This window comes from Scomber japonicus, chromosome 10 (genome assembly GCF_027409825.1).
Source record: "Scomber japonicus isolate fScoJap1 chromosome 10, fScoJap1.pri, whole genome shotgun sequence".
Lineage (NCBI taxonomy): Eukaryota > Metazoa > Chordata > Actinopteri > Scombriformes > Scombridae > Scomber > Scomber japonicus.
Window position 1 is genome coordinate 16,167,920 of NC_070587.1, and position 72,089 is coordinate 16,240,008.

Consider the following 72,089-nt stretch of genomic DNA (forward strand, 5'->3'; position numbering starts at 1 on the left):
AAAGTTTATCCTATGATGATATCTATTTGCCTCAGCTTCTTTGTTGCATTGCTGCTATCTGCTGATCAGCTTCAATGGCGCTGGCAATGGCTAATATTGTGGTAAAGGCTATATGCAGGCATGTGTCATATGAGGCTGTTGTATTACAGCAAACAGGAAGATGTTGAGCTTGATCTTGTATTGATGACAAACATATTAGACCTAACAAAGTTACAATTATTGATTGCATAAGAAATAAGAAAGGACAGTTACTGTGCTTGACTGACTGGAGAGGAGAAGTGTCAGCTGTATCTGGCTTGCGCAAATCTACAAGTGCAATGAAGACATTTGGATTCAACCTCTGTGTTTGGAGTTTAAGGGTGGTGTGTGCTCAGACCTGAGGGAGTTGACCAGTCAGAGCAGAGTGGCCTCTGCTCTGATTGGGACTCCCACCATTGGTCAATTCAGGAAGGTTGTATTTGAAGAGACATACAATGAAATAAATGTTTTCAGTTTGAGTGTGAGTAAAGGCCCTACAGCAATAGACACTATAAGAGAAGTTTAGTTTAACATCAAGAGCAGTGACAGGGAGGCCTCTGTGATACTTACTTACTTGTTTCTGACTTAAAGTCATTTCATTTAGGCCAAAGACATGAATTGGCTACTTGATGTTTGGACCATTTTATATAATAGATATTGTGGTGTGGGACAAATACAAATAAGCAGATTTGTGCATGTGTATACATATGGAGAGTCAGTCAGTCCTATATCTCACATCTCCAGTTGGTGCAAAATGCAGCTGCTCACCTCTTAACTGAAGTACGTAAGAGGGAGCACATAACCTCCCTCCACTGGCTGCCTGTGCACTTTAGAGTCCATTTTAAGATTATTTTATTTGTTTTTAAATCTTTAAATGGTCTGGCCCCATTTTACCTCTCTGAGCTCCTTCACCCCCACGCTCCTGCTCAGTGCCTCAGGTCAGCTGATCTGCTGCTCCTGGAGGTACCGAGGTCAAAGCGGAAGCTCAGAGGGGATAGAGCTTTTTCTGTTGCTAAGTTATGGAACAAGCTTCCTTTAAATATTAGACAAGCCTCCTCACTGTCCATTTTTAAAACTCGTCTTAAAACTGCTCCTGTTTTAGTGTTTTATGGTTTGTTTTTAGTTATTGTTTTATTGTTTTTAATTTGTTTTAAAATCAATAAACAATTATTTTAGTATGTATTTCCTGTTAATTGTTTTATGCTCCTGTGCTGTTTTATCTATTTACGTATAGCACTTTGTTTCAGCTGTGGTTGTTTTAAAGTGTTATATAAATAAAGGGCTTAAATGGTTTAGATGAAGAAAATAGTGCCAAGCTCAACTTAAAAAAAAAGTGTGTGTGTGTGTGTGTGTGTGTGTGTGTAAATATGCTTAGATAATCAAATTAATGCTTTGTATATCATCAATAGAAATATTTTGAAAAACGTTTAATGTTTTCCATAGGATGATGAGACCAGCTGTGGTACTCACCTTGTTGGCTGTTCTAGGACAGACAAACAGCTATGATGGTAAGACTGATCTTTTAATTTCAATCAAATTGTTCATATTTTCTCATTTTTAAGTTTTATCTTTACTTGTTGATAAATGAACATGCAGATCACTGATGGTGGCCATATTGTCAGTACACTAAATAATATAAAATGTACCGTAAAAAAGGTCTATAAGACACACCTTTAACCAGGGGCGATTCTAGGATCAGACCTTTAAGGGGGCTCAGCTCCTAAATGAGAATTAGATATACAATGCCCTGTAAGTGTAACCCCCTGCTAAATTACTCATTTCCCTGGATAATGTAAATTGCAACAATAAATATTAATACATAGTTGAGTGGTTTACTATTGTGTATAATAATATAACCTTCAGGGAAAGACAATATTAATGACAGAACTATCCAAAGTACATTCAACCTGTTAAAATAAAACCATTTGAACCTGAAGCATAAGTGTTTGTCCCATCTCTAACAGACACACAGACTCACAAAATAATTAAAGTTAATTAATTAAATTTTTAGGAAAAAAATACAATTTTTATTTAGTTATTTTAGGAGTAAAAAAATACAATAATCATTTCTTTATTTTTAGGGGTACTGAGATCAAATTTAGGGGTGCTTGAGCACCCTTAAAAAGGGTCTAAAATTGCCACTGCCTTTAACGCAGTATTTTTTTTCATTTAAAAGGGTGTGTCTTATACACCGGTGTGTGTCCTATTCACCTTTAATTTACAGAGATAGTTTGAAACTGGATATGAGCATAGGTATGTAAAAGGCTGTCCACACTAAGAACAATAACGATAACTGTACGAACACACACTGCACACTCCAGCTTGTCGGCAGATAATGAAAACAGACTATTGATGACCCATTCATACTGTATGTTGTACAGAAAAAAATGATTGTGCTACTCAAAAGTATTTCATACACTAGTTGCTGTGATGTTTCAGTATTTACAGACCAAACAATGTGCAAAAGCGCAACTAGTCGCAGTAGTCTATTGACGCATAGCGACAGCTCTCAGTTTTTGGGACTCGAGTAAGCACACAGACACAGCTACAGACTGTATTACATATATAAAGTTACTGTGTTCTTTTAAAAGGTTTAATTGAAACTCAGCCTAACCTGAACACAGTCTGAGTTAATATAGCCTACCAGTCAGGTTCCGCTAAGCAAATCATTACCCGACCATTAACCATTAACCCGACACACTGTTTCAGGTGTAATATGTGTGTTTTAATTGTGTTTCAAATAAAACTACATTGAGAAAGTTTTGGAGTATAAACACATATTTATAAATGAATGGTTACTGGTGCATTCAAATAAACCAGTCTTAAATAGTGTTAAAAAGGGTTTTTCCCAGTATGAGACCCCCCACAATAGACTGCGTCTTATACACCAGTTTTTATGGTAGCCTATATTTCAAATCATGGTGTTGGCAACTAAAGAAAACTTACAATTACCAACTATAAAATTTTAATACTCTTTGACATATTTTCTCTTTTGCAGGATTTCTGTCAGTAGTATAGTGTATAATCACGTCTGTCGGGATCAAATGAGACTATAAGCAGATGATTATTATAACTGGGTATTTATCCTTTATTTCTCATGGAGAATACTATCTAATTGATATTTGTATTCAATAGCCTGTATTAATATAATTTAACAGACAGCTTCTCTATTTACTTAATGTTATTGACTGACAAAATAACTTAATATCAACTATGACACACTTTTATTTCTTAAATTATAAATGAGTTCACTCCAAAACAAAAACAAGACACAAAACAAAAAAATCAAGGAATAAAATGGGGACTAACTGAAATAGGTATAATTGTGAAGGCCCCTCAGAGTTCTTACATCTTGTTTCTGAATGATGCAAGCGCAAAATGACACTTGATCATCTTTTGAGAATTTGTCTCCTCCCAAAAGACACACAGCAAAATTAAACTTGACACCTAGTTCTGTATTATAAGTTGTGTTGGTTACTGAGCAGAAATATATGCAAGCCAGTATTGGAACTAAACTCACACGTAAATGAGCTAGGCTTATTGGTATAAGTCAGGCTTTTCTTCTTTTTTTAAGATTTATTTTTTTGGGCATTTCATGCCTTTATTCAGACGGTAGCTGGCAGAGAGACCGACAGGAAACAGGAGAGAGAAAAAGAGGGGAATAACCTGCAGCATTGGTTCCTGGCCAGATTCAAACCAGGGACGCTGCGATTATGTGGCATATGCTCTAACCATTCAACCACCAGGGTGCAGCCAGTCTTTTCTTTTATACTTTATTTGATGGAATAATTCAATTTTATTTGCTTAGCTACCATGATTGTGTATTTGGATAACGGTTTGAAAATACAGGGGAAATTAGCTCAATTCTATGCATGAATGCATCCTTAAGAGACACAGATTGAGGACTGAACCTGCTACTGCTCTAATAACATGCTGCTGAAGCTACACAGGCTGTGTACACTGTGTTAAGTCACACAGATAAACACATAAAAACACATATTTTCTCAATTCTTGTAGTATCAATATATACAAATAGTTACTAGACTGATTTTTTCTATAGAAAATGGGTTCAATGAACTAATTTTTCAAGTTTTAAATACTGTATACACAAAACTGTGCTCACAATAAACCTTTCATTTCAAAATGTTGCACTATGTCCAGGTAACATTGCAAGAAGAGGGAGAGCGACTCAGTCTTCCACATTTGAGATTGCTGTTGCTGAAAGGGCCATTGATGGAAATTGGGCTAGCAACTGGAGGCAGGGATCCTGTACCCACACCCGCAAAGAATTCAATCCATGGTGGAGACTGGACCTCCTGAAGTCATATAAAGTCAGTACAGTCACCATCACCAACAGAAGAGATTGTTGTTCAGAAAGGCTCAATGGAGCTGAGATCCGCATTGGAAATTCTCTCAATGCCAATGGCAATGCTAATCCCAGGTAGCAACACTGTGCATATGACATTAACTTTGAGCATTTGATGTCTGATTTAATTTTCAACTCAGTAATATCATAAGTGTAAGATTAAAATAATGTTCAGACCTATGCATAATGTTTGATATTTAACAGACAATATTTAAAGACAATACTTCCCCCTCCCCCAGATGCGCTATGGTCAGCTCTATCAGAGGTGGTGCCTCCAAAACATTTCAGTGTTATGGAATGGTTGGCCGTTATGTGAACATTGTGATTCTAGGAAGAAGAGAGTATCTGACACTGTGTGAGGTGGAAGTTTACGGTGAACCTTCAGCTGGTGAGTTGTATAATATAAATTGTTGTGTAGATGAATTTGAGTAGGTAATCACACAAAAGTTTCAATCAAATATGCTGACTGCTTGTTCTATGTTTTCCATGGTTATATCAACCCATGTAATGATTATGTGCCTCTTTCAAGTTACTATATATGGTAGTACTATAGTATAGTAGTATAGTAGTACTACTAGTATAGAATTAGAAATTCTGCTGAGAACAATGAATATTTTTTTCATCCAACATTATTTTAAGTATAACACACTTTTGCCGTCTTGTTCATCAGGTGGTAAACCTCCAACTATCACTGGTGAGTTGTACCGTATAAAATGTTTTGTAGATGTCTTTGAGTAGATGATCGAACAAAAATTTAAATCAAATATGCTGACTGCTAGTTCTATGTTCTACTTGGTCAAAACAAGCTATTTTATGTTTCTGAGCCTTCTTCAAACTATCTTATATTTCAAAAAAATGAACTTTGTCCAGGTACGAATATTGCCAGAGGTGGAAAAGTGACTCAGTCTACCCTGTATGGGAAAGCTGTGCCTGAAAGGGCCATTGATGGGAATCGTGCTAGCAACTGGGGACAAGGATCCTGTACCCACACACAAAAGAATCTCAAACCATGGTGGAGACTGGATCTCCAGAAGTTGTATAAAATCAACACTGTCACCATCACCAATAGAAAGGATTGTTGCCATGATAGAATCAATGGAGCTGAGATCCGCATTGGGAATTCTCTCAGTGACAACGGCAACGCAAATCCCAGGTAGCAACCCTGTCCGTTTTATATTAGGTTTAAACATTTGATACCTGTCGGGTGAGTTACAATCAGGTACTGGACTGGTTATCTCCATCATTTAAAACAGACAGCATTATGTTTCCTCTCAGTAACATCACCTGTATGAAATTTAAAAATGATGTTGAAACCAATGCATAGTTTTATCACCAAACAGTATTTTAACCACAACACACGTGTCCTATCTTTTTCTTCAGATGCACTGTGATCTCATCTATTCCAGCTGGAACAACCAAAACATTTCAGTGTAACGGAATGGTAGGCCGTTATGTGAACATTGTGATTCCAGGAAGAAGAGAGTATCTGACACTGTGTGAGGTGGAAGTTTATGGTGTACCTACAACTGGTGAGTTGTATAATATAAATTGTTGTGTAGATGAATTTGAGCAGATAATCACACAAAAGTTTCAATCAAATATGCTGACTGCTTGTTCTATGTTTTCCATGGTTATATCAACCCATGTAATGATTATGTGCCTCTTTCAAGTTACTATATATGGTAGTACTATAGTATAGTAGTATAGTAGTACTACTAGTATAGAATTAGAAATTCTGCTGAGAACAATGAATATTTTTTTCATCCAACATTATTTTAAGTATAACACACTTTTGCCGTCTTGTTCATCAGGTGGTAAACCTCCAACTATCACTGGTGAGTTGTACCATATAAAATGTTGTGTAGATGTCTTTGAGTAGATGATCGAACAAAAATTTAAATCAAATATGCTGACTGCTAGTTCTATGTTCTACTTGGTCAAAACAAGCTATTTTATGTTTCTGAGCCTTCTTCAAACTATCTTATATTTCAAAAAAATAAACTTTGTCCAGGTACGAATATTGCGAGTGGTGGAAAAGTGACTCAGTCTACATTGTATGGGAAAGCTGTGCCTGAAAGGGCCATTGATGGGAATCGTGCTAGCAACTGGGGACAGGCATCCTGTTCCGCCACAATGAATAATCCCAAGCCATGGTGGAGACTGGACCTCCTGAAGTCGTATGAAATCAACACTATCACAATCACTAACAGAGGAGATTGTTGCCCCAATAGAATCAATGGAGCTGAGATCCGCATTGGGAATTCTCTCAGTGACAACGGCAACGCAAATCCCAGGTAGCAACCCTGTCCGTTTTATATTAGGTTTAAACATTTGATACCTGTCGGGTGAGTTACAATCAGGTACTGGACTGGTTATCTCCATCATTTAAAACAGACAGCATTGTGTTTCCTCTCAGTAACATCACCTGTATGAAATTTAAAAATGATGTTGAAACCAATGCATAGTTTTATCACCCAACAGTATTTTAACCACAACACACGTGTCCTATCTTTTTCTTCAGATGCACTGTGATCTCATCTATCCCAGCTGGAAAAACCAAAATATTTCAGTGTAACGGAATGGTAGGCCGTTATGTGAACATTGTGATTCCAGGAAGAAGAGAGTATCTGACACTGTGTGAGGTGGAAGTTTACGGTGAACCTTCAGCTGGTGAGTTGTATAATATAAATTGTTGTGTAGATGAATTTGAGCAGATAATCACACAAAAGTTTCAATCAAATATGCTGACTGCTTGTTCTATGTTTTCCATGGTTATATCAACCCATGTAATGATTATGTGCCTCTTTCAAGTTACTATATATGGTAGTACTATAGTATAGTAGTATAGTAGTACTACTAGTATAGAATTAGAAATTCTGCTGAGAACAATGAATATTTTTTTCATCCAACATTATTTTAAGTATAACACACTTTTGCCGTCTTGTTCATCAGGTGGTAAACCTCCAACTATCACTGGTGAGTTGTACCGTATAAAATGTTGTGTAGATGTCTTTGAGTAGATGATCGAACAAAAATTTAAATCAAATATGCTGACTGCTAGTTCTATGTTCTACTTGGTCAAAACAAGCCATTTTATGTTTCTGAGCCTTCTTCAAACTATCTTATATTTCAAAAAAATAAACTTTGTCCAGGTACGAATATTGCCAGAGGTGGAAAAGTGACTCAGTCTACACTGTTTGGGAAAGCTGTGCCTGAAAGGGCCATTGATGGGAATCGTGCTAGCAACTGGGGACAAGGATCCTGTACCCACACACAAAAGAATCTCAAACCATGGTGGAGACTGGATCTCCAGAAGTTGTATAAAATCAACACTGTCACCATCACCAATAGAAAGGATTGTTGCCATGATAGAATCAATGGAGCTGAGATCCGCATTGGGAATTCTCTCAGTGACAACGGCAACGCAAATCCCAGGTAGCAACCCTGTCCGTTTTATATTAGGTTTAAACATTTGATACCTGTCGGGTGAGTTACAATCAGGTACTGGACTGGTTATCTCCATCATTTAAAACAGACAGCATTGTGTTTCCTCTCAGTAACATCACCTGTATGAAATTTAAAAATGATGTTGAAACCAATGCATAGTTTTATCACCCAACAGTATTTTAACCACAACACACGTGTCCTATCTTTTTCTTCAGATGCACTGTGATCTCATCTATCCCAGCTGGAACAACCAAAACATTTCAGTGTAACGGAATGGTAGGCCGTTATGTGAACATTGTGATTCCAGGAAGAAGAGAGTATCTGACACTGTGTGAGGTGGAAGTTCATGGTGAACCTACAACTGGTGAGTTGTATAATATAAATTGTTGTGTAGATGAATTTGAGCAGATAATCACACAAAAGTTTCAATCAAATATGCTGACTGCTTGTTCTGTGTTGTACTTGGTCAAAACAAGCCATTTTATGTTTCTGAGCCTTCTTCAAACTATCTTATATTTCAAAAAAATAAACTTTGTCCAGATACGAATATTGCCAGAGGTGGAAAAGTGACTCAGTCTACACTGTTTGGGAAAGCTGTGCCTGAAAGGGCCATTGATGGGAATCGTGCTAGCAACTGGGGACAAGGATCCTGTACCCACACACAAAAGAATCTCAAACCATGGTGGAGACTGGATCTCCAGAAGTTGTATAAAATCAAGACTGTCACCATCACCAATAGAAAGGATTGTTGCCATGATAGAATCAATGGAGCTGAGATCCGCATTGGGAATTCTCTCAGTGACAACGGCAACGCAAATCCCAGGTAGCAACCCTGTCCGTTTTATATTAGGTTTAAACATTTGATACCTGTCGGGTGAGTTACAATCAGGTACTGGACTGGTTATCTCCATCATTTAAAACAGACAGCATTGTGTTTCCTCTCAGTAACATCACCTGTATGAAATTTAAAAATGATGTTGAAACCAATGCATAGTTTTATCACCCAACAGTATTTTAACCACAACACACGTGTCCTATCTTTTTCTTCAGATGCACTGTGATCTCATCTATCCCAGCTGGAACAACCAAAACATTTCAGTGTAACGGAATGGTAGGCCGTTATGTGAACATTGTGATTCCAGGAAGAAGAGAGTATCTGACACTGTGTGAGGTGGAAGTTCATGGTGAACCTACAACTGGTGAGTTGTATAATATAAATTGTTGTGTAGATGAATTTGAGCAGATAATCACACAAAAGTTTCAATCAAATATGCTGACTGCTTGTTCTGTGTTGTACTTGGTCAAAACAAGCCATTTTATGTTTCTGTGCCTTCTTTAAACTACCTTATATTTCAAAAAATGAACTTTGTCCAGGTACGAATATTGCGAGTGGTGGAAAAGTGACTCAGTCTACACTGTATGGGAAAGCTGTGCCTGAAAGGGCCATTGATGGGAATCGTGCTAGCAACTGGGGACAGGCATCCTGTTCCGCCACAATGAATAATCCCAAGCCATGGTGGAGACTGGACCTCCTGAAGTCGTATGAAATCAACACTATCACAATCACCAACAGAGGAGATTGTTGCCCCAATAGAATCAATGGAGCTGAGATCCGCATTGGAAATTCTCTCAGTGACAACGGCAACGCAAATCCCAGGTAGCAACCCTGTCCGTTTTATATTAGGTTTAAACATTTGATACCTGTCGGGTGAGTTACAATCAGGTACTGGACTGGTTATCTCCATCATTTAAAACAGACAGCATTATGTTTCCTCTCAGTAACATCACCTGTATGAAATTTAAAAATGATGTTGAAACCAATCCATAGTTTTATCACCCAACAGTATTTTAACCACAACACACGTGTCCTATCTTTTTCTTCAGATGCACTGTGATCTCATCTATCCCAGCTGGAAAAACCAAAACATTTCAGTGTAACGGAATGGTAGGCCGTTATGTGAACATTGTGATTCCAGGAAGAAGAGAGTATCTGACACTGTGTGAGGTGGAAGTTTACGGTGAACCTTCAGCTGGTGAGTTGTATAATATAAATTGTTGTGTAGATGAATTTGAGTAGATAATCACACAAAAGTTTCAATCAAATATGCTGACTGCTTGTTCTATGTTTTCCATGGTTATATCAACCCATGTAATGATTATGTGCCTCTTTCAAGTTACTATATATGGTAGTACTATAGTATAGTAGTATAGTAGTACTACTAGTGTAGAATTAGAAATTCTGCTGAGAACAATGAATATTTTTTTCATCCAACATTATTTTAAGTATAACACACTTTTGCCGTCTTGTTCATCAGGTGGTAAACCTCCAACTATCACTGGTGAGTTGTACCATATAAAATGTTGTGTAGATGTCTTTGAGTAGATGATCGAACAAAAATTTAAATCAAATATGCTGACTGCTAGTTCTATGTTCTACTTGGTCAAAACAAGCTATTTTATGTTTCTGAGCCTTCTTCAAACTACCTTATATTTCAAAAAAATAAACTTTGTCCAGGTACGAATATTGCGAGTGGTGGAAAAGTGACTCAGTCTACATTGTATGGGAAAGCTGTGCCTGAAAGGGCCATTGATGGGAATCGTGCTAGCAACTGGGGACAGGCATCCTGTTCCGCCACAATGAATAATCCCAAGCCATGGTGGAGACTGGACCTCCTGAAGTCGTATGAAATCAACACTATCACAATCACCAACAGAGGAGATTGTTGCCCCAATAGAATCAATGGAGCTGAGATCCGCATTGGAAATTCTCTCAGTGACAACGGCAACACAAATCCCAGGTAGCAACCCTGTCCGTTTTATATTAGGTTTAAACATTTGATACCTGTCGGGTGAGTTACAATCAGGTACTGGACTGGTTATCTCCATCATTTAAAACAGACAGCATTATGTTTCCTCTCAGTAACATCACCTGTATGAAATTTAAAAATGATGTTGAAACCAATCCATAGTTTTATCACCCAACAGTATTTTAACCACAACACACGTGTCCTATCTTTTTCTTCAGATGCACTGTGATCTCATCTATCCCAGCTGGAAAAACCAAAACATTTCAGTGTAACGGAATGGTAGGCCGTTATGTGAACATTGTGATTCCAGGAAGAAGAGAGTATCTGACACTGTGTGAGGTGGAAGTTTACGGTGAACCTTCAGCTGGTGAGTTGTATAATATAAATTGTTGTGTAGATGAATTTGAGTAGATAATCACACAAAAGTTTCAATCAAATATGCTGACTGCTTGTTCTATGTTTTCCATGGTTATATCAACCCATGTAATGATTATGTGCCTCTTTCAAGTTACTATATATGGTAGTACTATAGTATAGTAGTATAGTAGTACTACTAGTATAGAATTAGAAATTCTGCTGAGAACAATGAATATTTTTTTCATCCAACATTATTTTAAGTATAACACACTTTTGCCGTCTTGTTCATCAGGTGGTAAACCTCCAACTATCACTGGTGAGTTGTACTGTATAAAATGTTGTGTAGATGTCTTTGAGTAGATGATCGAACAAAAATTTAAATCAAATATGCTGACTGCTAGTTCTATGTTCTACTTGGTCAAAACAAGCCATTTTATGTTTCTGAGCCTTCTTCAAACTATCTTATATTTCAAAAAAATAAACTTTGTCCAGGTACGAATATTGCCAGAGGTGGAAAAGTGACTCAGTCTACACTGTTTGGGAAAGCTGTGCCTGAAAGGGCCATTGATGGGAATCGTGCTAGCAACTGGGGACAAGGATCCTGTACCCACACACAAAAGAATCTCAAACCATGGTGGAGACTGGATCTCCAGAAGTTGTATAAAATCAACACTGTCACCATCACCAATAGAAAGGATTGTTGCCATGATAGAATCAATGGAGCTGAGATCCGCATTGGGAATTCTCTCAGTGACAACGGCAACGCAAATCCCAGGTAGCAACCCTGTCCGTTTTATATTAGGTTTAAACATTTGATACCTGTCGGGTGAGTTACAATCAGGTACTGGACTGGTTATCTCCATCATTTAAAACAGACAGCATTGTGTTTCCTCTCAGTAACATCACCTGTATGAAATTTAAAAATGATGTTGAAACCAATGCATAGTTTTATCACCCAACAGTATTTTAACCACAACACACGTGTCCTATCTTTTTCTTCAGATGCACTGTGATCTCATCTATCCCAGCTGGAAAAACCAAAACATTTCAGTGTAACGGAATGGTAGGCCGTTATGTGAACATTGTGATTCCAGGAAGAAGAGAGTATCTGACACTGTGTGAGGTGGAAGTTCATGGTGAACCTACAACTGGTGAGTTGTATAATATAAATTGTTGTGTAGATGAATTTGAGCAGATAATCACACAAAAGTTTCAATCAAATATGCTGACTGCTTGTTCTATGTTTTCCATGGTTATATTAACCCATGTAATGATTATGTGCCTCTTTCAAGTTACTATATATGGTAGTACTATAGTATAGTAGTATAGTAGTACTACTAGTATAGAATTAGAAATTCTGCTGAGAACAATGAATATTTTTTTCATCCAACATTATTTTAAGTATAACACACTTTTGCCGTCTTGTTCATCAGGTGGTAAACCTCCAACTATCACTGGTGAGTTGTACCGTATAAAATGTTGTGTAGATGTCTTTGAGTAGATGATCGAACAAAAATTTAAATCAAATATGCTGACTGCTAGTTCTATGTTCTACTTGGTCAAAACAAGCCATTTTATGTTTCTGAGCCTTCTTCAAACTATCTTATATTTCAAAAAAATAAACTTTGTCCAGGTACGAATATTGCCAGAGGTGGAAAAGTGACTCAGTCTACACTGTTTGGGAAAGCTGTGCCTGAAAGGGCCATTGATGGGAATCGTGCTAGCAACTGGGGACAAGGATCCTGTACCCACACACAAAAGAATCTCAAACCATGGTGGAGACTGGATCTCCAGAAGTTGTATAAAATCAACACTGTCACCATCACCAATAGAAAGGATTGTTGCCATGATAGAATCAATGGAGCTGAGATCCGCATTGGGAATTCTCTCAGTGACAACGGCAACGCAAATCCCAGGTAGCAACCCTGTCCGTTTTATATTAGGTTTAAACATTTGATACCTGTCGGGTGAGTTACAATCAGGTACTGGACTGGTTATCTCCATCATTTAAAACAGACAGCATTGTGTTTCCTCTCAGTAACATCACCTGTATGAAATTTAAAAATGATGTTGAAACCAATGCATAGTTTTATCACCCAACAGTATTTTAACCACAACACACGTGTCCTATCTTTTTCTTCAGATGCACTGTGATCTCATCTATCCCAGCTGGAACAACCAAAACATTTCAGTGTAACGGAATGGTAGGCCGTTATGTGAACATTGTGATTCCAGGAAGAAGAGAGTATCTGACACTGTGTGAGGTGGAAGTTCATGGTGAACCTACAACTGGTGAGTTGTATAATATAAATTGTTGTGTAGATGAATTTGAGCAGATAATCACACAAAAGTTTCAATCAAATATGCTGACTGCTTGTTCTGTGTTGTACTTGGTCAAAACAAGCCATTTTATGTTTCTGTGCCTTCTTTAAACTACCTTATATTTCAAAAAATGAACTTTGTCCAGGTACGAATATTGCGAGTGGTGGAAAAGTGACTCAGTCTACACTGTATGGGAAAGCTGTGCCTGAAAGGGCCATTGATGGGAATCGTGCTAGCAACTGGGGACAGGCATCCTGTTCCGCCACAATGAATAATCCCAAGCCATGGTGGAGACTGGACCTCCTGAAGTCGTATGAAATCAACACTATCACAATCACCAACAGAGGAGATTGTTGCCCCAATAGAATCAATGGAGCTGAGATCCGCATTGGAAATTCTCTCAGTGACAACGGCAACGCAAATCCCAGGTAGCAACCCTGTCCGTTTTATATTAGGTTTAAACATTTGATACCTGTCGGGTGAGTTACAATCAGGTACTGGACTGGTTATCTCCATCATTTAAAACAGACAGCATTATGTTTCCTCTCAGTAACATCACCTGTATGAAATTTAAAAATGATGTTGAAACCAATCCATAGTTTTATCACCCAACAGTATTTTAACCACAACACACGTGTCCTATCTTTTTCTTCAGATGCACTGTGATCTCATCTATCCCAGCTGGAAAAACCAAAACATTTCAGTGTAACGGAATGGTAGGCCGTTATGTGAACATTGTGATTCCAGGAAGAAGAGAGTATCTGACACTGTGTGAGGTGGAAGTTTACGGTGAACCTTCAGCTGGTGAGTTGTATAATATAAATTGTTGTGTAGATGAATTTGAGTAGATAATCACACAAAAGTTTCAATCAAATATGCTGACTGCTTGTTCTATGTTTTCCATGGTTATATCAACCCATGTAATGATTATGTGCCTCTTTCAAGTTACTATATATGGTAGTACTATAGTATAGTAGTATAGTAGTACTACTAGTGTAGAATTAGAAATTCTGCTGAGAACAATGAATATTTTTTTCATCCAACATTATTTTAAGTATAACACACTTTTGCCGTCTTGTTCATCAGGTGGTAAACCTCCAACTATCACTGGTGAGTTGTACCATATAAAATGTTGTGTAGATGTCTTTGAGTAGATGATCGAACAAAAATTTAAATCAAATATGCTGACTGCTAGTTCTATGTTCTACTTGGTCAAAACAAGCTATTTTATGTTTCTGAGCCTTCTTCAAACTATCTTATATTTCAAAAAAATAAACTTTGTCCAGGTACGAATATTGCGAGTGGTGGAAAAGTGACTCAGTCTACATTGTATGGGAAAGCTGTGCCTGAAAGGGCCATTGATGGGAATCGTGCTAGCAACTGGGGACAGGCATCCTGTTCCGCCACAATGAATAATCCCAAGCCATGGTGGAGACTGGACCTCCTGAAGTCGTATGAAATCAACACTATCACAATCACCAACAGAGGAGATTGTTGCCCCAATAGAATCAATGGAGCTGAGATCCGCATTGGAAATTCTCTCAGTGAGAACGGCAACACAAATCCCAGGTAGCAACCCTGTCCGTTTTATATTAGGTTTAAACATTTGATACCTGTCGGGTGAGTTACAATCAGGTACTGGACTGGTTATCTCCATCATTTAAAACAGACAGCATTATGTTTCCTCTCAGTAACATCACCTGTATGAAATTTAAAAATGATGTTGAAACCAATCCATAGTTTTATCACCCAACAGTATTTTAACCACAACACACGTGTCCTATCTTTTTCTTCAGATGCACTGTGATCTCATCTATCCCAGCTGGAAAAACCAAAACATTTCAGTGTAACGGAATGGTAGGCCGTTATGTGAACATTGTGATTCCAGGAAGAAGAGAGTATCTGACACTGTGTGAGGTGGAAGTTTACGGTGAACCTTCAGCTGGTGAGTTGTATAATATAAATTGTTGTGTAGATGAATTTGAGTAGATAATCACACAAAAGTTTCAATCAAATATGCTGACTGCTTGTTCTATGTTTTCCATGGTTATATCAACCCATGTAATGATTATGTGCCTCTTTCAAGTTACTATATATGGTAGTACTATAGTATAGTAGTATAGTAGTACTACTAGTATAGAATTAGAAATTCTGCTGAGAACAATGAATATTTTTTTCATCCAACATTATTTTAAGTATAACACACTTTTGCCGTCTTGTTCATCAGGTGGTAAACCTCCAACTATCACTGGTGAGTTGTACCGTATAAAATGTTGTGTAGATGTCTTTGAGTAGATGATCGAACAAAAATTTAAATCAAATATGCTGACTGCTAGTTCTATGTTCTACTTGGTCAAAACAAGCCATTTTATGTTTCTGAGCCTTCTTCAAACTATCTTATATTTCAAAAAAATAAACTTTGTCCAGGTACGAATATTGCCAGAGGTGGAAAAGTGACTCAGTCTACACTGTTTGGGAAAGCTGTGCCTGAAAGGGCCATTGATGGGAATCGTGCTAGCAACTGGGGACAAGGATCCTGTACCCACACACAAAAGAATCTCAAACCATGGTGGAGACTGGATCTCCAGAAGTTGTATAAAATCAACACTGTCACCATCACCAATAGAAAGGATTGTTGCCATGATAGAATCAATGGAGCTGAGATCCGCATTGGGAATTCTCTCAGTGACAACGGCAACGCAAATCCCAGGTAGCAACCCTGTCCGTTTTATATTAGGTTTAAACATTTGATACCTGTCGGGTGAGTTACAATCAGGTACTGGACTGGTTATCTCCATCATTTAAAACAGACAGCATTGTGTTTCCTCTCAGTAACATCACCTGTATGAAATTTAAAAATGATGTTGAAACCAATGCATAGTTTTATCACCCAACAGTATTTTAACCACAACACACGTGTCCTATCTTTTTCTTCAGATGCACTGTGATCTCATCTATCCCAGCTGGAAAAACCAAAACATTTCAGTGTAACGGAATGGTAGGCCGTTATGTGAACATTGTGATTCCAGGAAGAAGAGAGTATCTGACACTGTGTGAGGTGGAAGTTCATGGTGAACCTACAACTGGTGAGTTGTATAATATAAATTGTTGTGTAGATGAATTTGAGCAGATAATCACACAAAAGTTTCAATCAAATATGCTGACTGCTTGTTCTATGTTTTCCATGGTTATATTAACCCATGTAATGATTATGTGCCTCTTTCAAGTTACTATATATGGTAGTACTATAGTATAGTAGTATAGTAGTACTACTAGTATAGAATTAGAAATTCTGCTGAGAACAATGAATATTTTTTTCATCCAACATTATTTTAAGTATAACACACTTTTGCCGTCTTGTTCATCAGGTGGTAAACCTCCAACTATCACTGGTGAGTTGTACCGTATAAAATGTTGTGTAGATGTCTTTGAGTAGATGATCGAACAAAAATTTAAATCAAATATGCTGACTGCTAGTTCTATGTTCTACTTGGTCAAAACAAGCCATTTTATGTTTCTGAGCCTTCTTCAAACTATCTTATATTTCAAAAAAATAAACTTTGTCCAGGTACGAATATTGCCAGAGGTGGAAAAGTGACTCAGTCTACACTGTTTGGGAAAGCTGTGCCTGAAAGGGCCATTGATGGGAATCGTGCTAGCAACTGGGGACAAGGATCCTGTACCCACACACAAAAGAATCTCAAACCATGGTGGAGACTGGATCTCCAGAAGTTGTATAAAATCAACACTGTCACCATCACCAATAGAAAGGATTGTTGCCATGATAGAATCAATGGAGCTGAGATCCGCATTGGGAATTCTCTCAGTGACAACGGCAACGCAAATCCCAGGTAGCAACCCTGTCCGTTTTATATTAGGTTTAAACATTTGATACCTGTCGGGTGAGTTACAATCAGGTACTGGACTGGTTATCTCCATCATTTAAAACAGACAGCATTGTGTTTCCTCTCAGTAACATCACCTGTATGAAATTTAAAAATGATGTTGAAACCAATGCATAGTTTTATCACCCAACAGTATTTTAACCACAACACACGTGTCCTATCTTTTTCTTCAGATGCACTGTGATCTCATCTATCCCAGCTGGAACAACCAAAACATTTCAGTGTAACGGAATGGTAGGCCGTTATGTGAACATTGTGATTCCAGGAAGAAGAGAGTATCTGACACTGTGTGAGGTGGAAGTTCATGGTGAACCTACAACTGGTGAGTTGTATAATATAAATTGTTGTGTAGATGAATTTGAGCAGATAATCACACAAAAGTTTCAATCAAATATGCTGACTGCTTGTTCTGTGTTGTACTTGGTCAAAACAAGCCATTTTATGTTTCTGTGCCTTCTTTAAACTACCTTATATTTCAAAAAATGAACTTTGTCCAGGTACGAATATTGCGAGTGGTGGAAAAGTGACTCAGTCTACACTGTATGGGAAAGCTGTGCCTGAAAGGGCCATTGATGGGAATCGTGCTAGCAACTGGGGACAGGCATCCTGTTCCGCCACAATGAATAATCCCAAGCCATGGTGGAGACTGGACCTCCTGAAGTCGTATGAAATCAACACTATCACAATCACCAACAGAGGAGATTGTTGCCCCAATAGAATCAATGGAGCTGAGATCCGCATTGGAAATTCTCTCAGTGACAACGGCAACGCAAATCCCAGGTAGCAACCCTGTCCGTTTTATATTAGGTTTAAACATTTGATACCTGTCGGGTGAGTTACAATCAGGTACTGGACTGGTTATCTCCATCATTTAAAACAGACAGCATTATGTTTCCTCTCAGTAACATCACCTGTATGAAATTTAAAAATGATGTTGAAACCAATCCATAGTTTTATCACCCAACAGTATTTTAACCACAACACACGTGTCCTATCTTTTTCTTCAGATGCACTGTGATCTCATCTATCCCAGCTGGAAAAACCAAAACATTTCAGTGTAACGGAATGGTAGGCCGTTATGTGAACATTGTGATTCCAGGAAGAAGAGAGTATCTGACACTGTGTGAGGTGGAAGTTTACGGTGAACCTTCAGCTGGTGAGTTGTATAATATAAATTGTTGTGTAGATGAATTTGAGTAGATAATCACACAAAAGTTTCAATCAAATATGCTGACTGCTTGTTCTATGTTTTCCATGGTTATATCAACCCATGTAATGATTATGTGCCTCTTTCAAGTTACTATATATGGTAGTACTATAGTATAGTAGTATAGTAGTACTACTAGTGTAGAATTAGAAATTCTGCTGAGAACAATGAATATTTTTTTCATCCAACATTATTTTAAGTATAACACACTTTTGCCGTCTTGTTCATCAGGTGGTAAACCTCCAACTATCACTGGTGAGTTGTACCATGTAAAATGTTGTGTAGATGTCTTTGAGTAGATGATCGAACAAAAATTTAAATCAAATATGCTGACTGCTAGTTCTATGTTCTACTTGGTCAAAACAAGCTATTTTATGTTTCTGAGCCTTCTTCAAACTATCTTATATTTCAAAAAAATAAACTTTGTCCAGGTACGAATATTGCGAGTGGTGGAAAAGTGACTCAGTCTACATTGTATGGGAAAGCTGTGCCTGAAAGGGCCATTGATGGGAATCGTGCTAGCAACTGGGGACAGGCATCCTGTTCCGCCACAATGAATAATCCCAAGCCATGGTGGAGACTGGACCTCCTGAAGTCGTATGAAATCAACACTATCACAATCACCAACAGAGGAGATTGTTGCCCCAATAGAATCAATGGAGCTGAGATCCGCATTGGAAATTCTCTCAGTGACAACGGCAACACAAATCCCAGGTAGCAACCCTGTCCGTTTTATATTAGGTTTAAACATTTGATACCTGTCGGGTGAGTTACAATCAGGTACTGGACTGGTTATCTCCATCATTTAAAACAGACAGCATTATGTTTCCTCTCAGTAACATCACCTGTATGAAATTTAAAAATGATGTTGAAACCAATCCATAGTTTTATCACCCAACAGTATTTTAACCACAACACACGTGTCCTATCTTTTTCTTCAGATGCACTGTGATCTCATCTATCCCAGCTGGAAAAACCAAAACATTTCAGTGTAACGGAATGGTAGGCCGTTATGTGAACATTGTGATTCCAGGAAGAAGAGAGTATCTGACACTGTGTGAGGTGGAAGTTTACGGTGAACCTTCAGCTGGTGAGTTGTATAATATAAATTGTTGTGTAGATGAATTTGAGTAGATAATCACACAAAAGTTTCAATCAAATATGCTGACTGCTTGTTCTATGTTTTCCATGGTTATATCAACCCATGTAATGATTATGTGCCTCTTTCAAGTTACTATATATGGTAGTACTATAGTATAGTAGTATAGTAGTACTACTAGTATAGAATTAGAAATTCTGCTGAGAACAATGAATATTTTTTTCATCCAACATTATTTTAAGTATAACACACTTTTGCCGTCTTGTTCATCAGGTGGTAAACCTCCAACTATCACTGGTGAGTTGTACCGTATAAAATGTTGTGTAGATGTCTTTGAGTAGATGATCGAACAAAAATTTAAATCAAATATGCTGACTGCTAGTTCTATGTTCTACTTGGTCAAAACAAGCCATTTTATGTTTCTGAGCCTTCTTCAAACTATCTTATATTTCAAAAAAATAAACTTTGTCCAGGTACGAATATTGCCAGAGGTGGAAAAGTGACTCAGTCTACACTGTTTGGGAAAGCTGTGCCTGAAAGGGCCATTGATGGGAATCGTGCTAGCAACTGGGGACAAGGATCCTGTACCCACACACAAAAGAATCTCAAACCATGGTGGAGACTGGATCTCCAGAAGTTGTATAAAATCAACACTGTCACCATCACCAATAGAAAGGATTGTTGCCATGATAGAATCAATGGAGCTGAGATCCGCATTGGGAATTCTCTCAGTGACAACGGCAACGCAAATCCCAGGTAGCAACCCTGTCCGTTTTATATTAGGTTTAAACATTTGATACCTGTCGGGTGAGTTACAATCAGGTACTGGACTGGTTATCTCCATCATTTAAAACAGACAGCATTGTGTTTCCTCTCAGTAACATCACCTGTATGAAATTTAAAAATGATGTTGAAACCAATGCATAGTTTTATCACCCAACAGTATTTTAACCACAACACACGTGTCCTATCTTTTTCTTCAGATGCACTGTGATCTCATCTATCCCAGCTGGAACAACCAAAACATTTCAGTGTAACGGAATGGTAGGCCGTTATGTGAACATTGTGATTCCAGGAAGAAGAGAGTATCTGACACTGTGTGAGGTGGAAGTTCATGGTGAACCTACAACTGGTGAGTTGTATAATATAAATTGTTGTGTAGATGAATTTGAGCAGATAATCACACAAAAGTTTCAATCAAATATGCTGACTGCTTGTTCTGTGTTGTACTTGGTCAAAACAAGCCATTTTATGTTTCTGTGCCTTCTTTAAACTACCTTATATTTCAAAAAATGAACTTTGTCCAGGTACGAATATTGCGAGTGGTGGAAAAGTGACTCAGTCTACACTGTATGGGAAAGCTGTGCCTGAAAGGGCCATTGATGGGAATCGTGCTAGCAACTGGGGACAGGCATCCTGTTCCGCCACAATGAATAATCCCAAGCCATGGTGGAGACTGGACCTCCTGAAGTCGTATGAAATCAACACTATCACAATCACCAACAGAGGAGATTGTTGCCCCAATAGAATCAATGGAGCTGAGATCCGCATTGGAAATTCTCTCAGTGACAACGGCAACGCAAATCCCAGGTAGCAACCCTGTCCGTTTTATATTAGGTTTAAACATTTGATACCTGTCGGGTGAGTTACAATCAGGTACTGGACTGGTTATCTCCATCATTTAAAACAGACAGCATTATGTTTCCTCTCAGTAACATCACCTGTATGAAATTTAAAAATGATGTTGAAACCAATCCATAGTTTTATCACCCAACAGTATTTTAACCACAACACACGTGTCCTATCTTTTTCTTCAGATGCACTGTGATCTCATCTATCCCAGCTGGAAAAACCAAAACATTTCAGTGTAACGGAATGGTAGGCCGTTATGTGAACATTGTGATTCCAGGAAGAAGAGAGTATCTGACACTGTGTGAGGTGGAAGTTTACGGTGAACCTTCAGCTGGTGAGTTGTATAATATAAATTGTTGTGTAGATGAATTTGAGTAGATAATCACACAAAAGTTTCAATCAAATATGCTGACTGCTTGTTCTATGTTTTCCATGGTTATATCAACCCATGTAATGATTATGTGCCTCTTTCAAGTTACTATATATGGTAGTACTATAGTATAGTAGTATAGTAGTACTACTAGTGTAGAATTAGAAATTCTGCTGAGAACAATGAATATTTTTTTCATCCAACATTATTTTAAGTATAACACACTTTTGCCGTCTTGTTCATCAGGTGGTAAACCTCCAACTATCACTGGTGAGTTGTACCATATAAAATGTTGTGTAGATGTCTTTGAGTAGATGATCGAACAAAAATTTAAATCAAATATGCTGACTGCTAGTTCTATGTTCTACTTGGTCAAAACAAGCTATTTTATGTTTCTGAGCCTTCTTCAAACTATCTTATATTTCAAAAAAATAAACTTTGTCCAGGTACGAATATTGCGAGTGGTGGAAAAGTGACTCAGTCTACATTGTATGGGAAAGCTGTGCCTGAAAGGGCCATTGATGGGAATCGTGCTAGCAACTGGGGACAGGCATCCTGTTCCGCCACAATGAATAATCCCAAGCCATGGTGGAGACTGGACCTCCTGAAGTCGTATGAAATCAACACTATCACAATCACCAACAGAGGAGATTGTTGCCCCAATAGAATCAATGGAGCTGAGATCCGCATTGGAAATTCTCTCAGTGACAACGGCAACACAAATCCCAGGTAGCAACCCTGTCCGTTTTATATTAGGTTTAAACATTTGATACCTGTCGGGTGAGTTACAATCAGGTACTGGACTGGTTATCTCCATCATTTAAAACAGACAGCATTATGTTTCCTCTCAGTAACATCACCTGTATGAAATTTAAAAATGATGTTGAAACCAATCCATAGTTTTATCACCCAACAGTATTTTAACCACAACACACGTGTCCTATCTTTTTCTTCAGATGCACTGTGATCTCATCTATCCCAGCTGGAAAAACCAAAACATTTCAGTGTAACGGAATGGTAGGCCGTTATGTGAACATTGTGATTCCAGGAAGAAGAGAGTATCTGACACTGTGTGAGGTGGAAGTTTACGGTGAACCTTCAGCTGGTGAGTTGTATAATATAAATTGTTGTGTAGATGAATTTGAGTAGATAATCACACAAAAGTTTCAATCAAATATGCTGACTGCTTGTTCTATGTTTTCCATGGTTATATCAACCCATGTAATGATTATGTGCCTCTTTCAAGTTACTATATATGGTAGTACTATAGTATAGTAGTATAGTAGTACTACTAGTATAGAATTAGAAATTCTGCTGAGAACAATGAATATTTTTTTCATCCAACATTATTTTAAGTATAACACACTTTTGCCGTCTTGTTCATCAGGTGGTAAACCTCCAACTATCACTGGTGAGTTGTACCGTATAAAATGTTGTGTAGATGTCTTTGAGTAGATGATCGAACAAAAATTTAAATCAAATATGCTGACTGCTAGTTCTATGTTCTACTTGGTCAAAACAAGCCATTTTATGTTTCTGAGCCTTCTTCAAACTATCTTATATTTCAAAAAAATAAACTTTGTCCAGGTACGAATATTGCCAGAGGTGGAAAAGTGACTCAGTCTACACTGTTTGGGAAAGCTGTGCCTGAAAGGGCCATTGATGGGAATCGTGCTAGCAACTGGGGACAAGGATCCTGTACCCACACACAAAAGAATCTCAAACCATGGTGGAGACTGGATCTCCAGAAGTTGTATAAAATCAACACTGTCACCATCACCAATAGAAAGGATTGTTGCCATGATAGAATCAATGGAGCTGAGATCCGCATTGGGAATTCTCTCAGTGACAACGGCAACGCAAATCCCAGGTAGCAACCCTGTCCGTTTTATATTAGGTTTAAACATTTGATACCTGTCGGGTGAGTTACAATCAGGTACTGGACTGGTTATCTCCATCATTTAAAACAGACAGCATTGTGTTTCCTCTCAGTAACATCACCTGTATGAAATTTAAAAATGATGTTGAAACCAATGCATAGTTTTATCACCCAACAGTATTTTAACCACAACACACGTGTCCTATCTTTTTCTTCAGATGCACTGTGATCTCATCTATCCCAGCTGGAAAAACCAAAACATTTCAGTGTAACGGAATGGTAGGCCGTTATGTGAACATTGTGATTCCAGGAAGAAGAGAGTATCTGACACTGTGTGAGGTGGAAGTTCATGGTGAACCTACAACTGGTGAGTTGTATAATATAAATTGTTGTGTAGATGAATTTGAGCAGATAATCACACAAAAGTTTCAATCAAATATGCTGACTGCTTGTTCTATGTTTTCCATGGTTATATTAACCCATGTAATGATTATGTGCCTCTTTCAAGTTACTATATATGGTAGTACTATAGTATAGTAGTATAGTAGTACTACTAGTATAGAATTAGAAATTCTGCTGAGAACAATGAATATTTTTTTCATCCAACATTATTTTAAGTATAACACACTTTTGCCGTCTTGTTCATCAGGTGGTAAACCTCCAACTATCACTGGTGAGTTGTACCGTATAAAATGTTGTGTAGATGTCTTTGAGTAGATGATCGAACAAAAATTTAAATCAAATATGCTGACTGCTAGTTCTATGTTCTACTTGGTCAAAACAAGCCATTTTATGTTTCTGAGCCTTCTTCAAACTATCTTATATTTCAAAAAAATAAACTTTGTCCAGGTACGAATATTGCCAGAGGTGGAAAAGTGACTCAGTCTACACTGTTTGGGAAAGCTGTGCCTGAAAGGGCCATTGATGGGAATCGTGCTAGCAACTGGGGACAAGGATCCTGTACCCACACACAAAAGAATCTCAAACCATGGTGGAGACTGGATCTCCAGAAGTTGTATAAAATCAACACTGTCACCATCACCAATAGAAAGGATTGTTGCCATGATAGAATCAATGGAGCTGAGATCCGCATTGGGAATTCTCTCAGTGACAACGGCAACGCAAATCCCAGGTAGCAACCCTGTCCGTTTTATATTAGGTTTAAACATTTGATACCTGTCGGGTGAGTTACAATCAGGTACTGAACTGGTTATCTCCATCATTTAAAACAGACAGCATTGTGTTTCCTCTCAGTAACATCACCTGTATGAAATTTAAAAATGATGTTGAAACCAATGCATAGTTTTATCACCCAACAGTATTTTAACCACAACACACGTGTCCTATCTTTTTCTTCAGATGCACTGTGATCTCATCTATCCCAGCTGGAAAAACCAAAACATTTCAGTGTAACGGAATGGTAGGCCGTTATGTGAACATTGTGATTCCAGGAAGAAGAGAGTATCTGACACTGTGTGAGGTGGAAGTTTACGGTGAACCTTCAGCTGGTGAGTTGTATAATATAAATTGTTGTGTAGATGAATTTGAGTAGATAATCACACAAAAGTTTCAATCAAATATGCTGACTGCTTGTTCTATGTTTTCCATGGTTATATCAACCCATGTAATGATTATGTGCCTCTTTCAAGTTACTATATATGGTAGTACTATAGTATAGTAGTATAGTAGTACTACTAGTATAGAATTAGAAATTCTGCTGAGAACAATGAATATTTTTTTCATCCAACATTATTTTAAGTATAACACACTTTTGCCGTCTTGTTCATCAGGTGGTAAACCTCCAACTATCACTGGTGAGTTGTACCATATAAAATGTTGTGTAGATGTCTTTGAGTAGATGATCGAACAAAAATTTAAATCAAATATGCTGACTGCTAGTTCTATGTTCTACTTGGTCAAAACAAGCTATTTTATGTTTCTGAGCCTTCTTCAAACTATCTTATATTTCAAAAAAATAAACTTTGTCCAGGTACGAATATTGCGAGTGGTGGAAAAGTGACTCAGTCTACATTGTATGGGAAAGCTGTGCCTGAAAGGGCCATTGATGGGAATCGTGCTAGCAACTGGGGACAGGCATCCTGTTCCGCCACAATGAATAATCCCAAGCCATGGTGGAGACTGGACCTCCTGAAGTCGTATGAAATCAACACTATCACAATCACTAACAGAGGAGATTGTTGCCCCAATAGAATCAATGGAGCTGAGATCCGCATTGGAAATTCTCTCAGTGACAACGGCAACACAAATCCCAGGTAGCAACCCTGTCCGTTTTATATTAGGTTTAAACATTTGATACCTGTCGGGTGAGTTACAATCAGGTACTGGACTGGTTATCTCCATCATTTAAAACAGACAGCATTATGTTTCCTCTCAGTAACATCACCTGTATGAAATTTAAAAATGATGTTGAAACCAATCCATAGTTTTATCACCCAACAGTATTTTAACCACAACACACGTGTCCTATCTTTTTCTTCAGATGCACTGTGATCTCATCTATCCCAGCTGGAAAAACCAAAACATTTCAGTGTAATGGAATGGTAGGCCGTTATGTGAACATTGTGATTCCAGGAAGAAGAGAGTATCTGACACTGTGTGAGGTGGAAGTTTACGGTGAACCTTCAGCTGGTGAGTTGTATAATATAAATTGTTGTGTAGATGAATTTGAGTAGATAATCACACAAAAGTTTCAATCAAATATGCTGACTGCTTGTTCTATGTTTTCCATGGTTATATCAACCCATGTAATGATTATGTGCCTCTTTCAAGTTACTATATATGGTAGTACTATAGTATAGTAGTATAGTAGTACTACTAGTATAGAATTAGAAATTCTGCTGAGAACAATGAATATTTTTTTCATCCAACATTATTTTAAGTATAACACACTTTTGCCGTCTTGTTCATCAGGTGGTAAACCTCCAACTATCACTGGTGAGTTGTACCGTATAAAATGTTGTGTAGATGTCTTTGAGTAGATGATCGAACAAAAATTTAAATCAAATATGCTGACTGCTAGTTCTATGTTCTACTTGGTCAAAACAAGCCATTTTATGTTTCTGAGCCTTCTTCAAACTATCTTATATTTCAAAAAAATAAACTTTGTCCAGGTACGAATATTGCCAGAGGTGGAAAAGTGACTCAGTCTACACTGTTTGGGAAAGCTGTGCCTGAAAGGGCCATTGATGGGAATCGTGCTAGCAACTGGGGACAAGGATCCTGTACCCACACACAAAAGAATCTCAAACCATGGTGGAGACTGGATCTCCAGAAGTTGTATAAAATCAACACTGTCACCATCACCAATAGAAAGGATTGTTGCCATGATAGAATCAATGGAGCTGAGATCCGCATTGGGAATTCTCTCAGTGACAACGGCAACGCAAATCCCAGGTAGCAACCCTGTCCGTTTTATATTAGGTTTAAACATTTGATACCTGTCGGGTGAGTTACAATCAGGTACTGAACTGGTTATCTCCATCATTTAAAACAGACAGCATTGTGTTTCCTCTCAGTAACATCACCTGTATGAAATTTAAAAATGATGTTGAAACCAATGCATAGTTTTATCACCCAACAGTATTTTAACCACAACACACGTGTCCTATCTTTTTCTTCAGATGCACTGTGATCTCATCTATCCCAGCTGGAACAACCAAAACATTTCAGTGTAACGGAATGGTAGGCCGTTATGTGAACATTGTGATTCCAGGAAGAAGAGAGTATCTGACACTGTGTGAGGTGGAAGTTCATGGTGAACCTACAACTGGTGAGTTGTATAATATAAATTGTTGTGTAGATGAATTTGAGCAGATAATCACACAAAAGTTTCAATCAAATATGCTGACTGCTTGTTCTGTGTTGTACTTGGTCAAAACAAGCCATTTTATGTTTCTGTGCCTTCTTTAAACTACCTTATATTTCAAAAAATGAACTTTGTCCAGGTACGAATATTGCGAGTGGTGGAAAAGTGACTCAGTCTACACTGTATGGGAAAGCTGTGCCTGAAAGGGCCATTGATGGGAATCGTGCTAGCAACTGGGGACAGGCATCCTGTTCCGCCACAATGAATAATCCCAAGCCATGGTGGAGACTGGACCTCCTGAAGTCGTATGAAATCAACACTATCACAATCACCAACAGAGGAGATTGTTGCCCCAATAGAATCAATGGAGCTGAGATCCGCATTGGAAATTCTCTCAGTGACAACGGCAACGCAAATCCCAGGTAGCAACCCTGTCCGTTTTATATTAGGTTTAAACATTTGATACCTGTCGGGTGAGTTACAATCAGGTACTGGACTGGTTATCTCCATCATTTAAAACAGACAGCATTATGTTTCCTCTCAGTAACATCACCTGTATGAAATTTAAAAATGATGTTGAAACCAATCCATAGTTTTATCACCCAACAGTATTTTAACCACAACACACGTGTCCTATCTTTTTCTTCAGATGCACTGTGATCTCATCTATCCCAGCTGGAAAAACCAAAACATTTCAGTGTAACGGAATGGTAGGCCGTTATGTGAACATTGTGATTCCAGGAAGAAGAGAGTATCTGACACTGTGTGAGGTGGAAGTTTACGGTGAACCTTCAGCTGGTGAGTTGTATAATATAAATTGTTGTGTAGATGAATTTGAGTAGATAATCACACAAAAGTTTCAATCAAATATGCTGACTGCTTGTTCTATGTTTTCCATGGTTATATCAACCCATGTAATGATTATGTGCCTCTTTCAAGTTACTATATATGGTAGTACTATAGTATAGTAGTATAGTAGTACTACTAGTGTAGAATTAGAAATTCTGCTGAGAACAATGAATATTTTTTTCATCCAACATTATTTTAAGTATAACACACTTTTGCCGTCTTGTTCATCAGGTGGTAAACCTCCAACTATCACTGGTGAGTTGTACCATATAAAATGTTGTGTAGATGTCTTTGAGTAGATGATCGAACAAAAATTTAAATCAAATATGCTGACTGCTAGTTCTATGTTCTACTTGGTCAAAACAAGCTATTTTATGTTTCTGAGCCTTCTTCAAACTATCTTATATTTCAAAAAAATAAACTTTGTCCAGGTACGAATATTGCGAGTGGTGGAAAAGTGACTCAGTCTACATTGTATGGGAAAGCTGTGCCTGAAAGGGCCATTGATGGGAATCGTGCTAGCAACTGGGGACAGGCATCCTGTTCCGCCACAATGAATAATCCCAAGCCATGGTGGAGACTGGACCTCCTGAAGTCGTATGAAATCAACACTATCACAATCACCAACAGAGGAGATTGTTGCCCCAATAGAATCAATGGAGCTGAGATCCGCATTGGAAATTCTCTCAGTGACAACGGCAACACAAATCCCAGGTAGCAACCCTGTCCGTTTTATATTAGGTTTAAACATTTGATACCTGTCGGGTGAGTTACAATCAGGTACTGGACTGGTTATCTCCATCATTTAAAACAGACAGCATTATGTTTCCTCTCAGTAACATCACCTGTATGAAATTTAAAAATGATGTTGAAACCAATCCATAGTTTTATCACCCAACAGTATTTTAACCACAACACACGTGTCCTATCTTTTTCTTCAGATGCACTGTGATCTCATCTATCCCAGCTGGAAAAACCAAAACATTTCAGTGTAACGGAATGGTAGGCCGTTATGTGAACATTGTGATTCCAGGAAGAAGAGAGTATCTGACACTGTGTGAGGTGGAAGTTTACGGTGAACCTTCAGCTGGTGAGTTGTATAATATAAATTGTTGTGTAGATGAATTTGAGTAGATAATCACACAAAAGTTTCAATCAAATATGCTGACTGCTTGTTCTATGTTTTCCATGGTTATATCAACCCATGTAATGATTATGTGCCTCTTTCAAGTTACTATATATGGTAGTACTATAGTATAGTAGTATAGTAGTACTACTAGTATAGAATTAGAAATTCTGCTGAGAACAATGAATATTTTTTTCATCCAACATTATTTTAAGTATAACACACTTTTGCCGTCTTGTTCATCAGGTGGTAAACCTCCAACTATCACTGGTGAGTTGTACCGTATAAAATGTTGTGTAGATGTCTTTGAGTAGATGATCGAACAAAAATTTAAATCAAATATGCTGACTGCTAGTTCTATGTTCTACTTGGTCAAAACAAGCCATTTTATGTTTCTGAGCCTTCTTCAAACTATCTTATATTTCAAAAAAATAAACTTTGTCCAGGTACGAATATTGCCAGAGGTGGAAAAGTGACTCAGTCTACACTGTTTGGGAAAGCTGTGCCTGAAAGGGCCATTGATGGGAATCGTGCTAGCAACTGGGGACAAGGATCCTGTACCCACACACAAAAGAATCTCAAACCATGGTGGAGACTGGATCTCCAGAAGTTGTATAAAATCAACACTGTCACCATCACCAATAGAAAGGATTGTTGCCATGATAGAATCAATGGAGCTGAGATCCGCATTGGGAATTCTCTCAGTGACAACGGCAACGCAAATCCCAGGTAGCAACCCTGTCCGTTTTATATTAGGTTTAAACATTTGATACCTGTCAGGTGAGTTACAATCAGGTACTGGACTGGTTATGTCCATCATTTAAAACAGACAGCATTGTGTTTCCTCTCAGTAACATCACCTGTATGAAATTTAAAAATGATGTTGAAACCAATGCATAGTTTTATCACCCAACAGTATTTTAACCACAACACACGTGTCCTATCTTTTTCTTCAGATGCACTGTGATCTCATCTATCCCAGCTGGAACAACCAAAACATTTCAGTGTAACGGAATGGTAGGCCGTTATGTGAACATTGTGATTCCAGGAAGAAGAGAGTATCTGACACTGTGTGAGGTGGAAGTTCATGGTGAACCTACAACTGGTGAGTTGTATAATATAAATTGTTGTGTAGATGAATTTGAGCAGATAATCACACAAAAGTTTCAATCAGATATGCTGACTGCTTGTTCTGTGTTGTACTTGGTCAAAACAAGCCATTTTATGTTTCTGTGCCTTCTTTAAACTACCTTATATTTCAAAAAATGAACTTTGTCCAGGTACGAATATTGCGAGTGGTGGAAAAGTGACTCAGTCTACACTGTATGGGAAAGCTGTGCCTGAAAGGGCCATTGATGGGAATCGTGCTAGCAACTGGGGACAGGCATCCTGTTCCGCCACAATGAATAATCCCAAGCCATGGTGGAGACTGGACCTCCTGAAGTCGTATGAAATCAACACTATCACAATCACCAACAGAGGAGATTGTTGCCCCAATAGAATCAATGGAGCTGAGATCCGCATTGGAAATTCTCTCAGTGACAACGGCAACGCAAATCCCAGGTAGCAACCCTGTCCGTTTTATATTAGGTTTAAACATTTGATACCTGTCGGGTGAGTTACAATCAGGTACTGGACTGGTTATCTCCATCATTTAAAACAGACATCATTATGTTTCCTCTCAGTAACATCACCTGTATGAAATTTAAAAATGATGTTGAAACCAATCCATAGTTTTATCACCCAACAGTATTTTAACCACAACACACGTGTCCTATCTTTTTCTTCAGATGCACTGTGATCTCATCTATCCCAGCTGGAAAAACCAAAACATTTCAGTGTAACGGAATGGTAGGCCGTTATGTGAACATTGTGATTCCAGGAAGAAGAGAGTATCTGACACTGTGTGAGGTGGAAGTTTACGGTGAACCTTCAGCTGGTGAGTTGTATAATATAAATTGTTGTGTAGATGAATTTGAGTAGATAATCACACAAAAGTTTCAATCAAATATGCTGACTGCTTGTTCTATGTTTTCCATGGTTATATCAACCCATGTAATGATTATGTGCCTCTTTCAAGTTACTATATATGGTAGTACTATAGTATAGTAGTATAGTAGTACTACTAGTGTAGAATTAGAAATTCTGCTGAGAACAATGAATATTTTTTTCATCCAACATTATTTTAAGTATAACACACTTTTGCCGTCTTGTTCATCAGGTGGTAAACCTCCAACTATCACTGGTGAGTTGTACCATATAAAATGTTGTGTAGATGTCTTTGAGTAGATGATCGAACAAAAATTTAAATCAAATATGCTGACTGCTAGTTCTATGTTCTATTTGGTCAAAACAAGCTATTTTATGTTTCTGAGCCTTCTTCAAACTATCTTATATTTCAAAAAAATAAACTTTGTCCAGGTACGAATATTGCGAGTGGTGGAAAAGTGACTCAGTCTACATTGTATGGGAAAGCTGTGCCTGAAAGGGCCATTGATGGGAATCGTGCTAGCAACTGGGGACAGGCATCCTGTTCCGCCACAATGAATAATCCCAAGCCATGGTGGAGACTGGACCTCCTGAAGTCGTATGAAATCAACACTATCACAATCACCAACAGAGGAGATTGTTGCCCCAATAGAATCAATGGAGCTGAGATCCGCATTGGAAATTCTCTCAGTGACAACGGCAACACAAATCCCAGGTAGCAACCCTGTCCGTTTTATATTAGGTTTAAACATTTGATACCTGTCGGGTGAGTTACAATCAGGTACTGGACTGGTTATCTCCATCATTTAAAACAGACAGCATTATGTTTCCTCTCAGTAACATCACCTGTATGAAATTTAAAAATGATGTTGAAACCAATCCATAGTTTTATCACCCAACAGTATTTTAACCACAACACACGTGTCCTATCTTTTTCTTCAGATGCACTGTGATCTCATCTATCCCAGCTGGAAAAACCAAAACATTTCAGTGTAACGGAATGGTAGGCCGTTATGTGAACATTGTGATTCCAGGAAGAAGAGAGTATCTGACACTGTGTGAGGTGGAAGTTTACGGTGAACCTTCAGCTGGTGAGTTGTATAATATAAATTGTTGTGTAGATGAATTTGAGTAGATAATCACACAAAAGTTTCAATCAAATATGCTGACTGCTTGTTCTATGTTTTCCATGGTTATATCAACCCATGTAATGATTATGTGCCTCTTTCAAGTTACTATATATGGTAGTACTATAGTATAGTAGTATAGTAGTACTACTAGTATAGAATTAGAAATTCTGCTGAGAACAATGAATATTTTTTTCATCCAACATTATTTTAAGTATAACACACTTTTGCCGTCTTGTTCATCAGGTGGTAAACCTCCAACTATCACTGGTGAGTTGTACCGTATAAAATGTTGTGTAGATGTCTTTGAGTAGATGATCGAACAAAAATTTAAATCAAATATGCTGACTGCTAGTTCTATGTTCTACTTGGTCAAAACAAGCCATTTTATGTTTCTGAGCCTTCTTCAAACTATCTTATATTTCAAAAAAATAAACTTTGTCCAGGTACGAATATTGCCAGAGGTGGAAAAGTGACTCAGTCTACACTGTTTGGGAAAGCTGTGCCTGAAAGGGCCATTGATGGGAATCGTGCTAGCAACTGGGGACAAGGATCCTGTACCCACACACAAAAGAATCTCAAACCATGGTGGAGACTGGATCTCCAGAAGTTGTATAAAATCAACACTGTCACCATCACCAATAGAAAGGATTGTTGCCATGATAGAATCAATGGAGCTGAGATCCGCATTGGGAATTCTCTCAGTGACAACGGCAACGCAAATCCCAGGTAGCAACCCTGTCCGTTTTATATTAGGTTTAAACATTTGATACCTGTCAGGTGAGTTACAATCAGGTACTGGACTGGTTATGTCCATCATTTAAAACAGACAGCATTGTGTTTCCTCTCAGTAACATCACCTGTATGAAATTTAAAAATGATGTTGAAACCAATGCATAGTTTTATCACCCAACAGTATTTTAACCACAACACACGTGTCCTATCTTTTTCTTCAGATGCACTGTGATCTCATCTATCCCAGCTGGAACAACCAAAACATTTCAGTGTAACGGAATGGTAGGCCGTTATGTGAACATTGTGATTCCAGGAAGAAGAGAGTATCTGACACTGTGTGAGGTGGAAGTTCATGGTGAACCTACAACTGGTGAGTTGTATAATATAAATTGTTGTGTAGATGAATTTGAGCAGATAATCACACAAAAGTTTCAATCAGATATGCTGACTGCTTGTTCTGTGTTGTACTTGGTCAAAACAAGCCATTTTATGTTTCTGTGCCTTCTTTAAACTACCTTATATTTCAAAAAATGAACTTTGTCCAGGTACGAATATTGCGAGTGGTGGAAAAGTGACTCAGTCTACACTGTATGGGAAAGCTGTGCCTGAAAGGGCCATTGATGGGAATCGTGCTAGCAACTGGGGACAGGCATCCTGTTCCGCCACAATGAATAATCCCAAGCCATGGTGGAGACTGGACCTCCTGAAGTCGTATGAAATCAACACTATCACAATCACCAACAGAGGAGATTGTTGCCCCAATAGAATCAATGGAGCTGAGATCCGCATTGGAAATTCTCTCAGTGACAACGGCAACGCAAATCCCAGGTAGCAACCCTGTCCGTTTTATATTAGGTTTAAACATTTGATACCTGTCGGGTGAGTTACAATCAGGTACTGGACTGGTTATCTCCATCATTTAAAACAGACAGCATTATGTTTCCTCTCAGTAACATCACCTGTATGAAATTTAAAAATGATGTTGAAACCAATCCATAGTTTTATCACCCAACAGTATTTTAACCACAACACACGTGTCCTATCTTTTTCTTCAGATGCACTGTGATCTCATCTATCCCAGCTGGAAAAACCAAAACATTTCAGTGTAACGGAATGGTAGGCCGTTATGTGAACATTGTGATTCCAGGAAGAAGAGAGTATCTGACACTGTGTGAGGTGGAAGTTTACGGTGAACCTTCAGCTGGTGAGTTGTATAATATAAATTGTTGTGTAGATGAATTTGAGTAGATAATCACACAAAAGTTTCAATCAAATATGCTGACTGCTTGTTCTATGTTTTCCATGGTTATATCAACCCATGTAATGATTATGTGCCTCTTTCAAGTTACTATATATGGTAGTACTATAGTATAGTAGTATAGTAGTACTACTAGTGTAGAATTAGAAATTCTGCTGAGAACAATGAATATTTTTTTCATCCAACATTATTTTAAGTATAACACACTTTTGCCGTCTTGTTCATCAGGTGGTAAACCTCCAACTATCACTGGTGAGTTGTACCATATAAAATGTTGTGTAGATGTCTTTGAGTAGATGATCGAACAAAAATTTAAATCAAATATGCTGATTGCTAGTTCTATGTTCTACTTGGTCAAAACAAGCTATTTTATGTTTCTGAGCCTTCTTCAAACTATCTTATATTTCAAAAAAATAAACTTTGTCCAGGTACGAATATTGCGAGTGATGGAAAAGTGACTCAGTCTACATTGTATGGGAAAGCTGTGCCTGAAAGGGCCATTGATGGGAATCGTGCTAGCAACTGGGGACAGGCATCCTGTTCCGCCACAATGAATAATCCCAAGCCATGGTGGAGACTGGACCTCCTGAAGTCGTATGAAATCAACACTATCACAATCACTAACAGAGGAGATTGTTGCCCCAATAGAATCAATGGAGCTGAGATCCGCATTGGAAATTCTCTCAGTGACAACGGCAACACAAATCCCAGGTAGCAACCCTGTCCGTTTTATATTAGGTTTAAACATTTGATACCTGTCGGGTGAGTTACAATCAGGTACTGGACTGGTTATCTCCATCATTTAAAACAGACAGCATTATGTTTCCTCTCAGTAACATCACCTGTATGAAATTTAAAAATGATGTTGAAACCAATCCATAGTTTTATCACCCAACAGTATTTTAACCACAACACACGTGTCCTATCTTTTTCTTCAGATGCACTGTGATCTCATCTATCCCAGCTGGAAAAACCAAAACATTTCAGTGTAACGGAATGGTAGGCCGTTATGTGAACATTGTGATTCCAGGAAGAAGAGAGTATCTGACACTGTGTGAGGTGGAAGTTTACGGTGAACCTTCAGCTGGTGAGTTGTATAATATAAATTGTTGTGTAGATGAATTTGAGTAGATAATCACACAAAAGTTTCAATCAAATATGCTGACTGCTTGTTCTATGTTTTCCATGGTTATATCAACCCATGTAATGATTATGTGCCTCTTTCAAGTTACTATATATGGTAGTACTATAGTATAGTAGTATAGTAGTACTACTAGTATAGAATTAGAAATTCTGCTGAGAACAATGAATATTTTTTTCATCCAACATTATTTTAAGTATAACACACTTTTGCCGTCTTGTTCATCAGGTGGTAAACCTCCAACTATCACTGGTGAGTTGTACCGTATAAAATGTTGTGTAGATGTCTTTGAGTAGATGATCGAACAAAAATTTAAATCAAATATGCTGACTGCTAGTTCTATGTTCTACTTGGTCAAAACAAGCCATTTTATGTTTCTGAGCCTTCTTCAAACTATCTTATATTTCAAAAAAATAAACTTTGTCCAGGTACGAATATTGCCAGAGGTGGAAAAGTGACTCAGTCTACACTGTTTGGGAAAGCTGTGCCTGAAAGGGCCATTGATGGGAATCGTGCTAGCAACTGGGGACAAGGATCCTGTACCCACACACAAAAGAATCTCAAACCATGGTGGAGACTGGATCTCCAGAAGTTGTATAAAATCAACACTGTCACCATCACCAATAGAAAGGATTGTTGCCATGATAGAATCAATGGAGCTGAGATCCGCATTGGGAATTCTCTCAGTGACAACGGCAACGCAAATCCCAGGTAGCAACCCTGTCCGTTTTATATTAGGTTTAAACATTTGATACCTGTCGGGTGAGTTACAATCAGGTACTGGACTGGTTATCTCCATCATTTAAAACAGACAGCATTGTGTTTCCTCTCAGTAACATCACCTGTATGAAATTTAAAAATGATGTTGAAACCAATGCATAGTTTTATCACCCAACAGTATTTTAACCACAACACACGTGTCCTATCTTTTTCTTCAGATGCACTGTGATCTCATCTATCCTAGCTGGAAAAACCAAAACATTTCAGTGTAACGGAATGGTAGGCCGTTATGTGAACATTGTGATTCCAGGAAGAAGAGAGTATCTGACACTGTGTGAGGTGGAAGTTCATGGTGAACCTACAACTGGTGAGTTGTATAATATAAATTGTTGTGTAGATGAATTTGAGCAGATAATCACACAAAAGTTTCAATCAAATATGCTGACTGCTTGTTCTATGTTTTCCATGGTTATATCAACCCATGTAATGATTATGTGCCTCTTTCAAGTTACTATATATGGTAGTACTATAGTATAGTAGTATAGTAGTACTACTAGTATAGAATTAGAAATTCTGCTGAGAACAATGAATATTTTTTTCATCCAACATTATTTTAAGTATAACACACTTTTGCCGTCTTGTTCATCAGGTGGTAAACCTCCAACTATCACTGGTGAGTTGTACCGTATAAAATGTTGTGTAGATGTCTTTGAGTAGATGATCGAACAAAAATTTAAATCAAATATGCTGACTGCTAGTTCTATGTTCTACTTGGTCAAAACAAGCCATTTTATGTTTCTGAGCCTTCTTCAAACTATCTTATATTTCAAAAAAATAAACTTTGTCCAGGTACGAATATTGCCAGAGGTGGAAAAGTGACTCAGTCTACACTGTTTGGGAAAGCTGTGCCTGAAAGGGCCATTGATGGGAATCGTGCTAGCAACTGGGGACAAGGATCCTGTACCCACACACAAAAGAATCTCAAACCATGGTGGAGACTGGATCTCCAGAAGTTGTATAAAATCAACACTGTCACCATCACCAATAGAAAGGATTGTTGCCATGATAGAATCAATGGAGCTGAGATCCGCATTGGGAATTCTCTCAGTGACAACGGCAACGCAAATCCCAGGTAGCAACCCTGTCCGTTTTATATTAGGTTTAAACATTTGATACCTGTCGGGTGAGTTACAATCAGGTACTGGACTGGTTATCTCCATCATTTAAAACAGACAGCATTGTGTTTCCTCTCAGTAACATCACCTGTATGAAATTTAAAAATGATGTTGAAACCAATGCATAGTTTTATCACCCAACAGTATTTTAACCACAACACACGTGTCCTATCTTTTTCTTCAGATGCACTGTGATCTCATCTATCCCAGCTGGAACAACCAAAACATTTCAGTGTAACGGAATGGTAGGCCGTTATGTGAACATTGTGATTCCAGGAAGAAGAGAGTATCTGACACTGTGTGAGGTGGAAGTTCATGGTGAACCTACAACTGGTGAGTTGTATAATATAAATTGTTGTGTAGATGAATTTGAGCAGATAATCACACAAAAGTTTCAATCAAATATGCTGACTGCTTGTTCTGTGTTGTACTTGGTCAAAACAAGCCATTTTATGTTTCTGTGCCTTCTTTAAACTACCTTATATTTCAAAAAATGAACTTTGTCCAGGTACGAATATTGCGAGTGGTGGAAAAGTGACTCAGTCTACACTGTATGGGAAAGCTGTGCCTGAAAGGGCCATTGATGGGAATCGTGCTAGCAACTGGGGACAGGCATCCTGTTCCGCCACAATGAATAATCCCAAGCCATGGTGGAGACTGGACCTCCTGAAGTCGTATGAAATCAACACTATCACAATCACCAACAGAGGAGATTGTTGCCCCAATAGAATCAATGGAGCTGAGATCCGCATTGGAAATTCTCTCAGTGACAACGGCAACGCAAATCCCAGGTAGCAACCCTGTCCGTTTTATATTAGGTTTAAACATTTGATACCTGTCGGGTGAGTTACAATCAGGTACTGGACTGGTTATCTCCATCATTTAAAACAGACATCATTATGTTTCCTCTCAGTAACATCACCTGTATGAAATTTAAAAATGATGTTGAAACCAATCCATAGTTTTATCACCCAACAGTATTTTAACCACAACACACGTGTCCTATCTTTTTCTTCAGATGCACTGTGATCTCATCTATCCCAGCTGGAAAAACCAAAACATTTCAGTGTAACGGAATGGTAGGCCGTTATGTGAACATTGTGATTCCAGGAAGAAGAGAGTATCTGACACTGTGTGAGGTGGAAGTTTACGGTGAACCTTCAGCTGGTTAGTTGTATAATATAAATTGTTATGTAGATGAATTTGAGTAGATAATCACACAAAAGTTTCAATCAAATATGCTGACTGCTTGTTCTATGTTTTCCATGGTTATATCAACCCATGTAATGATTATGTGCCTCTTTCAAGTTACTATATATGGTAGTACTATAGTATAGTAGTATAGTAGTACTACTAGTATAGAATTAGAAATTCTGCTGAGAACAATGAATATTTTTTTCATCCAACATTATTTTAAGTATAACACACTTTTGCCGTCTTGTTCATCAGGTGGTAAACCTCCAACTATCACTGGTGAGTTGTACCATATAAAATGTTGTGTAGATGTCTTTGAGTAGATGATCGAACAAAAATTTAAATCAAATATGCTGACTGCTAGTTCTATGTTCTACTTGGTCAAAACAAGCTATTTTATGTTTCTGAGCCTTCTTCAAACTATCTTATATTTCAAAAAAATAAACTTTGTCCAGGTACGAATATTGCGAGTGGTGGAAAAGTGACTCAGTCTACATTGTATGGGAAAGCTGTGCCTGAAAGGGCCATTGATGGGAATCGTGCTAGCAACTGGGGACAGGCATCCTGTTCCGCCACAATGAATAATCCCAAGCCATGGTGGAGACTGGACCTCCTGAAGTCGTATGAAATCAACACTATCACAATCACCAACAGAGGAGATTGTTGCCCCAATAGAATCAATGGAGCTGAGATCCGCATTGGAAATTCTCTCAGTGACAACGGCAACGCAAATCCCAGGTAGCAACCCTGTCCGTTTTATATTAGGTTTAAACATTTGATACCTGTCGGGTGAGTTACAATCAGGTACTGGACTGGTTATATCCATCATTTAAAACAGACAGCATTATGTTTCCTCTCAGTAACATCACCTGTATGAAATGTAAAAATGATGTTGAAACCAATCCATAGTTTTATCACCCAACAGTATTTTAACCACAACACACGTGTCCTATCTTTTTCTTCAGATGCACTGTGATCTCATCTATCCCAGCTGGAAAAACCAAAACATTTCAGTGTAACGGAATGGTAGGCCGTTATGTGAACATTGTGATTCCAGGAAGAAGAGAGTATCTGACACTGTGTGAGGTGGAAGTTTACGGTGAACCTTCAGCTGGTGAGTTGTATAATATAAATTGTTGTGCAGATGAATTTGAGTAGATAATCACACAAAAGTTTCAATCAAATATGCTGACTGCTTGTTCTATGTTTTCCATGGTTATATCAACCCATGTAATGATTATGCGCCTCTTTCAAGTTACTATATATGGTAGTACTATAGTATAGTAGTATAGTAGTACTACTAGTATAGAATTAGAAATTCTGCTGAGAACAATGAATATGTTTTTCATCCAACATTATTTTAAGTATAACACACTTTTGCCGTCTTGTTCATCAGGTGGTAAACCTCCAACTATCACTGGTGAGTTGTACCGTATAAAATGTTGTGTAGATGTCTTTGAGTAGATGATCGAACAAAAAATTAAATCAAATATGCTGACTGCTAGTTCTATGTTCTACTTGGTCAAAACAAGCTATTTCATGTTTCTGAGCCTTCTTCAAACTATCTTATATTTCAAAAAAATAAACTTTGTACAGGTACGAATATTGCCAGAGGTGGAAAAGTGACTCAGTCTACACTGTATGGGAAAGCTGTGCCTGAAAGGGCCATTGATGGGAATCGTGCTAGCAACTGGGGACAAGGATCCTGTACCCACACACAAAAGAATCTCAAACCATGGTGGAGACTGGATCTCCAGAAGTTGTATAAAATCAACACTGTCACCATCACCAATAGAAAGGATTGTTGCCATGATAGAATCAATGGAGCTGAGATCCGCATTGGGAATTCTCTCAGTGACAACGGCAACACAAATCCCAGGTAGCAACCCTGTCCATTTTATATTAGGTTTAAACATTTGATACCTGTCGGGTGAGTTACAATCAGGTACTGGACTGGTTATCTCCATCATTTAAAACAGACAGCATTATGTTTCCTCTCAGTAACATCACCTGTATGAAATTTAAAAATGATGTTGAAACCAATGCATAGTTTTATCACCCAACAGTATTTTAACCACAACACACGTGTCCTATCTTTTTCTTCAGATGCACTGTGATCTCATCTATCCCAGCTGGAAAAACCAAAACATTTCAGTGTAACGGAATGGTAGGCCGTTATGTGAACATTGTGATTCCAGGAAGAAGAGAGTATCTGACACTGTGTGAGGTGGAAGTTCATGGTGAACCTACAGCCTGTGAGTTTTACCACATAAAATGTTTTGTAGATACATTTGAACAGATAATCACACAAACATTTTCATGAAATATGTTCACTGTTCCTCAAACTACCTTTGATTTCAAATTTCTAATTTCTGGCAGATACAAATATTGCTGTGTTTGGAAAAGCAACTCAGTCCTCACTGCATGGAAACGCTTTGCCTGAAAGGGCCATTGATGGGAATCGTGCTAACAACTGGGGACAAGGATCCTGTACCCACACACAAAAGAATCTCAAACCATGGTGGAGACTGGATCTCCAGAAGTTGTATAAAATCAACACTGTCACCATCACCAATAGAAAGGATTGTTGCCATGATAGAATCAATGGAGCTGAGATCCGCATTGGGAATTCTCTCAGTGACAACGGCAACGCAAATCCCAGGTAGCAACCCTGTCTGTTTTATATTAGGTTTAAACATTTGATACCTGTCGGGTGAGTTACAATCAGGTACTGGACTGGTTATGTCCATCATTTAAAACAGACAGCATTATGTTTCCTCTCAGTAACATCACCTGTATGAAATTTAAAAATGATGTTGAAACCAATCCATAGTTTTATCACCCAACAGTATTTTAACCACAACACACGTGTCCTATCTTTTTCTTCAGATGCACTGTGATCTCATCTATCCCAGCTGGAACAACCAAAACATTTCAGTGTAACGGAATGGTAGGCCGTTATGTGAACATTGTGATTCCAGGAAGAAGAGAGTATCTGACACTGTGTGAGGTGGAAGTTCATGGTGAACCTACAGCCTGTGAGTTTTACCACATAAAATGTTTTGTAGATACATTTGAACAGATAATCACACAAACATTTTCATGAAATATGTTCACTGTTCCTCAAACTACCTTTGATTTCAAATTTCTAATTTCTGGCAGATACAAATATTGCTGTGTTTGGAAAAGCAACTCAGTCCTCACTGCATGGAAACGCTTTGCCTGAAAGGGCCATTGATGGGAATCGTGCTAGCAACTGGGGACAAGGATCCTGTACCCACACACAAAAGAATCTCAAACCATGGTGGAGACTGGATCTCCAGAAGTTGTATAAAATCAACACTATCACCATCACCAATAGAAAGGATTGTTGCCATAATAGAATCAATGGAGCTGAGATCCGCATTGGAAATTCTCTCTGTGAAAATGGCAATGCAAATCCCAGGTAGCAACCCTGTCCGTTTTATATTAGGTTTAAACATTTGATACCTGTCGGGTGAGTTACAATCAGGTACTGGACTGGTTATCTCCATCATTTAAAACAGACAGCATTATGTTTCCTCTCAGTAACATCACCTGTATGAAATTTAAAAATAATGTTGAAACCAATGCATAGTTTTATCACCCAACAGTATTTTAACCACAACACACGTGTCCTATCTTTTTCTTCAGATGCACTGTGATCTCATCTATCCCAGCTGGAACAACCAAAACATTTCAGTGTAACGGAATGGTAGGCCGTTATGTGAACATTGTGATTCCAGGAAGAAGAGAGTATCTGACACTGTGTGAGGTGGAAGTTTACGGTGAACCTTCAGCTGGTGAGTTGTATAATATAAATTGTTGCTTAGATGAATTTGAGCAGATAATCACACAAACATTTTCATAATTTATGCTGACTGCTTGTTCTATGTTTTCCATGGTTATATCAACCCATGTAATGATTTTGTGCCTCTCTCAAACTACTATATATAGTAGTACTATAGTATAGTAGTATAGTAGTATACTAGTAAAGAATTAGAAATACTGTTGAGAACCATGAATATGTTTTTCATCCAACATCATTTTAAGTATAACACATTTTTGCCGTCTTGTTCATCAGGTGGTAAACCTCCAACTAACACTGGTGAGTTGTACCGTATAAAATGTTGTGTAGATGTCTTTGAGTAGATGATCGAACAAAAATTTTAATCAAATAGTCTGACTGCTTGTTCTATGTTCTACTTGGTCAAAACAAGCCATTTTATGTTTCTGAGCCTTCTTCAAACTACCTTATATTTCAAAAAAATAAACTTTGTCCAGGTACGAATATTGCCAGAGGTGGAAAAGTGACTCAGTCTACACTGTATGGGAAAGCTGTGCCTGAAAGGGCCATTGATGGAAATCGTGCTAGCAACTGGGGACAAGGATCCTGTACCCACACACAAAAGAATCTCAAACCATGGTGGAGACTGGATCTCCAGAAGTCGTATAAAATCAACACTGTCACCATCACCAATAGAAAGGATTGTTGCCATGATAGAATCAATGGAGCTGAGATCCGCATTGGGAATTCTCTCAGTGACAACGGCAACGCAAATCCCAGGTAGCATCCCTGTCCGTTTTATATTAGGTTTAAACATTTGATACCTGTAGGGTGAGTTACATTCAGGTACTGGACTGGTTATCTCCATCATTTACAACAGACAGCATTGTGTTTCCTCTCAGTAACATCACCTGTGTAAAATAAAAAGATTATGTTGAAACTAATGCACAGTTTTATCACCCAACAGTTTTGTTGTTTCTTTCCTTATTTAGTAGATATGGATTTCATGTTTACTACCACTCTGTGTAGCTGATATTTGTTAATGGTTAATTAGAAGGACCACAGGAAGAATATCATGTAACCTATGTTATGTTTGCCGCCACTCTAAGTGGCTTATATCATGTAATTGTCAATGATTAAGTGAAAAGACCCCAGGAAGAATAGCCAATGCTATATGCAAAAGCTAATGGGGATCTAATAAAAACAAACAAACAAACAAACAAACAGTATTTTAACCACAACACACGTGTCCTATATTTTTCTTCAGATGCACTGTGATCTCATCTATCCCAGCTGGAAAAACAAAAACATTTCAGTGTAACGGAATGGTAGGCCGTTATGTGAACATTGTGATTCCAGGAAGAAGAGAGTATCTGACACTGTGTGAGGTGGAAGTTTATGGTGAACCTTCAGCTGGTGAGTTGTATAATATAAATTGTTGTGTAGATGAATTTGAGCAGATAATCACACAAAAGTTTCAATCAAATATGCTGACTGCATGTTCTGTGTTTTCCATGGTTATATCAACCCATGTAATGATTTCGTGCCTCTTTCAAACTACTATATATAGTAGTACTATAGTATAGTAGTATACTTGTATATAATTAGATTTACTGTTGAGACCAATGAATATTTTTTTCATCCAACATTATCTTAAGTAGAACGCATTTTTGCCATCTAGTTCATCAGGTGGTAAACCTCCAACTATCACTGGTGAGTTGTACCGTATAAAATGTTGTGTAGATGCCTATGAGCAGATGATCGAACAAAAGGTTTAATCAAATATGCTGACTGCTAGTTCTATGTTCTACTTGGTCAAAACAAGCCATTTTATGTTTCTGAGCCTTCTTCAAACTACCTTACATTTCAAAAAAATTTACTTTATCCAGGTATGAATATTGCAAGAGGTGGAAAAGTGACTCAGTCTACACTGTATGGGAAAGCTGTGCCTGAAAGGGCCATTGATGGGAATCGTGCTAGCAACTGGGGACAAGGATCCTGTACCCACACACAAAAGAATCTCAAACCATGGTGGAGACTGGATCTCCAGAAGTTGTATAAAATCAACACTGTCACCATCACCAATAGAAAGGATTGTTGCCATGATAGAATCAATGGAGCTGAGATCCGCATTGGGAATTCTCTCAGTGACAACGGCAACGCAAATCCCAGGTAGCAACCCTGTCCGTTTTATATTAGGTTTAAACATTTGATACCTGTCGGGTGAGTTACAATCAGGTACTGGACTGGTTATCTCCATCATTTTAAACAGACAGCATTGTGTTTCCTCTCAGTAACATCACCTGTGTAAAATAAAAAGATTATGTTGAAACTAATGCACAGTTTTATCACCCAACAGTATTTTAACCACAACACACGTGTCCTATCTTTTTCTTCAGATGCACTGTGATCTCATCTATCCCAGCAGGAAAAACCAAAACATTTCATTGTAACGGAATGGTAGGCCGTTATGTGAACATTGTGATTCCAGGAAGAAGAGAGTATCTGACACTGTGTGAGGTGGAAGTTCATGGTGAACCTACAGCCTGTGAGTTTTACCATATAAAATGTTGTGTAGATAAATTTGAACAGATAATCACACAAACATTTTCATGAAATATGTTCACTTCAAACTACCTTTGATTTCAAATTTCTAATTTTTGACAGATACAAATATTGCTGTGTTTGGAAAAGCAACTCAGTCCTCACTGCATGGAAACGCTTTGCCTGAAAGGGCCATTGATGGAAATCGTGCTAGCAACTGGAAACAAGGATCCTGTACCCACACACAGAATGATCTTAAACCATGGTGGAGACTAGACCTCCTGAGGTCATATACTATTTCCTTTGTCAAGATAACCAACAGAAAAGATTGTTGTCACAACAGGATCAATGGAGCTGAAATCCGCATTGGAAGTTCTCTCAGTGACAACGGCAACGCAAATCCCAGGTAGCAATACATTCCATAGCATATTAGGTTTAAGTAGTTGATACCTGATGGATGCGTTACAATCCGGTATCATTCTGGTCATCTTCATCATTTGCAAAGAGACACCATTATGTTTCACCTCAGTTACATCATCAGTATACAATTAAAGCCGCAAGCAGTGTTGGGGCGGGACCTCGCACCCTTGCGCACGTCGGGCTGTGGCGAAGCGGAAAGGTTTCCGTTAGGGACATTTAAATGCTTTCAGATCCAGGCATTTATCGGACACTGCAATAAGTAGATATTACATTACACACACACATACACACACACACACTCACACACTCACCCCCCCCCCCGTCTGTCTGTCTGTGTAGACATTTAGACTGAGCAACTGAAATTAACTGCCAACACTTTGATGAGTCAAACAGGAGAGGAATGTATTTTCAGTGAAACCTGTAGATAGCTTTGTAGGTCATGCTCTTGTACTTTGGTTTGATCTTGACTTTGTCAGTGAAATAGTTGATAGACTGTACAGATATCTAAAAACATATTAACAATACAGTCAATAAACTTGAAACAGAAAACTGAGGCACCTTTTCCTCATCAGGTATCATGAATCTATACAAGTTTTCTTCACTGGGTGGCACACTAAAACCACAAATTAATCTGGATAGCTGCAGAGCACAAATGAATCCTGAAGATTGTTTGACTTCATTATCTACTGCAATCCTCTGAAACTGTAACTTGTTATGATAAAATAGTCATCAAGATGACACAGAAATACGTATATAAATAAACATGGTCAAAATTAAAAATACAAATATATTTCTATAGGTTACAACTAGTGGCAACATAATTCAGTGCTTCAACTTGTGCCAGCTGCACACACACACAGAGGTTGCCATGGTAGTTAACGAGGGGACAGCATGACAACAGAGTCAACAGGGAGAGTAAGAATGAATGGGAGAGGAATAGGGTAAACATGTGGGTGTGCAGATCAAAAAGTATAGAACATAGCCAGACCAAATTACACACATCTATAGATTATTATATTGTGGCTACATTTTGACATTTGAATGGCGTCTGTAGATGAAAGTATGCAGGAATAAATTTTGAAAAGCCTGAAAAATTGCAGAAAATCACACATTTAAGGGCACATTGTGCACTTCCTGTTTGTTTTAGGTCAGTGGTGTCAGCACATGATTTGTATGTCTTGATAAGACAAACAATTGAGTTTTGGTTTGATCTTTCTACAATATTCCTATCAGGTGTAGTGGGCATCTAAGTGTTTCAATGTGGCGCTAGAGAGCACATTTTGACACTTTTGAGGTACATTTTTCCATTTTATCAAATTTATGGCCAGACCGGATGTGGGTGGTAAATTTGGTCTGTTCTGTAGCATGTTTAAGTGGTCAAAGTTAGGGTCAAAGTGGCATTAGACTCTCCTCCCATTCATTGTCTATGGGAGCTTCTTAGCGAGGGTTTTTGGGCACTTGACATTTGAGGGATTCTAAAATCCAAACTGGACGAGTAATGAAACAGTTGTTCAAAACGTGCTAGGTCAGCTATTTCAATTTGAACCTGCCATAATGAACGCCCTCGGACAAAATGTTGTTTGTAGGAGGCCAAAAATTGCAGAGAATCATACATTTAAGGGCAAGTTGTGCTCTTCCTGTTTGATTTAAGTCAAGAGTGTCAGCACATGGTTTGTAGGTCTTGATAAGACAAACAATTGAGTTTTGGTTTGATCTTTCTACGACATTGCTATCAGGCGTAGTGGCCGGTTAAGTGTTTCTAGGTGGCGCTAGAGATCAAATTTTTTCACCAGACCTGATGTGCCTGCCAAATTTTTTGAGCAGGATTAGAGGTTAAAATTTAGGCTCAAAGAGGTGGTAGCATAATAATAAAAAAACAATACAATAACAATAGGGTTCTTGAGCCTCTGGAGTCCTCCCCCTCTTGCCTTTCGGCACAGTCCCTAATTACAAATACTATTGAGACCTATGTATAATTTTTTGTTATCTAAATAATTTTAACCGTTTTCCTATCTCGTTCAGATGCACTGTGATCTCATCTATCCCAGCTGGAACAACCAAAACATTTCAGTGTTATGAAATGGTAGGCCGTTATGTGAACATTGTGATTCCAGGAAGAAAAGAGAGTCTGACACTGTGTGAGGTGGAAGTTTATGGTGAACCTACAACTGGTGAGTTTTACCATATAAAGTGTTGTGTAGATGAATTTGAGCAGAAAATTACAACACAGTTTAAATCAAATTTCTATGCTGTCCTTGGTTAAATCAAGTCATATAATGTTTCTGTGACTTCCTCAAGCTACTTTTAATTTCAAAATGTTGAATGTTTTACAGATACGAATATTGCCTTTAGAGGAAAAGTGATTCAGTCTTCACTTTTTGGGAATGCTTTGGCTGAAAGGGCCATTGATGGAAATCGAGCTAGCCAGTGGAGACAAGGATCCTGTACCCACACACAGAAGAATCTTAAACCATGGTGGAGACTGGACATCCAGAAGTTGTATAAAATCAACACTGTCACCATCACCAATAGAAAGGATTGTTGCCACAACAGGATTAATGGAGCTGAGATCCGCATTGGAAATTCTCTCAGTGACAACGGCAACGCAAATCCCAGGTACTTTCTACATTATGTAAGGTTTAAACATTTGATACATGTTGTGTTAGTTAGTCAATTATTGCACTGGATATCATCATGATTTGAAACAGACAGCATTATGTTTCATCTCAGTAACATCATCAGTATAAAATAACAAATGATGTTGAAACCAATGCATAGTTTTATCACCCAACAGTATTTTAACCACAACACATGTGTCCTATCTTTTTCTTCAGATGCACTGTGATCTCATCTATCCCAGCTGGAACAACCAAAACATTTCAGTGTAACGGAATGGTAGGCCGTTATGTGAACATTGTGATTCCAGGAAGAAGAGAGTATCTGACACTGTGTGAGGTGGAAGTTTATGGTGAACCTATTTCTGGTGAGTCTTACCATATAAAGTGTAGTGTACATGATTATGAGAAGATAACCATACAAAAATTTACATCAAATATGCTGCCAGTTTTCTTTTTTTGTCACTGTACTTGATTCAATCAACCCATGTATTGATTTTTATGCCTCCCTTAAACTATGTTTAACTTCAAAATATTGTACTATGTCCAGATACAAATATTGCTGTATTTGGAAAAGTGACTCAGTCTTCACTGCATGGGGAAGCTGTGCCTGAAAGGGCCATTGATGGGAATCGCGCTAGCAACTGGGGACAAGGATCCTGTACCCACACACAAAAGAATCTCAAACCATGGTGGAGACTGGACCTCAAGAAGTTGTATAAAATCAACATTGTTACCGTCACCAACAGAAGAGATTGTTGCCATAATAGGATTAATGGAGCTGAGATCCGCATTGGAAATTCTCTCAGTGACAACGGCAACGCAAATCCCAGGTAGGAACTTTGTCTGACTAATAATGAGTTGAAACATTTGATAACTGTGTGAGTTACAATCAGGTTTAGCACAGATATCATCATGATTTGCAAGCAATAAAGAATTATGTTTCCCCTCAGTAACATCATCAGTACAAAATAGCAAATACTGTATGTTTTTACATCCAACACTATTTTAACCACAGACATTTTCCTTTGTTTTTCTTCAGATGCACTGTAATCTCATCTATCCCAGCTGGTACCTCCAAAACATTTCAGTGTAATGGAATGGTAGGCCGTTATGTGAACATTGTGATTCCTGGACGAAAAGAATATCTGACACTGTGTGAGGTGGAAGTTTATGGGCAAGAGTCAGAGTATTCCTATCAATATGGTTGTGCCTGGGGTTGAAATTCTGTGGTTGAAGTTGGATTTCCTCATATAATTCATATTGTTTTTAAAGCTATTATATACATGTTTCCTCTTCTTTTCTTTTAAAGATGAACACATTGGTGATGGACTTAATATTTATATATTTCACAAATATATTCTAAGCTTTTCATGTTGGTTGGATTTTCAGTTTGAATTGCACAAGTAGGTCATAAAGCTATTAAATTAGCTCTAATGAGCTTTAATGATGATGTGATTCAACATTATCTCAAAACTCTTATCATGTACTGACATTTCAAACCAATAAAGTACTGTAGTACTGGTATTACTTGTCAAATTATTCAGAATACTCTTCAGCAATCTGTCATCTATGGAAATGATTACACTGAAAATAAATGGTGATCTCTGCTAACAGCACATTCTTTAAACCCTATTTATCCCTGGTATTATAGTCCATATTTTATTTGTTTGTATACTTTAAGCAACTAATATAAAAGAGGTGGTGTAGAGTACAGTCCTTTTCGATCGTTAAATGGTAAATGGACTGTACTTAGGGTTAGGGTTAGAGTGCTTTTACACTACATGTCACATTCACCCATTCAACACACTTTTGGCACAGCCATCAGGAGCAATTCAGGTTTCAGTACTTTGACATGCAGACTGGAGGAGTCTGGAATCGAATTAATTGATCAATCAATTTTTATTTATATAGCACCAAATCTCTACAAAAGTTATCTCAAGGCACTTTTCACATAGAGCAGATCTAGACCATACTCTTTAATTTAAAGAGACCCAATACTCCTCCATCATCAGGCACTTGGCAACAGCTGCAAGGTAAATATTCCTCTTTAACGGGAAGAAACCTCAAGCAGAATTGCTAATCTTCTGATTAGTGGATGACCCGCTTTGCCTCTTGAACCACAGCGACCCACAATCACAATAATCACAATAATATCATCAATAACTCAATATAATCTTGTCTTTCCAGTCTTGTCTTTTCTGTATTTCCCGTATCAGTTTAATAAAGTCTGCTGTGAATTCATCATCAAGAAAGGTATTATATCAGTGCGGAATATCTCTTCAATTTCACTTGCACAACTTTCACAACATCTTCCACTGTCAAGGATGGTCAGTTTTTAAACTGTGTTAAGTGTACAGAGTAATGCCAGATTTGGATCATTTATAAATTTAATGGACATACTGGACACAATTTAAATGTCAATAGGATTTCAGATGAGTGCCACATGTTTTTTGGGCAACATGTAAAAGGTGGTGCGTAGTGCGTAGGTGGCTGACTGACTTGAAATGTATTTGGTAAATGTTACATAGTATTTGGTTGATATAACCTTCCATCACCTGTCTCTCTTTTTGATGCATTACATGAGGGGATGAGGCACCAGGGGAAATCTCCCCTCTAACCATTAGTGCTTCGTGCTCCACCTAGCATTTAATCATGCTATAATCAAGAGGCTGTCCTTCCAAGAAAAATGACAGAGCCAGTCATTTTGGCAAGTAGGCCTACTCCAAACGACATATGTTTACGTTCATATGACAAAGCCCTCCAGCAGTCATAGTCATATAAGGGGATGACATCAGGTGATGTTACTGTCCAGCAACAAAATCTCCATACGTAGGTTGGGGTGGATGGATGGGTGAGAAAACACTTTAACATAAGTGACCACTGTTTGCTTCCTATTCCTAAGTAAATCTGCATGGATTTTTTAAAATCACAACCACATAGTTATTATTGTAATGTCATGACAATGAAGGTCTCCTAACCTCAAGGTGGTAGTAAGATTAACATTTCCTATGTTTCCCTAACATTACTTATTTGAACCCAATATTATCTACCCAAAACCAAATCAAGTCGTGTTTTTGCCTAACATATTTATTTTTACGTATTGATTTGTTTGTTGATTTGTTTTTGTCCTGCTGATAACTGCTAATGGGCATGAGATCAGTAAATGCTTCCTTGTGTTGTTCTGAAGTGCATGAGCCAACAGCATTTTCTTTTTCATTTGAACTTGCTGCCTTATAAACAAACACTACAATTTTAATCTATGCTCCCAAGCACGTGTCAACATACGAAACATAAGAAAAGTCTTATATTGAAACAAGAAAGTACACAAACACAATTTCACTACACACAAAAAATAGAGAGCAAACATGAACTCACATATACACATATGCACACACATTTACCATCAGAGCAAGGTCAAGCCTGACAGCAGGCAGATGAAGAGCCACTTAGGAGACCTGTCTCTTGTCTTTATCCTATGCCTCCCCTTTGAGAGTTCTACACTCAAAGAGCATATTGATAGGGAATAAACGATGAGGTCATAGTTGCACTCAGTGTCAGGTGGATGAGAAATGAACAGTATAAGTGTTAAGGTAGAGGAGAAAAGTAGAACATAATTGTGTAAAATTACAATCCATCAGATAATTAGTGTGCAATTAATCATGCAGGGGTTGCTGTCTCATCAAAGTGCCATAAACTTGCTTGAAGACTTTAGTAATGCAAGTATGAAGACATGTAATCACATCTAATGTATCCATTACATTGTATGGTAATAAATACAGTGTTCAAAATACAGCATACTGGAGCACAAAAATCCATATTAAGTTTGATTTAGAGAATACAACAGAAAACTGAAAAATGTTTCACTACAACAAAACCCAACCAACCTACCACCACACCCAAGATACACAATGCCTGGATAAACAAGGGTTGGAAATGAATGCTTTATATCATCAGAGCTTAGAAGAGGGATTGGAGATTCTGTGTGTGTTCAATATTGTTGATTCTACTCCACAGAGCAGGCCTATCACCCCTGAAAACACAGGATACCCAGTGGTTCAGCACAGATTATAAATATGCATGGAAATCAATACATATTTGGCAGTAGGGGAGAGAAAAATTGAGAAAAACACAGGAAGAGAGCAGAGGCCCGTAAATGTTCATCTTCATTTATTACAGTCATTCATTCTCTTTCTCTCTCTTCCCTCTGGTGCACATGTACACATGGTCACTTCCTATGCATGCACACACACACACACACACACACACACACACACGTAGCAAGGGAGAGGGAGAGAAAGAAAATGTCCAGATCAGCAAAGTATCCATTCTTTTCTCTCCGACCGTCCCTGTGGGGCTGTGCAATGTGTAATAGCAAGTGCACAGTGCTGACGATTAGCCAGACTATATATTTGTCATTTCAGGTCCATAAGGGAGACCAGGGAACAGTCTAAGACATTGGTTCATTCATCCATTGCCTTGTATCCTTGACAAACTGATTATTTATTAGATCAGTAACAATGCATACTATTGTGCATAATTATGATAACAAAGATTAAATTATAATAAATAGGGATACTATTGTGTCAGCTTCAAATGTACAACTACACAATTTTCAGATGGAATGCAACATTTTCAACACATCTAGCTCAAGTGTTACATCCCATTATTATGCACTAGTATACTTTAGATGTTTAGAAATTAAATATGTGCTGGTGGTGTTAAAATAGTACAACTTGGCATATGTGCATCTACCTGTATACTGTAAGTGCAAAGTACTATAGATAGAACTGCTTTTTACAAGTGGGCAGACTAAAGGTTGGCTTCAGCATGAACGATTGCAGCAGTAGTCTTGGGCCAAAAGGATACATCTTAGCTTCTTATTCTTGTGTTATGACTAATAATAATTATCCTACTTGTCTTGCTTGAACACCTCTACACCATTCATTTTGTGTGCAATTTGCTTTGTTTCAGTCTGTCAAATGCCTCAATACAGACTCAAAGTGTGCCCAAATGACCTCTATGCAACATTACCATTTGACAACAGACAATATAAATGCATGTTCACGATATTACAACTTATCTTTGTTTAGTAATTGGTGACAGTGGGTGGTGGTAATATAGCCCAAGGGGTCATTTGATACTGTAATGATAGCAGGTTGTCATAGTGGCCAGATCATTGTCACTCTTTACTATCAGTCATTGCTTAATAGTCTGGAGAGAGGTCCTTTCCTTCATGGTGGGGTAAACTGAACTTCAGTCAGACTGTATCTGGTGGACTGAATATTGTACTGTATATTATTCATAATTGCATGAATGATAGCTAAAATAAAAGAAAAAATGAAGTCATTATGATCCCAGATTATACTACTTAGGATAACATTTCTGCAGTACATAATACTAAGAGAGGAAGATGTGAAGTGATTAAGACATTCACTCATTTAGTATGCTGTTACATCTGTATAAGTACTAGTTAACAAGGAAAACTTGTACTGTACTGTATGTGTGTGTGATGACAATAGCTGTCATTATTTGAGATAAATGCCCGGGTAATGATTCTTTATTGTGTACAATGTGAACCCTGCTCTGTAATGAACATTAATTTATAGTAAACCCAAGACAATGGTGGCTGTGATAATAACATATACATTGTGGCATCTATGTTTAGATATCCGATTAATTTAGTGTGCTTTCTGGGAGCACTTCGGTGTATTCCATTGTCTAATGAACTACTCACTGTCTGTCTTTCATGCATTTCTTCCTCCCACTGTCTTACTCTCTCTAGCTTTTTCTCTCCTCTTTTACACTTTACACACAAATCATGTTCTACTTTTATCTTTCTCATGTCCTTTTATACTCCCTTTTAATTTTTCTTTCCCTCTGACCACCTTTCCCTCTCTGTGCCTCGGGCCTCTTAATAAGCTCTAATACATGCACACAATTGGCTTTTAACGTGTACTCCATATAGACCAAACAAGTGCATCATTAATCTAAAGCCTTTGCAGTGCAAGCTGCGTGTAATGGTAACTGGATAACACATTGTTTCCTGTGTGAGCCAGGGCATCCATATTATCTACCATCACTCCCTAATAAATTACACCTGGAGATGGGGCATTTTGTCTATGTGTGCCTTAGCATTGTGTTCCTGGACTTCCCTTGTGGATAAATGGGTATAATACAAGCGTATTCTCTAATTACCTCCTTTTCTCTCTTGCTAACACCCACACATACTCCTGCTCTATCTATCCAGTTGGGGGTGAAAGCCATATCCCCAATTAGGAAACAGCAGATCTTTGGGTCAGTGGTTAAGGTTAGGGTTAGGTAGTATTGGTGATGGTTAGGGTTAGGGAAGTAAATGTAAGTAATGTCCCCAAAAGTGACCACTGTTTGATGTGTGTGTGTCTGTGTGTGTGTGAGCGCCCTGTCATTCAAACAGAATAGAGGAGAGAGACAGAGGCCAGGATTTAACCTGTTTACTATGTTTGAATAGAATCCCAACTTCACACCCTGCATACAGTTACACACTAACGGAAAATTTAGTTAGCATTTAGTTAGGGCAGAATGCATTCAATTTGTACATCACTGTCCATATCACTGATAGTATTATGTAGACAATACATTTACTAGTGTTTGTTGAAAGGCATACCCCTACATTTTGAGAAATTCCCTTCTTAGCATTGAATGAGATTTAGCATTAAATAAGGTTTGTAAGTTTGGGATCAAATAGCTGATTCAAACTGCTGCTACAATCCAATGCTAACTATTCTTTTACCAAACTTTTTATAACTTCTCTCTTCATTAGTAGCAAAAAAGCAATACAGAAAATAATTCAGTAACATTATCAGCTCACTGATAGTTTTGATGGTTAATTAATATACAAACATACATAAATACATACATACATACATAAACATAATGAATGACTCCAATCAATTTCAGGAGCCTCTCCGAGTTAATCTTTTGCCCATATCATGGTATCTAAATTATGATCAGTGATGCAGGCATTGAACTACACCATTACTGTGAAAGGCCTGAAGTTAAAACCTGAAGTCGAAGCATTCAATTTATAAGTCAATTTATTGTTAAACCCTCAACAATGGTCACAGGCCAAACCACAGATTCTCTTTTTTATTGTATGCATTCTTGTCAAAACCTGGTGCCTATAAATGACCCTGATAGTTTGGTTGGAGATTTGGTTGTCTTATGCTAGTAGTGGGTAATGTAGCTTTGAGCCACTAGCCTCAAGCAGAGAGGAGAAGTGGATTTCAAACGTCTGGTGCAGAGCTTTGATAACCTCATTTCTTCCTAACTCCACACCCCCTTATTTTATCATTTAAAAATAAAAAAACATACGTAGTCTCCAGCCACGACTGAAGTGACATCACTTGAGGCAATTTATCAGACTTCATGCAGCTCTGGAGCCACAACATGCTTCACATACACAGTAGTGCTGTAAACAGACTTTGATGTGTAAAATCGATATAGTTAAGTATATGTTTTTCACACGTTAAAAGCAGTTGTTTTGAGTTGTTGTGAAGCTTCTTTGATGGAGCTAGCAGTTTAACCCTGCTCTCAGTCTTTCTAAGTTTGACTAGACATGCCTTGATCTGCTCTTCTGTCTTCTGAATACACAAGGATGTAGTTGTTGTTGATGTCATCAAACACCAAGTCTGTATTACAGCAATTCCCAAAATGAGAATTACTCTAAAAGTCCTTGAGAGGGGCAGTATGTCAAAATGTGCACTTCTAAGTGTGGTCTAAGCAGATTGTGTAATAGGCTATTTAACCTTGCATACTTTACAGCATTTCATTTGTCCCAGGGTGCATCACAGAAATACTCTAATCAAACATGCCACCTAACTACATCACTCCCTAGAAATAAATAAAAATGTATAAAACACCATCTGGAAGAATTTGGTTTTCAAAGTGACCCCAGTGAAATTGGAAATCAGCTTTTTACTTTTGTCTCTTTCTGTCTTTGTTTTTGACAAAAAAGAAGTCTGTCCTTGTCACCTACCCACCAGTGCTTAATCCCCAGTATGCTAACGGTATGTAAAGAACCTTTTGTCTTTATGAGCAAATGGCACCCTGTGGCTTTATTTATGTGGGGTTTAATACAATATAGGGTCTACAGCCCCATGGTAGTTCCAAGATGAGGTAACTACTTATTAATCTCTGTCAAATGCACAGTTAGACATCTGGAGTACACACACACACACACAGACGTGCATGCTTGATTTAACACATGCACACACACATGCACGCGTACACACACACACACACACACACACACACACACACACACACACACACACACACACACACAGCAAGAGAGTTTTAGTATTTACTCTAAACATTAGCATTTAAAAAAACAAAAAAACATTTTTTTTTTCCTGCCCTGACAGTGAGACTTAAAACTGGTCCACTTGCTTCCATAGGCTTGAACATATTCAGAGACTGGACCCATGTCATCTCTACACAGACAAGCACATCCTCAAATGAATTACTTTAGGCTATTCTATACAAATACACTACCTCACATACCCACTGTTGTCTGTCTGTCTCTGCAGTTCCCCTAGAATATACACAAAGACCAACACACACACACACACACCACAGTGATACAATTTGTTGTACTCGGGCCAAGTCCAGAGATCGCCTGAGGATGGGGAACAGTTGGCTCCCACATTTGGCTGGTTCCACACTGTTAGTCAGATATGGGCTCAAGTTTACAGGGGGAATCGTCTTTTAAATGATACCTACCCCACTGCCTGTGTCTGTGTCCTCACATGTGCACCGTAGACAAATGTGTAAGAGAAACACACATACTGTACATGCATATGTTCATACATATGCATATGTAAATGACTGTATGTGTGTGTATGTATGTGTGTGTGTGTGTGTGTGTGTGTGTGTGTGTGTATTTGCATTTGCTTCTGTCACTATTTGACAAGTTTTTTTCCTGAACATAAGCAAGCTGTCCTGTCCAACTGGTCCATTACGCCTGCTAGTGAAAATATGTGTGAGTACTCATGCAAGCTTAATTTCCTTACTCTCACATCCACTTATTCAAATGTCTTATTGTAGTAGATCTGTTTCTGCATTTCAAATCAAAAGGAAATGTGTGTTCCTGTTTGCTGCTTTGCGACTACTGCTATCATTAGTGACATTTCTAATATGTTGTTAAAACCTTCTTTGGCCCACAGTGTGCTCCCATTGCAACATTATTACCTTCCTTCATTTGAATATTTTGTTAATCATTTTGTGTTGGTGCAGTTAGACCACTGTTTTTCCCATTCAAAGTAGAAACAAAAAAACAAACAAAAATATTTTAGCTGTTATGACAAACATGACAAATCATACATTTGCAGAGACAAGATTGATATTAAGTCATATTATATATATTTTGTGAAATTACATTTTTAAACAATGTCCTCAAACATGTATAGTTGGCAGCCTCCTCAAATTGGAGACATTGATGCTCCTCAGCAGAGGATAACACCACAAATACACTTTACTTGGTGAGTGAAATGGTTGAAACAATTTACCTTTTTTGTGAAAGTATAAACCTCGATCCCATCTTTTAAGGCTTTGTTAGGCTCTACTGTGCAGTACCATAAAAGGAAGGTGCTTAATTGTCCCATTTAGAAAGCTTGACCTTGCTAGAATCTAATTAATTAGTGTGCTATGAAGGTTAATTAGTAACGAAGGATGTCCATGCATCATAAAGCCCCTTGTCTTAACCCACTGTGGCAGTCGGGCAGAAAAACAGTCATCAGTCATCCCCTCAGTAAGAAAGATCTTGAGTGATACTCACACATTTACATCAGAGTTCATTTCTGTCCAGTTCTTGTTCACTGACCCCTTATGCAATGAAAGGAAAAGGATCTTCAAGGTAGAATTCTGTACTTTTATAATCAATGAGTTAAAAGAGTTGTCCCATGGTAATTTACAAATGAGGTTTGTGACGCAGAAGTTGCAGGCATCCCCACTGCATTAATAACATATAATGTTCAATATCAGTAAGAATTCATAAAATGTTTCTGAATTAGTAGAAAAGATTGTTTGTAATCTGGACTCAAACTGCATTTTTTGAAATGAGGTCATGAATGGACCTGATTAACCCGAAAGACCCTCTGGGCCTTCAGGGTATTCACTGAAGGCCCAAGAAAAAATATGGAACAATTTTTCTACTGCTAGTATAAAAAAACTTAAAAAAAATAATAATAATTTTTTCCTCTGAATAAATACAACCAACTTGGACCAATATTTATGGCAAACATTATTTTATATACAATACAAATATACCAAAATAAGAGTATTGCAGTGTCCAGGCACAGCGGTCAGTTTGAAATGGATAAATTTGTCTTTCATTTACCTGCAGTCAGGACAAAATTCAGTGAGAAATACATTTGTTTTATCATTTGATAATCACAGTTTTCTGTAATTACCACATGATAAAAGTTGTATGACGTGTCATATCCTGCTAGCATTCTGTGTTTTGTGTTCAGACTTTTAGTTTAGTTCCTGTTTTATTTTGAAATGTCTTCTCCCTGTGTTTTGTTACTCTTTCTCTTGGCTTTGTCTGAAATCACTCTCATATCGCTTATTCACTACTCCCTATATATTAACACCAAATAGTTAAAGGTAGGTAGAATGAGCAGAACAACGCCATCTAATGTCTCGAGATCGTAGTCGCAACAACCAAAAAGTAATTCCAGCAGTCGGGTTGCCAGGTCCGATGCCGGATTTTATTTGAGCTCTAACTCTGTAAATATACCACTTTATCCACATGTCTAACCTTTTTAGGCGAGAAAGTAGCCATTTAGATCCACAATGTGACGCTAATTTGTCCAAATAACATCTGTTTAAAGTTTTGTTCCTGCGAATTCGGAGCCACTCAAGTTAGCCGTAGCGAGTAACGCACTTCCGGTCATTTTCACAAAATAAAACACCCGTTGCCTTTTATTATTAAGAAAACCATAACGATAGAGTTGGTGCTTTTATTTTGAAAACAGGAAGCGAACATACCCTCGCTGTAACTGACTTGAAACCACCATTGACTTGAAACCAATATTACATTGTAACGCCAGTGGGAGTAGCAGCAATGTCTCTGCGTGTACTGCCTAATCCTAAACACCGATTGGCTTGTGTGTGGTGTCGTCAGAAGCAGAAGAGGCTCACGGTCGTAAACATCTAGTCACGTGTACTCTGAGATGGACGCGCAGGTCAGGAAATGACGTAAACGGACCGTATATGGTTTGTTATTTGTGTTATTACGTTACGTGTTGGACTAAATTTAGTCATGGACATATTGAGGAAAGTATTCCGGTTTTATGGAAAACGGATTTCATATTTCACAAGAATGGATACTTGGCGAGCTGTACAGAAAGTGCTGAGTCATAAGATGATCGTTGTGGATAAAGGGAAGACTTTGAAGGTATGTAGCATTATAGCTTTTCTCACTTAGCTGAGTGGCTAGCCAAGCTAATCGCTAATACTATTACGGCTGTGAGCAACCATATAAGTCGTGAGTGGTCTTGAATGAATCAGAACAATCTAAGCTTTCCAACAATGTACGGCATGAGTATATATGTTTAAGGGTTGGTGTTTAAAACATTCAGAAGAACCCGTGGCTACCTCCTAACATCCGTCCTGTCCCGTGAACGGAACAGCGTGCGTTAAGAGGTTCATGGTCAAATATCAAAATCCGAATAGCGTCAGAAAGTCAACCCACTCTCCACATTTCCATTGCTACCGTTTTGATACTTCATGGTACACAAACAAATAGCATCTCATATGAAAGCTAAGACCCTGGCGAGTTCAACAGTACCACTATTATTGCGCTTAAAACTCAGTGAACCAGCAGCCAAAGAATACAAAGTTAAACAACCACTTATTTACAGCGACTAACAGATATTCTGTCTTACCTTCGAAGTTTTGTGATGAAAAGTTGTACTTGAGAGCAAAAAACGCTGGTTTTAGTAAGTCCAACACGGCTCAACTTGTTTACAACTCCATTTCACCCAGTGCCAGCCTACAGTAGCTGCACCGGAACAACAGACAACCCTGGCAACCCGCAATTCCGGCCGCTAATTGGCTGGTACAGTGTACACAGAACGTGTCAGAACGTCATTGTCGAACCCGTCAAAAATTTTTAAAAATATTAATTCAGACTAAATATTTTTTTTTATGGAAAAACAATACTTTCATTCTGTACCCCTAAAAACGCCCCGTGGCTGTATTATTTAAAAAAAATATATAGCTTTTAATAAATATTCTACATATTCAACCTTTAACTCAATAGTGAGCAGCAAAGCAAGGTTATGGACACCAACAAATCCTCATAATTTCGTGACATCACCATCCGCTGTAGAGTCAGATGACTAGTTTCCACATGTTTCAATTTTGGAGCATTGCATTGTAGGATTACTGGAAGAAAGTCCATGCACACTACTTTTTTTGTTCCATGGTGGAATGTGTGAGGGTACAATGTCGTGGAGATATTACAAACCCAGCATACGGACACAAATGGAATGGTGGAGGATAAATGTAGTGGATTATATAGTAAATAGGGGGTGATTTCAGACACAGCCCCTATATTTTCTCACCTTTCTTGATTGCCTCATACATTTCACCTGTGTCTCGTTTCACTTACCTGTGTTTACCTAGTAATCAGTCTTTGTCTATTTAAAGGCCAGTGTTTTCCTTGTTTAGATGACAGTTTGTCTTTGTTGTAATGATGCGCCCATGGACATTTGCATGGACCTGGATCCATCTTGAGTTGTTGATCAATAGTTTAATTCTATGCATTTTACTTGCACTCAGGATAACCAAGTGAAATAAGTCAATGTATGTTTTGCTAGCTTTACGGACTGGTCTTCCCCTTTTTGTGTTGTGAAGCCATTTAGGATCAAATAAACATTTTAATGTGCTGAACTTCCAAATGACAGAGCTATGGTTATTGTTTTTATTGATATTATTTTATTTGCCACATGTTGTTCTATTGAAGGCCAGGGCCACAGTACACCACTGCAATTAGACGGCCATGTGGTGGAACAATATCTTAACATATAACAATCCCAGACATTACTTCTAAATCTGAGGAAAAAAGTAAAAAAATAAATAAAAAATCTCATGACAGGGCCTTGGCCATTGAGTTCTGTTGTCATTCATTGTCATGCATGCTTAAATAAGCCAAACAAGGTGGTTTATTTGTGACACCATGCCAGTGTATGTTTTGAGTGGTTTATTTGGTGGAGTGAGGCTAGCAAGGTAATGGAAATCAGTTGGGGCTCTTTTAATATTTATAACCTTGACAAGCCAGAGTGGTACATCGCAAACATTTCTTGTTACTTCCATCTGTCATGATGTGAAAATAAGGTCCCTAAACTGAAAAGGTTATTATGACAAAAGGGGAGATTTCATGGCAAGCTACCCATGGATTTTAAATCATAACTGAAGTTCATGGGTGGTGGCAGTGGTTGTGGTTGTGGTTATGAGGGTGGAGGGGTTTGATAGATGCTAACCACACAGGTCTATTCATAAAACTGTAATTGACTGTCAAGTAGGGAGGAAGCAACTGTGTTATGAACAGGGCTCCAACCTCTGTCTGTGGAATCAGTGTCAATTAGATTTAAATACACAGACCCAGCAAGAAATGTAAATGTAGACAAACAAAAAGATAGCAAAGTAATTGACATGGTAATGAATCCTCAGTTTAAGTCAAACTTGAGACACTCGAGAGAATGCTAGAATAGAAAAGTACTTCATGTGGACAATGAAGTCATACCTATTTTTAATACTATATAGAAATATAAAGTCAACAGTGTTTAGAGGATAAGGACATGTTCATAAATATAGTTTACATCGTAAAACACACAAACTGGATGTATTTACATTGGCATCAGGCTGTTCATAATGCTGCTACTGCTCAATTTGGTATTAAGTCAAATATAATTTTACTTCTAACAATTTCAACACAGAAATTCTTCATAAATTTTACTCAGGATATTCTCAAGTAAACTCTAATAGCAGTTAAGAATTGCTGCTATCAAATTACTCAAACAATCTTTACTTGGAAGTATCTGTTGTTCATTAAATTTTACTCAATAATCAATAATATTTTTTACATGGACTACCTTTTTCATCCAATTACAAATCTCTGCTAAAAGTGCATGGCTTTTCATGTTTTTTCTAACTTGCTTTCCTCTACTTTTTTTGTGATCCAATTTTTTTGTAAAAATTTTGAAAGACAATATACGATAACCAGTATATAACACAGTGATAGACATACATAGGTAAAATGAAAGTAGGGTAAAAATAAGAGCAGAAAAAAGGAGAAAAACAAACAACAACCCTAAACTAAACAGCACAAAATAAAACCCCACTTCCTTTCTTACAAACATTTTAAGCGATCAACCTCAGTACATCTCACAACATAAATTGTCTAATCACATTTTCAAGAATATAATAAGTGCAATACATTTCCAGGAACCAAGTGTATTTTCTTTTAGGTATTACAGAATGATTACTCAACACGTACAAGTTCATCTTAACACATGCACATCGTTTAACATCAATTCTGCAACTAGTAACAAAGCAAAGAGGACACTTCAAGTTGGACAAAAACAAACTACCAAAACTACTATGAGAAACACTATGAGGTGCACACACTCACGCTAGAAGTTTGTTGCACACACACTGGACTTTAGGAGATAACTTCAGGAGATCAAGCTCAACAACTTCTGAAACACTTCAAAAGTGTATTTTATCTTGGGTGGGTAAATTATGTTCAATGCGTAGATAAAGCCCACGAGCAGAAGGCAAGTGTTTGTCACAGATCAATCATCAAGAATCTCAGATCCCTCGATGATGATGGACACATTGGTAGGGGTGGAGTCTTCATCTGCTGTGCTTCCATGAAGGACACAGATCTTCATTCCATACTCAGCAGAGTCTTCTTTGATGGTTTCTTTGCCGACATTCTGTCAAAACACATGAATTGATACTCAGATGCAATATACATGTTTTTTTTTACAGCTGCAGAAGGTGCAAAGTGTAAAGTGGCCACTACAGGTGTAGTCTATACATAAAATAATGTAACATCATTTTAAAAAAAGAAAGAACAGGACATTGGTTAAATATTAAGTAAGCCTCTATTGATATGACCATTTCCTTTCATGTAGACAAAGACATGGCAAATTATTATGGAAGCAATTTGTATTCACTTTTCTTGGGCAAAGTGAGATCTTTGGGTTGAATCCGTTTGATTCAACAGACAAGTGTACTGGATTCAGTGTAGGGCTTTTACAGGGTTTTCACACACTCATACACGCCTTCAAAGCTCAAAAATGTATACAGTAAATGTGCAGCACATTTGAAGTGTTATACAGTACATTATATTTTATTGAGTTTGATGACCTGTGCATGCATGTGTGTGCGCATGTGTGTGAGAGACAGAGAGAGACATTTAGATATAATACTATAAATGCAGACCTGTAAGACAATACACACATACACACCAAATACCAACACATCCAGGTGATTTTGGATGCAACCACAATTTCATTGGTCTGCTGTGCTTCATCAAACAGGACAAGCAGCATTGTATTCTCCCATAGAGCTAAATACAGCTACATGATGTTTTTATCTGGTGAAAAACAAAAAGAAATTTTTGAAGCCCTTGCTCGAAAATGACAACCCAGATCACAGGAATGTATGAAAGAGTAATTTTTAGGGGAGGTGGGGCATAAAATGTAGTTATAATGGGTTTCAATGGGGATATTTTTATCTCTCTCTTGGATTTTTTCTCCAATGATATTCTCTCTAAGAATATTGTTGTAGAATTTGATGCCATAAGCATGAACACAGCAAATAGAAAATGAAAAGCCAATAATATCCTTAGTGAGGCACAAAGGTTAACTAACCGTAGCATGCAAAGCAGATGAATGAACTAAAAGACACCAACAGACTTGCGAGTGATCACCTTAGATAAAATGACTAATATTTACTGCCAAGTTGGTGACACTTAACCCATCATTAGAATTTTACCTGGACCTCCCTAAAATGACTTTTTGCAGGTTGGGATGTCTGCTTACTAAAATACCGCCGGCATCTCATTCCACCTAGCATCCACACAAACTATCATACTTAACACAGGTACCCACCAGGGGCTGGGACTATAATGTTACTGTAGCTAGCAACAGCTTGGCTAAGATTTAACCCAATGAACAAGCAGGTAGTGGTGATATGCAGAGATATTCACCAATTTTGTTAGCAAGCTTTCACCAGAATTGCTAGTTCTTCCAACCCTTATGTTGTGTTCCAGTCAAATCTGACCAGTTTAAAAGTTTTATCTCTGAAAAATGTAGTTAATTTGATCAGACTGACCTAAGATTCCATGACTTTGTCTACAAAGAGGATTTCAACACACAAAATAAATTGTATTAATTTGCATACAATTTCAATCACTCTTGGTGTTCCTGGTCAAAAATGACCAGTCATTAGAAATGAATGGGGGAGAATACAATTAGTGTAAAAAACTGAGCTCAGCAGGTACATCCTCATTTGTCAGATGGACACACACACACACACATACACACACACACACACACACACACACACACACTATTTAAGAATAGATTTTTAGATTTAACTGATTACTTTTAAGGCTCTTCATTGCCTCTCTCCCTGCTATATCTCTGTCTGACTTCTTATCTTATTACTGACATGCTGGTATGTACTTTAAAATCCTCAGTCAAAGATCTTTTGTCTATTGCTGAGAAAAATAAAGAGGTCAGAACATTTGCAGTCCGGGTCTCGAGGCTTTGGAACAATTTGCCTGAGGAAATCTGGTCGGCTGAGTCAGTGATCTCTTTTAAGTCCCTTGTTAAAATATAGACTTATCAGAGAGCCTTGACTTGAGTTTTCATTTTCTTTTAACTGTCTTTCATTTCCTTGAAATATGTTTTTCCTAGTCTTGCTTTTTCCAAATTGGGTTTATTTGTTTCTTTTAAAATCTGATGATTTTATGACTTGTTTTATTTGCTGCATTTCAACAGATTTTGGAAAGTATTCTATAAATAAAGATTATTATTAATGTATTGTTTCATTTTAGTATTTATATCAACTACAGTGAAATTGATTCAGACTTAGACTTAGACAAAACTTAATTGATCCCTTTGGGCAGGTTCCCTCAGGGAAATTGTGGATCCAGCAGCATTACAATACAATTTCCCTTTCCCAATCATCACGTGGGTTTTCTAACAAAGCAGAAAACGTGTTTTTCTTCTTTTTGAAACCTTCTTCATTAAGGAAAACTCTTACTCATTTGAATGTGATAGTTTTTCTAAAATGATGTCAATTCTTTTGTAAAAAATTAAGCACACTTTTTTGTGAAATAAATGTTTGTTTTTTTTCATTTGAGAAATATTATGGTGAGAAAATTCAATTTTTAGTCATGGTTTTTCCAATATAAATGCTTTTCCTTCTCTTTCTCAACTCCATTAAATCTATTCCGGGGCTTTCTTAACTCCAGGGCCTTGTTATGTTCAGTTAAGACTTAAAGACAACCATTTGTATGTCCTTACATTCCACAGGGAATCATCCTCAAAAGCCACTACCACGAGCTTTTCTTCTGGTTTTGCAATCAAAACGTTTGGAAATGCTCAATAGGTGACTCTCAAACTGCTGAGTTGTGCAGTTTCCCATCTATCTAGTGATAACTGACAGGAAAAGATAGGTGAGAGGAAAGCTGAAGGAATGAGCCATTTTATTACTGTCACAGGTGTAGGGTTGCATGCCTGTCGCTGAGTCTGCATAGTGGGTCTGTGATTGGGGCAATTCAGCTCAGGGAACTGGAGATTTCAGGGCATATGAATGGATTGCCCGTCTGTCATCTGTACATAGTGAAGCCCTGATTGGGGTATTTTACATAACACAAAGGACAATATATCAAGTCACACAACTAGCTATAAATGTGTTGCTTTAGTGCAGTTTTTACATTTCAGGTATTGGCAGAGATACAACACTGTGCATGCATTAAACACTTCTACAGCTGGTTTCTAGAGGCTGATTAAAAAACAATTGTAATTTAGTCAGCACTTTTTACCTGAGCTGCTCTTGCCTTTTTTATGCCACTGAGAATCGATATAGCTTAAGAGACCTCTGAGCTATTACCATAATTATGTATAAAATGGAGCATTGCACACAAAATATTGTTTATATTTCTATTACTATCCCACAGAAAGAACAACCACTGTGTTTCTTTTAAAGCTGGGGACAAATTACAGGATTATTTGGCCACTATTTTGGTTTCTAATGCTGCAACATCCTTACGCATCTTCCCCACGCATCTTCCCCTTTATAATAAATACATACTTGTTGACACTGGCCAAAAAACACTCTATTGTCCTCCTCCTCCTCCTCTACAAACAACATATCCTTAAAGTAAAATTATAGCAATAAAAACTTAGGCTTTATCACATTAACTATTCATCAGTATTAAGCACAATAACATGAATTTTAGACAAAGTGAAATAACTTAACAATACCATTAATATAGAAATTCTAAAATTCAGTTTTGCTCACTGTTACTTCTGTTACTGCAGTTCAGAGTTTGACACTAGAAGGCGGTAAAGTTGATCTGGGCTCAGGGGCCAATAGTGGTGAGGTATGTCATTTACGCAAGTGTGATGTGGAAAATATTTGCATATTATAGATATCGTTTTTTATAACGAGGGAGACTGAGAGGATGTTATTTTACTATTTTCAAGTGTTTTAACTTTTTTTTTAAATGGAAAAAACATATCAAAAAATAAAAGTTTCATATTTTCCCAAACTATGTTGTTGTGCAGTTGTAACAAGAAGAAGTAATATTTACAATTAACACTAGATTATAGTGGACGCCATGTCACACAAATTCTCAGTTGATACTAATGATCCTTAAAGCAGTTCGTCTATGCATCATCTACATCAGTCAATTTTTAATATTCTAAATGTATATTAAAAACATTTCTGAAGAGTACAGAATAGAATATGATTGTGCATACAGATGCCCACTAATAGGTGTCTCCCAATGTGCAATGTCAATGTAATGACATACTGTATGTGCATGCTCTTAATGTCTCTATATTTCTTTATCTATTTTGTATTTATCTTTATTTTTGTGTATTGTCTGTAGCCTTGTTAAACGGCTTGTGTACCTGTGCATGTCCATGTGTATGTATGTGTATGTGTGTGTATGAAGGTGTAAAGCAGAGGTAAGCCAAGAAATGGCAGAGGACCTCCAAGTGTTGCATGGTGATGAGAAAAGGGACACTAATTCTTTCATTTGATGTACTGTAATTATGGTGTCCACAGCTCAGTCTGGCACACTAGCCAGATTTATGTTCTCCTATGCTATGAGTGGGTGTATGTGTGTGCAAGAGAGAGAAAGAAGAAATGATATAGAGAGCAAGGAATGGAGAGCTAACAGGCACGCGGAGGAAGGGGTAGGAGGGAGAGCAAGCATGAGAGCAAGAAATTTAAAGAGTGTTATAAAACAGAGTCTCCTGTCTTAAATCACAGGCCTTTCCCTAGAGGAGGTAGGCTGTGATTACTATGATATAAGGTGTTGGCTGAATACATTTACATGTTCTCAATGACAAATTCACCTTGTTGGAGCTATTGGAACTATTGAGATTTTAGTGTTAGGAGGCATTGTACACATGGTGCATCTGTTTTCATTCTCTTCAGTTCTGCCTTATATGTTTTCCCCTTTAGTGTTCTTACCTGCATATGTTGACACTTGCTTGTGGAGTTTATCAGAGAGGGTTGTCCTGAATCACCAACAAACATTAACCATTTAGATCAAACCATTCATCTCAATCTTTTATCTACTGTATATCCTCAAGGCTGGATGATGGCCATTTAGTTGCTTTAATCATCAGTGGGGTTTTGTTATTTTGAAGACCATCATTCAGAAACCACATGGGATCTCAAACATGTAATGTCACTTTGCTAATGGCATTTAACTGTATTGATTTCCTATACAAACATGATATATCAGTTTGACAGTGGTATTGGCCATTTTTGCTATGCTGACAAAATCAATACATTTCTATTCACACAGACTTCATATCAACTTCTGAATGAAAAAAGTTAGCTGAACCTGGTTTTTGTTGTTTAGCTAATGGGGCTGTAATGCCCAAATGTCTGGGTAATGTAGTTGACTTAAGTGTTAGAGTCAATTTCGTGAACTGTGAACACCTCTGTTCACACATGGCTTTGAGCATAAAGGGGAGCAGCGGTGTGTCTTTGTTGAGCCCCAGGTAAAAAAGTTCAAAAAGCTTAAGGTGTGTGGACTCGAAGCTGACATCATGTTATGTTAAGCATGCACGAGTGGGAGTTAACCCAAAGGAATAAGGCAGCCCTTGATCTCAACATCCCTTATCCCTATATATCTCATAATATTATATTCATTAATAGTTTTCTGTATTTTGGGATTTTATATGACAATACTTACCACATAAAAGACCTGTAAAAAGACACTAGAAAAAAATGTCAGTAAAAACAGCACAAAGTACACAAATTACACATCTTAATTCATTTAAAGTGTGCATTCTCTTGCTTGTATTTTGCACTGATTTAATCAATAACCTTCAAACAATACATTGGTTCTAAGTTTCTTTTTCTGTGATGATTTAGTTTCCTCCTCAGTAATTTGTGACATCCATTAAGCTCACTTTGGTTGATGTTACTAGGATAAAAAAAAAAAACAATCGTAAAAGCTGTCCTTAGTGTCCTTAATGACTGGGGGATATTACAGCCTGTTTGTTGATATTGTAACCTACCTCTCTGATGACCCGGAGACTTTTAACCCTTTTAAAGATGATTTATTGCAAATACGCATTCTTTTTAATTATCCCTGCGGCTAGGTGTCCAACAGATTTGTAAAGCCATTACTGAAAATCAATACTCAGCTTTTAGGTGATGAATTAATTAATGAAGTGTGAAGTTTACCCTGAGTGAGAGCCCATTGATGAAGAGAGAAAGAAAGACAAAGAAGGAGCGGGAGAAAGAAAGAAGCCGATGTGGTTGAGGTGACTCCTAATGATTCCATATCAGTTGGTTTGGAGCATTTTAGCACTCCGTTAATTGCACTTAATTTGTGTTTTGATTGAAATAATTTGAGGGCAGGGCTGGGAAACAAACATTTCTCTACTGGAGTCGGGTGAGTAATTTCCCCCCTCATGCCTTTGGCAGCCAATCTCCCAGACTGACTAAATGGATCATTATCCTAGAACCAATTCTGCTGAAAGAATTTAGTCTTTGAGGCTTGACTGTTTTTTTTTCTACCCTTTGTTTTCCTCATTTTGATCTACAAGCGTTACTTGTGCTGTTTCTCCAAACCTTTAGCCCCAGTCTTAACAGTTATTTGGTAATGTGGAGATGGATACCAAAGATTTTTGTACACTCTTTAACCATTGTAACCTTAAATTAGCATCTGAGCCATAGTTACTGATCCCCAACAATGGCTGTTTGGTTTACAATTACATGATTCATTCATGAAAAACCTACCTGTCTATAGAGGGGTGCTTAAATGTTGTAGTCAATAGTTCACATTGTATCTGGCATAAAAGATGAACATCATTACTATAAAAGAAAAACTTAATATTGCCTTTATTTTGTGCATGGGTGAACATGTTTGAACAGTATGAATGTAGAGAGAAAAACAAGATGAAAGCCTATTAAATTCAAAGGTACCTGCGGGACAGAGCAAAGGACCAAGTGAGATACAGTACATGTTTGTGACCTGCAGCATGTTCTACATACATGCAGATATATGTATTTTTATCATATGCAAAATATTGTGGAAAATGTCTGATTCTATTTCATGTCTAAATTAAACACCCTGCGGCTGAAATGACTACTTTTCTCAAAGTGCACTACCTTGAAACTAATAGTCCCCATTATTCATGGCCCTACAGCAGAGGTCACGGCCATGGGGTTTACTTTTTTTTTACCTCTCTAAATTGGAATTCAAGAGAAAATGAATCGAGACACCCACACATGGAATGAGCTATAGGTTTGACTTTGACTTGTCCTCAAACTGCAAAGTGAAAAAATAGTTTCATATGTCATGTGGACTGTTGGAGATTGTGCTGGAGGTCAGTATGGGTGTTGATGTCACTTGGAATTTTGGCTGAAATATTAGGATGTTGGTGTGTATTTATTTATTTTTTTACTTGGTATGTTTCCACACAGGTTGTTTTTCTCTCCTTGACAAAGGAGATGTGTCATACTGTCATATTTAATTTGAGTGGACAACCATGCTTCATGATCATTTTCTCCAGTACTCTTTAAGTAATATATGACTTTTCTGTGCATCAGACTGAAAATGTTTAATACAGATTTACTTTTATTTTACTGCAGTATGCTGCTGTATCACTTTGAGCACTCTGGTATCTGATCAGGTTGCAAAATGAAAATAATGCATCATTGCATAGATACTCATCAATGACCACTTAACTAGCAAATTATCTTTGTATGATGTGATCAGGATATATTCATCATGCAATTAACAGTGTTTAATCTAATATTACTTACATTACATAACGACATTTAACAAGTTATGTATTACATAATGTGATTTAACCTAAACATAAAACAGCTGAACTCCAGAACATAAAAAGGTTTGTAAACAGTGTAGTGCTCTTAAACTATAAAGTGGATCAGCAGAGTGCTCTGGTCTCCAGCTTTCACTTAGTCTTAAAATCTGATATGTCTGATGTCCCCAGGAAAAGCTTGACGCCTGAAGAAATGAAAAGCATGAAGAAATTATTCACCTAAAGCAATATACTGACCATCCAATCCAGAGTGACTCTTCAATTTTCCACATCTGCCAAGAGCAAGTTATTTCTGATAACACAGACATCTGATAAATTGGTGATTTTAACGACCAGCAGTTGAATTAAGGTGATGGGTTGGAGCCTGGAACTGTTTGTCACCTTGCAAGTTCAAGGTCTTGCTTTTGAAAATGGAGACATTTTGCCATAAGATTGAAAAATCCTCTTTAGCTCATGTTCACTTTGTGGAATTTGACCTTTTCATCTTCAAGGCAGGAATATTATGTTATCACAGAGAAGGACAGAGTCATTCGGCTAAGTCTCTGGTACATGTCAACACAGCTGCGAGATTATGGTTTTCATGAAAAGCTGAAGTTACATTTCTGTTTTTCTATGTTTTATGATATATCGCCTTTTCTTGTCAAAGCTGCTTATTCTGGATAAATATAATTTGAATAAAAATATCTGTGGGTTATTATATATATATATATATCTGTGTGTGTGTTTGTGTAGTATACCTCACCCGTTTACTGTAAGCCTCTATAGCAACGTCACACTATATTGTAGGGTCCCTCATACCTTACATGCTTGTATTTAAAAAAGAGGAAGAAAATCACACAGATATATCCAGACGCAAAACACATTGCTTATAACATACTATCTAACATCATTTAGAACCCCATCCACATTTCCTGTCCTCAATAATATGCACCTTCGCCTGTTTCATTATTTTTCTAATTACAGGCAAATGGTGGAGTCTGATAGGATTTTATGTCTTTCAGTAGCTCCATTGTCTGTCAAGCAAGATAGATTCCCCCTTAGGGTGAGCAATATATCAGCCTTGGAAGTCCATATATTGTCTTAAGCATGAGGTAATGTAGCACTGATCCATCCAGGTACTCTCTAATATCAGCATGTTAATTTATGGGGCATTCAGAAATTGCAGCATGGTGTTTTCTGTTTATAGGCCTCGAGTCCACTCAGTATTTTTTTATGTTTCCTCTTTTAAGTAGTTATGGTTCAGGGTTTACACATTTCAATTCATAGTAGAATAATTTCTGTGTCTGTGGTGATGTGTGCAGTGCAAGAAAACAAAACCACTATACTCATTAAAATATAATTGTATATTGTTAATGATAATCTGCATATATATATATTTTTTTAATGTCATATGTTTATTTATTTATTTATTTTTTTACACACATTAACCATGTAAACAACCCTTAACAGGACAAGATTAGACAACATAAACCCCATTATAGAGAATGAGTGTGAATGAATATTAAAAAGAACATATATCTTCAGCTCTAATGTAATAGGCCACAGT

The 72,089-nt window shown here is 37.7% G+C and overlaps 2 protein-coding genes across 2 annotated transcripts; both read left to right on the forward strand.

Moving 5' to 3' along the window:
- Positions 1-1,462: 1,462 nt before the first annotated feature.
- Positions 1,463-44,132, forward strand: LOC128366842 (uncharacterized). Its single transcript, XM_053327609.1, has 83 exons — positions 1,463-1,526; positions 4,180-4,459; positions 4,624-4,772; positions 5,255-5,537; positions 5,765-5,913; positions 6,396-6,678; positions 6,906-7,054; positions 7,537-7,819; positions 8,047-8,195; positions 8,372-8,654; positions 8,882-9,030; positions 9,206-9,488; positions 9,716-9,864; positions 10,147-10,170; positions 10,347-10,629; positions 10,857-11,005; positions 11,488-11,770; positions 11,998-12,146; positions 12,629-12,911; positions 13,139-13,287; positions 13,463-13,745; positions 13,973-14,121; positions 14,404-14,427; positions 14,604-14,886; positions 15,114-15,262; positions 15,745-16,027; positions 16,255-16,403; positions 16,886-17,168; positions 17,396-17,544; positions 17,720-18,002; positions 18,230-18,378; positions 18,661-18,684; positions 18,861-19,143; positions 19,371-19,519; positions 20,002-20,284; positions 20,512-20,660; positions 20,836-21,118; positions 21,346-21,494; positions 21,977-22,259; positions 22,487-22,635; positions 23,118-23,400; positions 23,628-23,776; positions 24,259-24,541; positions 24,769-24,917; positions 25,200-25,223; positions 25,400-25,682; positions 25,910-26,058; positions 26,541-26,823; positions 27,051-27,199; positions 27,375-27,657; positions 27,885-28,033; positions 28,516-28,798; positions 29,026-29,174; positions 29,657-29,939; positions 30,167-30,315; positions 30,491-30,773; positions 31,001-31,149; positions 31,432-31,455; positions 31,632-31,914; positions 32,142-32,290; positions 32,773-33,055; positions 33,283-33,431; positions 33,607-33,889; positions 34,117-34,265; positions 34,748-35,030; positions 35,258-35,406; positions 35,889-36,171; positions 36,399-36,547; positions 37,030-37,312; positions 37,540-37,688; positions 37,864-38,146; positions 38,374-38,522; positions 39,005-39,287; positions 39,515-39,663; positions 40,146-40,428; positions 40,656-40,804; positions 40,929-41,211; positions 41,439-41,587; positions 41,712-41,994; positions 42,222-42,370; positions 42,852-43,134; positions 43,622-43,770; positions 44,044-44,132. The coding sequence occupies exons 1-83, from the start codon at positions 1,463-1,465 to the stop codon at positions 44,130-44,132; spliced, it is 16,686 nt and encodes a 5,561-aa protein (XP_053183584.1).
- A 113-nt stretch (positions 44,133-44,245) lies between these two features.
- On the forward strand, positions 44,246-49,156 carry LOC128366843 (uncharacterized). The gene is made up of 6 exons (XM_053327610.1): positions 44,246-44,526; positions 44,754-44,902; positions 45,022-45,304; positions 47,341-47,489; positions 47,652-47,934; positions 48,976-49,156. Exons 1-6 carry the CDS (start codon positions 44,246-44,248, stop codon positions 49,154-49,156), a joined length of 1,326 nt encoding a protein of 441 aa, XP_053183585.1.
- The last annotated feature ends 22,933 nt before the right edge of the window (positions 49,157-72,089 follow it).

Coding starts and splice junctions, on each gene's coding strand:
- LOC128366842 (XM_053327609.1), top strand. CDS start 1,463: ATGATGAGACCAGCTGTGGTACTCACCTTGTTGGCTGTTCTAGGACAG. Junction 37,313..37,539: donor AACGGCAACGCAAATCCCAG/GTAGCAACCCTG, acceptor CTTTTTCTTCAG/ATGCACTGTGATCTCATCTA. Junction 37,689..37,863: donor TCATGGTGAACCTACAACTG/GTGAGTTGTATA, acceptor AACTTTGTCCAG/GTACGAATATTGCGAGTGGT.
- LOC128366843 (XM_053327610.1), top strand. CDS start 44,246: ATGAATATTGCAAGAGGTGGAAAAGTGACTCAGTCTACACTGTATGGG. Junction 47,490..47,651: donor TTATGGTGAACCTACAACTG/GTGAGTTTTACC, acceptor AATGTTTTACAG/ATACGAATATTGCCTTTAGA. Junction 47,935..48,975: donor AACGGCAACGCAAATCCCAG/GTACTTTCTACA, acceptor GTTTTTCTTCAG/ATGCACTGTAATCTCATCTA.